General features: G+C 38.0%; 1 long non-coding RNA gene across 1 annotated transcript; it reads left to right on the forward strand.

The window, feature by feature from the left end:
* The first annotated feature begins 18,246 nt into the window (after positions 1 to 18,246).
* Positions 18,247 to 34,939, forward strand: LOC135298084 (uncharacterized). Its single transcript, XR_010360055.1, has 3 exons — positions 18,247 to 18,382; positions 28,582 to 28,799; positions 34,522 to 34,939. It is a non-coding gene; the product is annotated as an uncharacterized LOC135298084 (long non-coding RNA).
* Positions 34,940 to 72,089: the final 37,150 nt, after the last annotated feature.

The following is a 72,089-nucleotide window of genomic DNA, read 5'->3' on the forward strand; positions in this document are numbered from 1 at the left end:
CTAATAATGCTACCATTAGCCTTGATAGCTTTGTTGAGAAGGTTGCAGAAAGTAATAAGTATATTCATCTAGGATCTTGTGCTTTCTTGTTTGGCTTATTTTGAATTAAGATTTTTTGCTGTTGAGGAGAATTAATTGAAATAGTGCTTCAGCCTTTATTTGGAAGGCAAAGTTTGCTCTCATACTGGAAATGCCCAGTGTTCCTCCTGCTATCTTTGCCCAGTCACTAATTATCTCTTAGCATTTATAAGTTATCCTCCCTCTAGCTTAGATTACTAGTGCTTGGGTGAGATACAATGAAAATGTTCTACTAAATCAACTCATTAATTTGCTAATGATCTGTTAATTAATAAGTTGACGTGGTGGTGTTTGGTCATAGGTTGGACTTGATCATCCCAGAGGTCTTTTCCAGCCTAATTGATTATGTGATTCTGTGTGATTCCATGATTCTGTAATTGTCCTCATCTGGTTTTGCTCAGCCAAAACTTCAGAATGGAGAGCTAGGAACAGTAAAAACCAAATATTGGAAAAGTGTAAGGTGCAGTAAAGTGACTGATCTCTCACTTTAGGATTATCGAAGCAATTATCAATATTATTGGTAAACAAAGCAGAGTTGCACAAAGATGTGGAAACTGTGTTACGAGCACTAGCTACAGATTCCTGTAAGACACAAAACTGAAACTAAATAAGTAATTGATGGCTACACAAAGATTAAAATAGATCTCTCAGCAGTATGGGTAGAGAAACCGTTTAAACAACTACAAGGCAGGAATTAGGAGAAATAAATGGCAGTGATTTTTTTTTTCTGCTTTCTATGGCAATATTGGCATGGAAAGGATGAAAAGGGAATAAAGAAATAATACATCAGAGAAAGGTGACAAAACAATTAAGGCACTGAGGTTTTTCTGTCCAAGGTGACTGCTTGTAGAGGGTGAGGAAACCTTGCCACTAGGGAGTGTAAAACAGAAGACAGTCATTCAACTCTACCTGATGCTCCTCGTGAGACAGGTGCTGCCATGTTAGAAGGAGCAGAGTGCATGAAATAAAGTAGATTTGCACATGGACAGAAAGGAAAAGAGATAATGATGCACACAAAGTAAATAGGACAAAAGTCTGTTTGAGAAACTCCAAAAATGCTGCACTTAATTATGACCTTAGGGCAGGTGCCCACAAGTCACTTCCTTTTTTTATGCTTTGAGTCTTCTGTAAAATGATCCTGCTTCATCTGTTGCCTATTTTGCTCTTAAAAGGAAATCATAATTATTTGGGAAAGGACTTTCCCTGGTGCATAATGGTTTTTGCATACAGAATTCCTGAACTGTGGCCTTAATCCATTTGAGAATGGGGTCTGTTCATCACTAGAGCCCATATGCTCACTCCCTAAATGCATGCAGTACACAGCCTATCATAAAACATCCTGAAGGGAGGGACGATAATAACAGAGATAAGTCTGATAATTATAGTAATACTTAATTATTTACTGATAGATCTCTAGGTTAGACATAATTGATTCTGAAAGTGAATGAGACCTGTATTTACCCAGGAAACACATGGTTTTAATGCAGTTGCTGGAACAAGCTATTTGCACCAGAGGAATTATGAGCATTTCAGGATTTACATTACTAGTCTCTTCCAGCTCACCACATATTTAGAGGGCATATTTAGCTAGGCAAGGCTGCACAGTTTCTGCCTCTGCTCTGCTGGTTTCAGGAATGAGCATATTGGACTTAATTTTCCAAACTTGTCAGCCCAACTCTCACAAGCATTACATTCAATTAGGAGGAACACCAAAACCAATTTAAAACAAATGACAAAAGAAGGAATCTACAATGAATAAAGTTCCTTTCTTTCCTGTAATGGCCATCCCACTTTCTCAGCTGCTGGGATTATGTCAAGAGAATAACAGCAACTACACCTTTTTCAACTTATCTCAAGTCTCCACAGTGAGTCTTAATTTTCTAAGTGTGTGTGTATTTTAAAACAGCTTTCCTTGTAAATATAAATTATATAGGAATGGTCTCTTAATGGCTTCTTTTGATGTCCAGTATTAACTTAAGTGTGACTCATTTACTCAACCTTCTGCTGCATGCAGCGGGGGAATCAAATAGTTATTATTATTACGATTTTGGCCCATGCAAGTGCCAGGTTATTCAGTGTATGTCACGTAACGTTGACTCCCCTAGCTTATACAAGTTTTTTTTATGCCTGCTCTGTGCCAATGCTGACAATTTAACTAAGGATTTTCATTTGCCCCTGATTTCACAAGTGCATCTCAACATAAATATTATCATTTAGATTGGTTTTATAACCAATGCTATGCTCAGATGTATAAAAGTGACCTCAGCATGTATGGTTTGAAAAGTGCTTTAGAAAGGAACTCACTCAGGAAGGATATTTTAGGGCAGATGTGTTCTACTGGCCAGTTGGGTCCCTTTTGAAGTTTAAAATAAATATCAAGCCTTTTCTTTTTAATGTTAAATTACTTAGCATCTGTCTCTGGACTTGTACCTTTATCTTCTGCTGTGCAGTCAAAGTACTCTTTTATTATTTTCTGCCACAGCTGATCCCATATCCTCTCCATCTATGTGCTATCAGTGCTTCACATCTTCTAGCAGGTGCTGAAATTTGTTCTCTAAATGTTAATAGAAACAGCAGAAGAATTTTGAACATTCACTAGCAAGTGTCCTCGGAAAGCCAGCAGTTGAAAGAACCCAACAAAAAGCTCCTGCCAGAAACTATTTGATCATAAACCTCTCAAGCAGAAAATTGGCAATCACTGCAGAAACAATTCCTCAGGAAAGTATTCAACTTTCAAATAACCCTGAAACACAACTCAATATCATTTGATTTCCAGTGAGCACATCTAGCAGGCCATTCCTCCACCAGAAACCAGTGCAGGGGAAAGACTGACTGTTGTCCCCACAGTTCCAGGAAATTTCATCCTTTAGCAAGAGGCTACAAAAAATCCTTTTTGCTATAATGACTGTAATTCCCTACATATGCTAACTCACACAGAAATTCTTGGCTAGTTCCTATAAAAGCACCAACATTTTTGGAAATTACTGTATGGGTATATAGTAAGTAAAACACATCTTTGAAATGTATAAATCCAAATTCTCCCTTTCACCGTCCCCAGGTGTGTGTGTGTGAGGTGGGAAACACCAGAATTGGCTGCATATATGTGAGTACACTGGATTTGAAGTGCAAAATAGATGTGCCATTACCTGGCACATACATGCAGCAGAAGATGAAAGGGAGAAATGTTTTGGGACCAGCCTCCTACAATTACACTCCTGGCTGAAATAAGCTCGGGGTGAAGCAGGCAGCTTTGCAGAAGCCTGAGGGTTGTTAATTGTTCCAGATCTCCTAGACGCCATGTACAGGGAAACATAAATAAAGATGGTTTTGGTGCACTCTGGTAAGTCTTCATCCACAAACACAAAAGGGCATGTTGTAATATGAAGCAATTAAAACTTCTTTCCACCCAAATACCTTAGGGTCAGTGGGAAGCTCTAAGACAAGGAGAATGAACTGTGAGCATGTCATTAACTTGAGATCACCTCTTTTTGCTCCGTTGAAAATACCTTGGCAAAGATGTAAATGCAATTATCAGAAGTTTTTGGTTTCTGAACATAAGGAAAAAATGTGGAGAGGTTATATGCATAACCATACATTCAAAAGTTTTATAAATGGAAAATACCAACCATAAGAAAACTTTAAATATACTTAAATGTAAGACTATGGTATCAATAAACAAAGCAGTGCATACTGCTTTTGGTCTACTGTCGGAACCCAGAGCATCTCTCTGGATGCCCTGGATGTCTCAAAGCCCTGGCAGGGGCTCGGAGACCCTGGCAGGAAGCCAAAGACACCTGGAAATTCGACCTTAATTCATAGAGCAAATTGACAACCTTATATAAAGAATTACAGGCCACAAAACTTTAAGTAGCATAGTAATAGGAATCACAGGGTGAAGGGAAAAACTTTGGAGCACTGTACAGGGGGGTTTTGTATGTTGTACAGGGGGGTCTAGAAATTCTGTACATGGGGGTCAGGGGTTCTAAGATGGAGGGATTTGGGCATGCCCTGTCCTTCTTCTTTCTTCTCCTTGGCATCCATGTTCAGGATGATGTTGGCATGTGTGGATTGGTTCATAGTGAAAGTGCACTTGCCAACAAGGGCGAAAAGTATTGGAAATTGAAGGTAAATATCTTATACGTAGTTTTCGCTATAAAAGAGACAACCGCCCCGTGGGCGTGGGAGAGTGCCCTTGGCTGTCTTGCTGATCAGACCTCGGCTGGACACACAGAAAAACTTTGTAGATAAGGAACAATAAACTCAACTGAAGACCGAAAAGCAAGAGTCCAGACTCCTTCTTTGAGAGTGCGGCCTGCCCAGAACCACCTTTTCCCGTGCTGGGGCAGAGACAACTCACAGCCGACCCTGGCAGTCTACCACCTCATTTCCTTCAATTTTATTTCTCTCTTTTCACCTCATTAATATCTGTTTTTCACAAGGTGGAGTTTGGGAATAAATTAAATTGTAGACTTCGATCACTAATTGTCAGTGATGGAGAGACGGGGATGACTGAGCTGGATCAGAAGCCAATTTTATTGAGAATACAAAGGGTTTATACAGGGCTTACTTGTATGACACATATATAGGATTCTATTTTTGGTAAAAATTTCCATTTTTCATGGTATCAGTTACTTGCTAATCATGATAAAGTTTTACAACATGAGTCTTGTTCACTTCCACACCAGAGAGCTGTTATCTCCCATGATTTCGGTTTGATTAGGCTTAAGATGTCAGGCTCTTTTATGAGTTCCACTGTACTCTCTGTCTTTACTCTGCACAACTAATTTCATACATGCCTAATTCATATAACTGAGTTGCTATAGGAGCAAGTTTTACAAAGTCATAGTTTATTCATTCTGGAATGATAAAAATTAGCAAAGGCATGAATAATAAAAAAAAAAGTTTTTTAGTCTACCACATTGTTTTTCAAGGCATTGATTCTCGATTTTGACCAAGAAGGGAAACTGGGAAGGACTGAACAGTATTCAAACATTTTGAGTAAGATCAACTCCCAAATATGCAAATATATCTCTTCTGTAGAAGAAATATAGTCAATCTGTGTGTTGCCTCAAGTTCTGTCCTCTGTGCAAACAAAATTCAGCAAGGCTGATTTTTCAGGAGGTGTGTTGATATGTGTCTGTGCATTAGATGTCAGTGATTAAACCCTCAAAGGTGTGTGTGTGTACATATTTGTATTGAAAACGAATGAAGTGTGGCCACTGCTGGTGGCAAGTCTTTCACGTGTATCCGTCTCTGCCTCAGGTAATAACAGCAGCAGAAATGAAAAAAAAATCACTGAGGAATGGGATGAAGCATTTTAATTTCAGAATGTATAATATGCAGCCATGAATCCTTATCAAGGAAATAATGAAGGGATTAAATACCTTTTGAATTTGTGAAAATCAGACCATAATATTAAAGTTTTAATAACTAGTATTTCTCATCTAATGCACATCACAGTAGAGGATTCCTGTCAACTTTCAAGCTCCCAGCTTCCTAAAGCAAAAACTTGAGATGTTGTGTCTAAGTAGATTTATAATTGGGTATTACTGAAATGATGCACTGATTATAGTACACAGTTTACAGACTGAAAAAAACAGTAGGAGCTTTCAAATTTTTTTGTAATTTTTAAAATTACAGGTAAAGTAAATAGGATTTATGTCTACTGGGACATAAGAAGGTAGGAGTTTATGATATACTCCTGCCTACATCAAGGGCTGAACTATTCATAAACCACTGACCACCAAAAATATTATTTTTTTCATTCTTGGTAAGAAAATAACAATTTGCTATAGAATTTATAGCATCTTTTATATCTGTCATATAAAGCACATTCTTAGTTTTACCAGAATTTAACAAAAAATGTATGTCTCGTAAAACCAAGGCAGGAAGATGAAGAAGTTAATTTTGAGGAAACATTTTAATTCTTTCCTCACCTGTCAGTCTAATTTAATATCAATAAATACTGTACAGAAAAGTTAAGCATATTTTAAATGTCTCTCTTCCAAACTACTCATGCTTTTTTAAATTGTCTAATGGCCACTGTGGTATTATTTTGATTTTTCAGAACTACTGTCATTGCTATTACCCTACTTTTACAACAGGTATTGTAAGAGAGGGGAAGGCACTCTGATCTTGAAGACAAGCTGTCCCTGATTCTTCCTTTATCATGAGCTTTTAAATCCATAACTGTCAAGAAAACATTTATTAAAAGATAATTCAATTTCCTTAGATTACCAAAATATTGAGATTTTTCTTAGGCATTGACAAATTTATTGTAATGAAAAGTCCAGAATTTTCCTTCATGTATTTACAGGATGTAAGGGTCTTAGTTTTTGAGTGACCTGAAGCACTAATTTATTAAAATACCTGAGGCAGATATGTGAGACAGTTTCGACAAATTGCACTTGGACAGTGTTTGTATTTTTCCCCCATTGATTATTACATAAGCTGAAGGTGCTTAGTTTAGGTTCAGAGACCTAATTTCTTGACATCTCAAGTTATGAAAGATGAATTCTGGCATCTGCTGGTGTTACCAGGGGTGACATTTGTACCATTCCTTTTAACTACCCCACATAAAATCACTTCACAGAAGACCTCCTTTTCTCTCATATTTTATTAGTTGGGTTGACAGTGTGTGAATATTCATTTCTACTACAATCAAGGAACTGCAGTGCTGAAAGCAGTAATTAATATCTATGACTCCAAATACAGTGTCTGAAAATCAACAACTATTATTTTATTCAGAGTCTTGTAATTCAGCTATTTTCTGATTTTTCATCACTTAATAGAGGATTTTTAGACAATATTTAGATCACTCCCTTCTAGCATAGTGCATTACTCATGCTGTCCCTGGATAATTTGGCAGCACCTCTTTGATGCTCAGTCACATATGCTGTTCACCATTCTTACAGGTGGTTTCACAGGTCTCAGGTCAGGTCTGCTCTCTGCTTACTCATTGCTCAGTGAACATGAGCTTAACAGTCCACAAGAACATTTTCTTAAACTGTCAATGTTTTCAGTGGAAGGGCTGTCACTCTGATCTTCTTTTCTGAAGTATCAACCTTTTATAGCTGCCCTGGCTTGGAGACAGTGATTTCTGAGATGTGATCTTGCAATCCTACCAACTAAATTTTCTTTCACAGTAAAGCCTAGCAGCACTTACTAAGACATTGCTGCTGGTTTCTTTCTTATTATTTCTTTAAATTCTTATGGGGTCCATGAAATAGTATGTTGTATCTCTACTTCTGGCCTCAGATTGAAATTCTGATTTTGTCCACTAATGTGGCATTGGTTCAAAACACTGAAAATGCTGAGGTTCATTTTTGTTCTCTGTTTTTGACTGTGGTTCAAGATTTAGTTTACATTGACAAACAGGAAGATCAAGTACTGTATTTACCTAATTATTATTTCAGGGAATCCAAGAATAGAGTAGATTTTGGATCCATTGAACCACATTTTACCATACCCAAACTATGTTATATGAGCAATGCTGCTATCATCAATGACAATAGAAGAGAACAATAAAATTATCTTAATTAAACCAAAGGTCACTCAGGATTTATGGCCCAAAATATAATTACGTTTAACCTTTTTCATATTATTTTTTATGTCCATATACATAATAAAGGTTCTTGCTTTTATACCTTTATACCTTTTCCTGCCTGTCCTTGTGAAATCCACTAATACATAGTTACTTTTTTGAATATTGTAAACCTTTTTCTGCTTGTCTTCGGTCTGCTCTGAAAACAAAGTGAACCATTTTCAGCATGTTCTGATTTTATCAAAATCAGAGAATAATTCAGTTAATTTTGATGCTCTCAGAAGATGTTTCTTGTGTTTTCTTCCTAAGCATCTGTTTTGTGGCAAATTCAGGTGCACTGGCTTGTTTTTTGAGAGAAATTTCTAGTGGAGTGGTGTTTTTTACTGGTGTTATCCTGCTGTGAGGGAATAGGTAACTTGTTCAGGCAAGCAAATCATTGAGATCTGTCCTGAAATCTTTAGTAAAGCAGAATATGCTGAAGAGTGTGAACAGAAGTAATTTAAAAGTGTTAGTTTACAGAAAGCTGCTGTTTAATTTGTGGAGTCTTTGAAGGCAGTGAGAATGAATGGCCTCATGACACCTGATATGGCAGGGCAGGCTGACTACAAGGAGCAATAAAGATGAGTGAGAAGCACCCACTACAGCCCCCTGCCAAAATGTTTAGGGAGAATAGCAAGTAGGTGTTATGTGGAATTTGCAGCAATGGGGCAGTAATGAATTTAAAAGTCAAGGAAGGAAAATAAATTAATTGTGGATGACACCTAAAAACAGACACTTAAAAAACTTTTTTTTTTTTACTGGTTTTGAAGTTGATGTTAGAAAACAAATTGAAAATATGTCTAGTTCCTTGGGTACATACTTTGCTGTACTATATTCTTGAAGAAAATCAGAATTCTGACTGCTGCTGCAAAGCAGATAAGTACTTATCTGTAGTTCTTTATCTGGAGTGCCAAGCAGCGAAGGGTGCTGCGCATTGGACTGAAGTTCTGTCATTTCCTTGCAGTACCTTGGAGATAGGCATATCCATTTGGGGAATGCAAGACCTGTCTTTTTAAAATACACAGGGACATTAGTAGAACACAAAGATGCATGAAGACAACAGGACACCCACATTTAGCATACTTTTCCAGATTCCATATAAAGGGCTATTTAACTGGTTTCTAAATTCAACATTCTATCCCTGTCTTGGAACTGTCATGTCTTTCTGATGTTCCTGTACAAACTCACATGAAAGATTAATAATGAAACATTACATTTAATGCTCAAATTTTTAGGAATGCAAAAACATATTGCTCTTCTGAGATATGGTATCTTTTACATCAGGACACCACTGTGTACACGTGGGAGTAGCATTTCAAGACCCTGTGGGCAAGCTGCAGCTGTGCTAAAAGCCATTCTGCCCAGTTTGATACATATGGCTTCAGTCCCTGCTGGCAGGAACTCTAACCTCTACTGTCCTTCCTTCCTTCCTTCCTTCCTTCCTTCCTTCCTTCCTTCCTTCCTTCCTTCCTTCCTTCCTTCCTTCCTTCCTTCCTTCCTTCCTTCCTTCCTTCCTTCCTTCCTTCCTTCCTTCCTTCCTTCCTTCCTTCCTTCCTTCCTTCCCTCCTTCCCTCCTTCCCTCCTTCCCTCCTTCCCTCCTTCCCTCCTTCCCTCCTTCCCTCCTTCCCTCCTTCCTTCCTTCCTTCCTTCCTTCCTTCCTTCCTTCCTTCCTTCCTTCCTTCCTTCCTTCCTTCCTTCCTTCCTTCCTTCCTTCCTTCCTTCCTTCCTTCCTTCCTTCCTTCCTTCCTTCCTTCCTTCCTTCCTTCCTTCCTTCCTTCCTTCCTTCCTTCCTTCCTTCCTTCCTTCCTTCCTTCCTTCCTTCCTTCCTTCCTTCCTTCCTTCCTTCCTTCCTTCCTCCCTCCCTCCCTCCCTCCCTCCCTCCCTCCCTCCCTCCCTCCCTGTGTATGGTTAAGGGTCAGAAAGTCCCATTCCTCATCCCATCCCTGCCTTGCCCCAGTCTGCCTGCATCTCCACCTCGTGCTCCTTGCCTCTATCTCCATAAAGTGGTGGCACTCCCTGACAAATCTTTTTAGGAAGAGGAGATGAATACTCTCCTAATCTGTTATCATCTGCCTTTGTTGCAGAGCCATAGTCAGGACTGAACTCAGCACCACCACAGACAAGCAAATTTCCTTCCTTACATATTGTCAGGGGAGTTGCTGCTCCCAAATTGACAGATGTTATTTAGGCTGCCAAGGGTAGCCAGAGGGACCACTGAGGACTTCATGCAGCTCTACAACAATGGTATTCTTGCAAACATGGAAAGATAAAGCATCTCCTGGTTTCAGATATGCTTCCCTATCTCTATTCGTAGATTAAACTAAGTTCTCTGATTCTGATGTAGGGCTCTAGGGACAGAAGAACAAGACCTCTTCAAAGCCACATAGCATCATTAGTGACATTCAACTGGGGAGCAGGACTCAAGGTGAAATGAACCACTGTTTTCCAGGTGTCACTATGATTCCACTTTTCCCAATGGTCAATACAATGTCAGTACCGCCTCTTTCCAGATGTTCTCTCATAACAACAAGCAGCATTTCAATCCCTTCATAAATATATTCTAGAAATCCATTTTTAATCTGAATTATATATAATTACTCTTTCTGAGAGAGTAACAACAGATAGATCTGTTAAGGCAATCTCCTGGCTCCACCTCACGCTGACAGTAAACTCTGAAATAAACAAACCCCAAATTGAATTAATACTCCTTTCTCCCCCTACTCTTTCTGCAGTGTTTTTTTTTCTCAGTGTTCTTCATTCTTTGGAGTACCCAGGCTGTCACATTCAAAGTGGCTGAGGCCAGGAGTACTTTTTTCAGCTCATACTCTACAGAGATGGGCTTTTGAATTTGTGACCATAAGGGAAGATGAACTACATAATTTTCTCTGAGCTTTCACCCTCTTCTAAGAAACTATGAGCATGTAGGATTGCTTACAAAATGGTTACTTCCTGAAAATTTTCCCAGGCAATAGAACATAATGAAGTAATTTGCATATACTGAGCCACTCATCAACAAGGTGAAAGAAAAGTCCATGATTTTCATGAATATTTTGGTAAGCTGGATTTTTTCAACAAGCATTCATTAAATTAGAGTGATTGCATTTGACACTTGAATAGCAAATTTAATTTTGCTTTTGGATTAGGGTTGTTCATTTCACTTACATCTCCTTAAAATTAACTACTCTTAAAAAAATCAAAAAAACTGAGTGTGTGTAAAGTTGAGAAGTTAGGTCACTGAAGTTCTCTGATATGGTATCTAGATTTTTGAGTCATTCAAGAAGAATTTGAAGAACTTGTACTATCATCTCTGTATAACAAGAAAATATCATCCATGTTCAGCTCATGCATAATGAGGGATTTCACCTATTCCTCTGCTGCTGTGATCAAACAGTGTATAAAAATTAAATTATTACTGTTTGAGGATTAATGAGGAATGCTTCCAATGCACTGAGGCTTGCAATAGTGGCTTTATGCTTCTCAGAAGCACATGCAATAATGCACTGAGAATCCAAGATAAAGAAAGATAAAAGCCAAGAGGCTTTAAAAAATGATATTAAAATTAAGGTATTCATAAACACATTGATTTAATCAATATTTATACCTGTTGAGTGTTAGCTCCATTTAACTGGAGACTGCATTTCAAAAAGAAAAATTTTCCTAAGACAAGGGAACTGCTCCATCCAAACTCTGCATATTTTTCTTGCATGAAATCTTTTTGCAGGTAAGTAGATCAATAATCAGTTAGTTTTCATTCCTTGCTTCATTTTAAATCTTATTTAAAAAAACAAACTCTTACTGTTTGTTTGTTCTTTGTCTAATACATCTCATTAATTGCTACTACCATGCGTATGTGATGGAATATCTTATTCAGAACAATGGTAAGTAAAGCTCTACATATAAAATCAACAGACAATATAATATATGCTCTTATGAAGGGAAAAGAAACTTTCATAGACTCATAAAACTATAGAATAGCTTGAGTCAGAAGGGCCCTTAAAGATCATGCCATTCCAGCCCTCCCCACCATGGGACACCTTTCACTAGACAGGTTGCTCACAGCCCCAACTAACCTGACCTTATAACCTCCCAGGGATGTGGCACCCACAACTTCTCTGGGCAACCTTTTCTAGTGCTTCACCACCCTCACAGTGAGGAATTTCTTCCTCATATCTAATCTAAACCCACTCACAGTTTGAAGACCTTCCCCCTTGCCCTATCACTGTATGACCTTGTAAAAAGATTTTTTCCATCTTTCCTGTAGGCTCCCTTCAAGTACTGGAAGACCACAACTGGGTCACACCAAGTCCTCTTCAGCCTGAGCAATCCCAGTTCTCTCAGCCTTACCTCACAGGAGAGCTGCTCCATCCCTCTAATCATCTCCATGGCCCTCCTCTGGACTCCCTCCAGCAGGTCACTGTCCTTTCTAAGTCTAAACTTTCTCTCTTGTACTTCATTGAATGGTTGGTGCCAGAATTTATCTATTCTCCTGGATAGAGAAAACTCAAGGCTTCATTTGTTGGGTGTTATTGTGGCAATACTTACCCTGGAAATTGTCTGTTGTTTGGTCAAAGCATATTTTCATTTGCATAGGTATCTTTGAATAAGAGTGTGTGAATAGAATAACCTAATAGAATATTATTAATAACTTAATAGAATAAGGTGTTAATACTAGATTAGGGACAACTCCAAGTGATTAGGCAATTTTAATTGGTTTAAATAAGTGCCAGAAACTAAAAAACTGTCTGCTTTTAACTGTGTCCAGAAAAAGTAAGTGTTAAAAATGAAGAATTTACTGGGTCAAGCAATACTTTAAAATTTTATCTAGCTGCTTTTTTTTTTCTTTTAACTGCAGAAAAAAATGAGTCTAAAGGTCTTAGACATTCTATTTGATCCATTTTTGCAATTTATCTACAAGCTTTTTCTGTCATTAATGGAGATTTGTTAATCTTGTAAAATTGAATTGGCTGGCTTTGTTTTTCTGCGTACTTCTGACCTACCTCTGGGCACAGAATATATTTATGATAGATTTGTTTAACTTTTTGATCTGTTAAAATTGTAATGCTCCTGGAGTTTATGAACAATGCAATAACAGTTTATATCCTCAAGAAAATACCACATCTATTGTAGTTTCTTTCAAGGGTAATGACGCTTTCTATTATCTCTGTCAAAGTGCTACTGTGAATTATCTGAATGAATGTAGCCCTTTTCTTTCCTGTTTATAAGCAGATCCGGATTTTTATAGAAACAATCATTACTTGCAAGCATTTGCCAAACAGCAAACCCATTTTATGTTATGGATTATTTACTATTTTTTTTCTGTCTGAATTCTTTCTGAAATGACTGGTCACCTCACCAGCACTACTTCTTTTCCATTCTTGCATGGAAGTATCTTTTAAAAACCTGTGGCTTATCAATAATGGGGGAAAAATCCATCCATACAAATCATCTATTGCATATTCAAATATACTTGTTTCTGCATGTGAAAAGGGGCTGGGTGAACGGTAATAGAAACAAAGCTGATTTAATACAAACAACAAATCCTGGACTAAAAAGCTTTTCATATTCACATGGATTTTTGTAGGAACATCATCTTATTGGAATATCAATGGCTGGATGGACAAGGGGTTCAATGCATACCTCCTATTTACATTCCTCCTTTGGCATGAGTTAACTTGCAGAATTACACTAAGCTGCTCTTGCAAGTCTTTTTATTGAGCTTATCACATAAGCCACCTTAACCTCTTTATTCACCCTCCAAATATATGTTATAATTAAGAGTAAGTTTGTGACTTTTAAAAGCTTTTGGAAAACCACAGATGTTTTGAATCTATGTTTTCTTCCGAATAGAATCACAGCTGTGCAAGCAGGGATGTAGAGCCGAGAGTAGGAAGAAGGCTGACATAGCAAGATTCCTGTCTGCCATAATGTTGATGTTCATTCTGTGCATGTTGAAATTTCAGCAGTGAGAACAATATATTGCCCTGCTAAAAATCCAACAAAATCTGAAATAAAACGGGCATTAATAACTGCTGGTTCTGAAAACTAGATGACAATGCCATATGTCCAACTCAGAAAAAAAAACCACCCCCTGTCCCAGATATTCAGCTGCATTAAAAAAAAAGTAGGAAATAATGTTTACAGAGATTATAATAGATTTCTTATGACCCCAAATGAATATTCTAGTAGATTCTCTACATGCAATTTTGTTTTCCTTTTTTTGGTGTAATTATATATAAGTGCTCTTGGGGCCGGAAGAATAAACAAAACTGCTTAGAAAAATTTTTGGCTTTTGAAATCTAATTTGAAGTTCCAGCCATTAAAGTATCTTACATTCCTCCTGATTCTTTGTCTCTGATGCATCTATCACTCCAACTGGAATATGCATCAGCCTGATTCAAGAGGAAAAGTGAGGGAGCATTCTGACATGAGTATGTTTATGATTAAGTCTTGCAGAGTCCAACTGAAAGAAGACCAGTGAGGTTCCAGGGAAATTAAGAAAATAAACCTTTTCTCAGCAATGAAAAATTCTTTACCTTTTTGGAACAGTTCAAGGAAGAATATTTCAGATGAATATTTTTCCAATTCTCTACTAAGATCCACAAGATCTTCAGATAAGGGAGAAAAGCAAAAAGGCACCTGAATAGAAACTCTAATGGGCACAGTAATGGGAGGAAGGCAAAGTTGACTGAAGCTCACCAAAAGACAGCTTGCAATGTACCTTTATAAAAAAACTTTTTACTTAATTACCTGAAAAAAATTTAAGTAGTGCATATTGCCTAAAAGGATTGGATTTGATGGAATATGATATTTTTAAATGAAGAATTTAATGAAATCAGGAATAGATTAAACAATTTAGGAATAAAATGGTTGTTTGGACCACCATATCTATAGCAGAATAAATCAGTTTTAGTCTTTTTCTTACAGAAGTCTACAACAAAATTCTAAAGCAATTTCAGAGTAAACAAGTTTAATCTTTGGTATAGCTTCTTAAAAAGCATCTTTCTCCTAAAATTCAAAGTTATTCTGTCTTTATACATGTTCCTTCTACTCTACTGATACCTGTGTGAATATTAAATCTCACATGGTGTTTGATCTCTAGGGGGATTATTTTAGTCAGATAAGAAAGGCTTGGGCTTTATGATAATCAGTACTGCTATTTACCCAGGCAGGTGTGAATACATGTAGAACAGGGAAAAGTCTGTGATCTCATATGAATATTTAAAAAATCACTTATTTCAGCTGGAAGAGCCAACTAAAGAAAACAATGCTGTACCATTACCCTGCCATATACATTTCTCATGTATTTGTCCAATTTTGAAAAAGCCATTTTAGAATTATACCTGGAAAGACAACCTGTGCAAAATATTCTCTTCTAAAATCCATCAGCTGCCTAATCTTATCTATGATGGGCCAGGGTCTCGTTTGAAACAATCTGATTGCTTTGAAATCTCTTTGGTGCAAAGCACTTGCCAGTATTGGGTATGTAATGACATCGCCAACGAAAGCGTGACACATCTCGTCTGTGCATAAATGCACTGCTTCAGCCTCCCTGTGACAGCCACTGTGGCCAGAGTCACACCTGAAGGATGAAAACATCTTGAGCATTGCAGCTGAGTTTCTTGTTGACAAAGAAGCTGAATATATTAGAAGTTATGGTACAGTACATGTTATCGTGAGGGAACTTCCTAACTAAAGCCAGAGGTTGGCTGTTGCAATTTGTATGGGGTTTTCTAAGCATCACCACAGGCCTCTCATGTCCTGCGCCAGTACAGGACTGAGAAAACAGAGAGGAAAAGGTGACCTACAGGTACTTAACTACCCCTTCAGAAGCATGTTGTAGGCTTACCCCTCCAGTGAAGCCAGGGAAAAGAATTTCAGTAGTAGGAAAAAGCAAACAGAAAAAAGAAACCTTTAAAAATTAAAAAAAAACCAAAAACACAGATTCATCTTGTGTATAGTTAATCACTTTAAGTTCCAGAACGTGCTTGAGAGATAGGAGTGTGGAATTTCCTGTGCTCAGCTATGTAAACTGCCCATCTACTCTGACAGATGGAGAAAACTGTGGATTCTGGGCCTTTATGCGTGGCAAAACCATCAGCGTATACTTCAGAAGAGAAATTCTCTTTCCTAGAACCCAGGCTGACAAAATTCCAAGTAACTGGAAGCACTAAATGCAGATTGAAACTCAATAGGATTAAGTTTACATTTCAATCTCAGAAACTGAATTTTTATATTCGATATGTCAGACTTTTTAAGGCTCTTCAGATGAAGGTCCTCAGATCTGGAATATTCAAGAAAACACTGTGGAGTTGAGTTTTGTGGTAAGAAGGCAAATAACACAATCAGTAAAGCAGTAAATAACAAATCAGGTATTTTTCTGTGGTTACACATGCAGGACCAAAGAAAAATGTGTCTATTGTAAGCTTCCAATATGATAGTGTATTCTTTGGCTGTAGAAAACAGAGCACCATGAAATACTTTCTCTAGTACTGAGGGTTAATTGCATGAGTTATTGCTGTCATGATGCATTAATAGGTACATACAAATAATTTTGTACTTTTTTTATTGTTTTTTTTTTTCTTCCTGCTGAGTAGAGAAGAGATTACCTGTACCCAGAGGCTACAAAAGGCATTTTGTAAACAAGAAAGGCATAATGACATTTCAAACTACCCTTCTAGATTTGTGTGTACCCTCTAGATTTAGAGGTTATTCTTAATTTGTGTGAGGACCCAGGTAAGGTCAGCCTAATTGATTCAGTCTGAAAAAATATCTGAGGTTGTGTTAGCAGGCTCAGATTTTTCTACTTACAGCTCACACTGGGGAAATTTCATCACTGAGCATGAGGCAGGAAACCTTATACTCTCTCTCTCCCTCTGTGCTCAAAATACATGCTCTTTAGTTTATGGTAATGTTGTATACTGAAATTCCTGTCATAAGCTGCCAAACAACAATTTATTCTCTGCCCTCCCACAAGGGATTACTAAAAATAACCAGAATCACACAGCAGATAATGGGTCAAGGGTGCCAGGATGCTCTCAGTGTGTGCCACTTCTCCATGGAGGTTCCAGCAGTATTTCTGCTTCTACCACTTCATATGCAAGTCCTCTGCTTTTCATTTGCATTGCTGAGATGGCAAAGCCAGTCTTTCTTAGAATTTTGTCATTCTGCAAAATCTGTCCTTTTCTTCTGAGAAGAAAAGCTCCTACGCTCACTCCAGCAAGAGACTTGAATAATAACAAGGCACAGTAGAGTCCTTCTCCACCTTGTTTTCCACTTGTAAAACTTAAAGCCTTTACACCAACTGTGTCAAGTGCCCTTGTAAAAGCTTAAAAGGGAAAAAATCATACTTTATGAGAAACAACTATTTTTAACAGTCTAACTAGACATGACTAGACAATGGGGAGGGCTACTGTTATGCTTGCCAATTCTGTGGTACAAAGGCATTTTTTTAATTAGTCAAGGCTGTGCCAGAAATTTGTGGAAGTGGTGGGAACTCAGTTTGGCTCATTTGAGATCAGTATTGTAATTATAAGATCATGCTTCCAGGAGGATGAATACCAAAAGTTTCCTCTGGTGCTATTTCCTCTCCAGTATTTTCCCCTGGCAATTTTGCCCATTTCTTCCCACCCAAAACTCTCTTATTACAAAGTTTATTGGTCTTTATTGGGTCCACTCTGCAGTTCTGGAAAGTTTTTTTTAATTTTTGATACACAGGATTGCTTTTTTAGATGACAGCATTACTTAAAGTTGACTGTCATTTTGTGTCACTGACTGAAGAGATTCCTAGTATACAGGTTATGGATACATCAGAGAAATATAATAACCTAGTAGAATATTTGCTAGACAATATGGAAACAACTTTTCCTACTTTCTCCAAGAGAAGGATGAAAGCTAAATAACTTGCCCTAATTCATATATAATTTACAGCATACGTAATAACTAATTTACAGCTCCTGTGTTTCCAAACACCAGAAATGGTATTTAATTTATCTTCTTTGGAGGCCTGACAGGTCTGCTAAAGGATTTGCACACTTGTGAGCATATTTGGATCTCTCCAGTAATATATCCCTTGGTAATATATAGATATATTACTATATAATATAATATATATATACTATATAAAATATATAGAAATATATAGATAGTAATATATAGAAACACTCTTTCCATTAGTGATATTGGCCATAGTGATGTTCAGATGTGTCAAATCTGGCAGATTCTTTGCTTTCCAGAATAACTCATTCCTTTAGTGGGACAGCCCTAAAAAAATTCTAGTAGCTCCAGTGTGTTGAGGAGCTACTGGTTGGTTGTGGGGATGTCAGAGGGGTGGTTTTTCTGAGAACCTATGAGAAGCTTCTTCCATGTCCAGCAGTGCCAAGTCCAGCTGGCTTCAGGATGGATGTGCCACTGGCCAAGGCTGAACATATCAGAAATGGTGATGATGTCTCTAGGGTAACAGACTTAAGAAGGAAAAAAAGTTACTGTGCAGTTGTAATTGTGGCCAGAGAAAAGCAGGGTGAGAACATGTGGGAGGAACAGCCCTGCAGACACCAAGGTCAGTGCAGAAGGAGGGGCAGAAGGTGCTCCAAGTGCTCAAGCTTAGGTTCCCCTGCAGCCTGGGCTGGAGACCATGGTAAGTCAGGCTGTGCCCCTGCAGCCCATGGAGCTCCAGTGATGCAGAAATCCACCCGCAGCCCACGGAGGAGATCCAGACTGGAGCAGGTGGGTGCCTGAGAGGAGGCTGTGACCCCATGGGAGGCCTGTGCTGGAGCAGGCTCCTGGTAGGGACCTGCAGACCCATGGAGAGAGGTGCCCATGCTGGATCAGGTTTCCTGGCAGGACTTGTGATCTCATGGGGGACCCACACTGGAGAAGCCTTTCCTTGAAGGACCACAGAAAAGTGCTCCATGTTGGAGCATTGGGGGAGAGCTATTCCTTGTGAGATGGACTCATGCTGGAGCAGTTCATGGAGAACTATCTCCCTCGGAGGGACCACGCTGCAGTTGGGGAAGGACCCTTCTCCCTGAGCAGTAGCAGAAACAACGTGTCATGAACTTACCATAATCCCTATTCCCTGTCTCTCTGTGCCACTGAGGGGGTGGAAGTAGAGCTGGGAAGGAGGGACAGGTGTTGGGGGAAAGTGTTTTTAAGGTCTTTTTTTACTTCTCATTATCCTGCTCTGTTTTTCTTCGTAATAAAACCAATTAATATTTCTAATTCAAGTCTGTTTCATGTGACAGCGTGTGGTGAGTGATCTCTCCTGGTCCTTATCTCAAATCCTGAACCTTTAATAATATTTTCTTTTCCCTGTCCACTTGTGGAGGGAAGTGATAGAGTAGCTTTAGTGGGTGCCTGGAATTCAGCCAAGGTCAACCCACCACATCCAGTTAGCCTGTTCTTGCTTAAGAAACACAACAGCTGTCTGCTCTGAAAGGAGAGCTGTGACAGTAAAAAAGACAATATTGAAAGGGAAGAGCCAATTTTCAAATACCTTCTATATTTTCTCCTTCCACCTCTGAGAATACCCATCAAAAGCTCTCTTGGGGTTTCTCACAAAGGACAACTGCCAGGGTGAATTGCGAGGGAATCGACTTAATTTACCATGCTGCTGCTGAAATCCCGTCTGAGGCTGTTAATTTTTTCAAAGATAAACAAAATGCTCTTATTGCCTCACATGCAGTTTTGACAGATGGCTCTTAGAATTCAGCCCAGGTGTAAAGAGACAGAGATGAATGGATCTGTTCTTTTTAATTCACACACATCCTTGTGACTTTCATCTCCACCTGAATAGCTCCTCAGGCTGTCTATCTATTTCTTGTCCCATGCAATAGACAGATCTTCTTCTCTCCCAATACTTACTTGATTGTGCCTTTTAACAGAAGTCTCTCCTTCTGGAATATTCAATTTTCTGAGAATAAATCATATATATCATTAATATCTGATTTAAAAGTAAAATAATATTTAATTATGAATGCACATGAGTTTTTAGCTCAGTGGAAAGCTTTAAGCAAAGAAGAAAAAAAATACCTATCCTCCACATCACACATGTAAAAAGAGGTTGTCTCATTTCCCATTTCCAAAAATTAGATAAGTTACATGAATTTGAACAGTGAAAGTAGAGAGCAGGATTTAAATTATGGTGTCTTTTAATACAGGACTTCCCTATCCTAATAAGCATCTTGACTGACTTTCTTGCTGAAGTCTGCAGATAATGTGCAGAACAGAACACGGGAGAAGTTTCATGTCATGCTCATATTCTGCAAATATTTTTAATCTGTGCCGCATTGTTGGAAATGGCAGAGGACAGAAAGTAAAGAAGGAGGCAGAAGTAGCAGAGATATCTGTTACTTTGCTCTTAAAATTATGTCTTAGAGTGTACAGAATCTGAGAGTTCAAAGAATCTGTTGCCATTGAGGGCTGCAGAAACAGAAGAACAAATAGGGCACACAAGACCTTTGAAATTAAGGTAATAATGTGCATGAGGCATCTAAAAACACAAAAAAAATCAACTCAGCTCTGCTGTGGTCAGGGTCTAGTGGTGAATACACCAGTACTGCATACCTGTTAGCTTTAAAATGTTATTTAATTCTGTGTTATAAGGCCAACCATAGTAAGTTAATATCATGATGCCCTTGATCATTATCAGCATCAGAGAACATTTTAGTCAGGAGTTCTGGACCTGAACTTCCCCAGTTTCCAACCAGAAAACATTTTGGCTGAGTAGAAACTCTTTTCCTGCCTGACTGGTTTGAGCTATTTTCTATTATGTAACATTGCTATCTTTGCTGAAGAGATTAAAGTATTTCTTTTCTTCCTCAACTTCTAATATCATGGTTTGGCCAGTGGAAGCTGAAAACCTGTCTGTGTCTCAGACCTAGAGATGGTGGTAGATTTGAGCTCAGTCCACTTGTCCCTCTTTACTAATTTAGTTTTAACATGAATGTGTCCCAGAACTGAACTCAATCACCATCACTAGAGTGATGTGTGATAAAATATAATTTCTCTCCTGTGCTTTTTGGAAGCTTGCTAATTCAACACAAATTGGAGGGTTTCCTTCAGGATTTTGTAACACTGCCAAATGCACTGGCATGGGATTTGCTGGGCTCTTGTTCCTGCACAAGCTGCTGCCATTGTAACAACACGTAGGACAACACTGCCCTTGTCTCAGTAAACCACAGTAAGTTTGTTAAGATTATTTGAGGTCAGTTAACCTATGGCACACTAAGTGGAGATGCAGGCTGTGCTGCTTGGGATATTTTCTCCTCTCTCTATTTGCCCAGCATATCTGGCAGAAATCAAAATTAATGCTGCTCCCAGTGATGGTAATAAACAAAAGAGTTCACTAGCTCTATCTGCTGCCTTTGGCTAAGATCTGGGTGAACTGGTTGTGAATGAATGAAATCAGTGCATGCAGTAAGAAATCTTTGCAAGCTTTTTAACCTCTATATCTCTAAATTATGTTTGAACTGCATTTACAAGGATTTCTGATGACATTTTAAAATCATATATTATCACTAGAATTTGGAATAAGATGGACTTTTTTCTTTCAGGATAAAGTATTTAGTGAATATTGCTATTTGTTCTGCCAGAATACCATCATTTGTTAATAAAAAGCACAGATAACAATTTGAAGTCTTCCCACTTAAAGCAGAGTTTGCTTTTTTAGTTTAAACTTGTCCAGAGTGAGAAGTTGAAAGGAAAAAGCTCTGATGGGTGAAAATAAAACCTTTGAAATAACCACTGATTCTGCCATCTGGGATGGAGAAAAGGTCTTACAGCCTCTTCTCCAGATGTACACTTCATGTGCACCTTCATGTGCACTACACTTCTCCCTGCAGGAAGATGGGAAGAGTCAGAGGCAAACAGAATCTGACAGAGGAGGATGAAAAAGTCGATCTCAAAAGTTGCTGCTTGGCGTGAGGCTGCTTTAATGCTGCAGTTGGCTTAAGAAATGCCAGGTTCTTTGGGATGTAGAAGGCTTGATGTTAAAGACAAAAATATAGTAAGAGGCAGTGTTCTGTTTAAAATTCCATCTACGGGGTTTTGATTCTCTGCCTTGTATGTTCTATCTTCTAATCAGCCTATGCATAAGATTAACGAGTTCATCTCTACTCTGGTGTAAATATAAAACTCAGAAGTGAGTGATCATTCTTTACTTTGATAAAACAATTACTTTGATAAAACCTGTGAAAAAGCACTGAAATATTGCATACTGTAAACAGAGAGAACACTTGAATGTGCTTTCTCTAATTAATATTTGGAAAAAGGCAACATTATCCTTGCAAATATCCTGCCTGGAACTGCTCTTTTCTGGAAACTTTGCAAACCTTTTCCTCACAGGTTTTCTCTCTGTTCCCCATACTTGCCTATTGCATGGACTCAGAGTTCAAGTGTGTATTCCCTGCTTTGAAATATTCTTCTGTGCTGAGATTCAAAGGCAAACAGAATAAGTTTTGATATTCTATGAACTGGTCCAGTTATGGCTGGAGTTATCTGATGCCTTACTGAGCAGTCTGTATTATTAATGAAGTAGCTGGAAACCTTTCTGTGAAGGGGAGGAGGATGACAGGAGAGACTCTGATTATGCTTCCACCCTCTCTTTTTCAAGGCATTTCCTGGGGATGACGTTTCATAAGGTTGCACCGCCTGAGAATAATATTTCAGCTAGCCAGAGAGTGCAGCAAAATGTTTCCCTTCTCTGTGTTGCACACGTGCCTCAGAGGGACATGTTAGTTCAAACACAGGGCCACCCTGCTATGCAAATCTGTCCGTGCAATTTCCAGATGAGAGCTGGCTCCTGTCCTACCATCTCAGAGTGTGGGCAGAATAAGTTTTTGTCTTATTCATACCACAGTGTAGGCATACCCATTCTTCTGCATTTGCTCTTGTCTTTGGCATGGGAAGGTGGTTTCTAGCCCACATGCAAGCTGTGAAAGGCAGGAGCTGGATATCCTTTAAGTGGCCTTTTCAAAACTCTTCTACATCTCAATTGACTTAACACTTGTGGTTTCAGCTTCTGGGCTGTGAGCTAGCAAAAATTATAGGATGGATATTGAAAAGGTTAAATCAGTCCTGTGTCTTCCTAACTATCTTCAATAAATGTTGATAGGCAAATAATTTTGATTTTTTGTACTGCTGCTGCAGACAGCTGGAAAAAGAAGCATCTTTTAATGAATATACACTATTGTAATAAGAACAGAAAATTATACATATACTTAAAATTTTTTTCTTATAATTTGAAGCCTGTATTCTTGGGATCCTCCTGATGTGATATACCTGAGCTGTAAAGCAGAATTTGCTTAGCTTTTGATCTTACAAAAGGCTTCTATTTTACGAGTATGGTATAATTTGATGCTTCAGTGGTTTTGACTTATAAATGGTATTTGCAAATCTTTTTTATTCTTTTGGAGCTGAATTTTATGGAGAAATAATAAGTAGATGACATTTTTGTAAGTGGGAAGAATTGGCCTATCTCTGCTGGCTAAAGAACATTTTCCTCTGGAGTGGAAGGTAGTCCCTGGTATGTTCTTCCTCTGACTTAAGCTGTCTTGTTTTTTCCAACAGAGAAGTAAATACATCTTTAGGCTGAAGAATAAAATATTATGGCCTATCCAACCCAAAGTTGTTTCCCCCAGAAAAACTGGAATTTTTTTCTATTATGCCTTAGTGAGTCATCACAGATTTAACTGCTTTTGGCAAATATTTGAGGTGATTTAGTTATCTCTAAAGTTTTGATTATCTACAGAGAGAATGGTTTGATACAAGATATATTAAATACATAATGGTAAAGTCTCCTCTAAGAAAACAACTTTCAGCATCAAAGCTATGCATAACATCACAGAGTAGTGCTAGAGATGACGAACTCCTTCCAACACACTGACATTTAAAAAGCAGACATAATACTCAGTATGATTTTCAATTTCTGGGCTGCAACAAACACTAAAATCTGTGAGGATTTATTTGTAAAGTGCTCTTATGCAATTTGTAAGAAGATCTTCACAAGATTTAGTGAAGGTCTGAAGCAGCATAAGGCACTCTTGCACTGGTTATCTAAAGTGAGGAACAGCAGCTACAGTAACAAACACAGACAGGCAAGGAGCAAGTAGAAAGGGCAGAAGGCTCACAGTGTGCAAACCAAGACAGCTGAACCAGGAGGGAGATTAAACCAATCACTAAAAATGGCTGTTTTACTGTGAATTAGTTTTGATAGTTTTGATAAAGATAAATTTAATACTTCTGATTAAAGACCAGAAGAGGAGCTAAAAGGTGACTTCAGATAATTTCACTAAGTGTGAACCTATATGACGTGAAGCTAGTAGGAGCTATATGCAACCCTCAGTACAGATCTGGGACAAACATCAGACATCTAAGTTTTAAAAGCTGGCCCGTGTATTACAGAAAGGCTTGTCTTGGGTATAAGAGAGCATTTGTTACAACCCAGATGGAGGCAGTGATGAAAGTGGCAGATGAAATGATAAACACACCCAAGAAGTGAAATACAAACCTGGTTAACCAACATCTGCCAGAACTGAGGATTTCTGTATTGCTACTCAATTCTAGGTTGAGAATGTGTTGTGGTTTTACCCCAGCCAGCAACCAACCAAATCCCACACAGCTGCTCACCCACTGAAGAACTCATGGGTTGAGATAAATACAGTTTATTACCAAAAGCAAAAGCCATGCACAAAAGTAAAGAAAAACAAGGAATTAATTTACTGCTTCCTATGGGAGAACAGTGTTCTGCCATCCCCAGGAGAACAGGGCCCCATCAAATCTAATGGCTACTTTGTAGAACACCATGACTCTAAATGCTGCTGCGTTCCTACTTCTCCCCACTTTATATACTGAGCATGATGTCATATGGTCTGGAATATTCCTGTGGGCAGCCGTCTCTCCTGGCTGTGTTTCCTCCCAACCTCACATGCACCTCCAGCATGTCTTGCCAGTGTGGCAGTACAAAAAGCAGAAAAGGCCTTGGCTCTGTGCAAGCCTTGCTCAACAATAAAAATACCTTTGTATTATAAACTCTATGTTCAGCACAAATCTAAACACAGACCCATACCAGACACAGAAAGAAAACCAACTCTCCATCAGCCAAACCAGCACAGAGTGGTTTCAGCAGCAAAACAATATTGATGGCAGGGTGCTTGAGAGTTTACAGTGATGAGACCGCCTTGCTTCTTCCTGTAACTGCAGCATCAGTGCTAACAGGAAGATGGATTTCAAGACATACCTGTCTTGTGTACAAGTCAGTGACTGGGAAGCTGCAATTCAGCTTCAACTCACTGGAGATTTCTTCTTGTAATCCTATGTTAATCAAAGGGAAATAGTTTGTGTTGGAATTTTCTAAGAATGTCAAAAAGGGTGTCTTGTTTAGGTGCAAAAAATTAGGCAAGGGTGATGATTCTGCATAAAAAATCCTCCATCATGTTTTATTTTATTTTTCTGAATTAGAAATACTTGGTATATAGAGCCTGTTAACAATGGCCCATTCTGGCTGAAAAGCCTGTGGTACTGCAGTCTGGACTTTGGTGCATGGACCTAGGCATTGAGAAACACAGCATCTTATAAGTTTGAAATATAAATGAAAATAAATGCTATGTTTATGACAAAGAAAGCAGGAAAAGTCTTTTCTTACTTTCTAAAGAGACTGCACCTGGGCTGGGGGTGCTAAGTCCCCGAGGCTGGCTGGAGCTGTGTTTGACGACTGCTCAAGACAGATGACTTGCAGCAGACGGAATTTTAATGCAAAGAAAATTTGTCAGAAGCAGGGCTGGAAGAGTAGAAAGTCTTTTTTCCCCTCTGCCCCTGTTCTAACCAAGAGTTCTTAGGAGCATCTGACAGACTCTGAAGGGTGACTCAGGAATCCTGGCTAAGTTGGTGCTTGCAGCAGAAAGCTATGAAGAGCCAGATTGAAATGCTAGACACAGAGACTCTGGTGGATTTTAAACTGCTGTTATTGAACGTGGACTAATGGGCAGCTTTTAAGTAACTCAGATATTTGTAAGGGAGAAGCAGTACATTTAGCTGTGATAAGGGAGTGAGGGAAATGGGATGAAACCTGGTTTTTAAATGTTTTGAACTCTGCAGATATGAACAAGGCTTAAATGGTATTTCAAAAAATATTTCTTTTCTGTGTTGTTGATTGTGTGAAATTCTCAGACCAGCGATAAGTACTGAAACCAGGTCAATTCAAGTTGAGGATTGTTTGTTTCATTTACTAAAAATAAGAAAACAGCCCTGGCTCAATAACACATCTCATTTTTTTTCCCATTTGAAGCTCTGTATCTGAACTGAGATTAACATAATACAGAACCAGAAATGGGACAATGAGGAATAGAATATCCTTAGCCATGTTTATTTTTCCTCATACCATGTCTTGTATGTTTCTCCAGTGCATACAGTGCATCCTTATCTTCACGCAGTGAGGATAACTTGTAAATAACCATTACAGAAGCAATTTCTAAGAGAACCTAGCCAGCCTATTTGAGTGCATTTTACTTCTTATTATAAAGAAGATCCTTTTGTCATGACTGTACTAATACTCACAACATCCAAAGGCCTGTAAATTACTTTCACTCATCAAAGTGGGACACACGTGTATATCTAGAAATGGACTGTTCCGGCTCCTAATTATCTGGAAAAGCAAAATGGGTATCAAGGTGTCACACACCTCTGCTTAGAGCAGCCACCGGTGTAGTCAGAGCTGTAGAATAGTTAATGTAAAGAACAAATGCATTAAATTGCAAGTGCTTATTTTCCTAGATGGAATGAAAGTGTTCCATGTAACACACAGCAGTGTTTATAAATGAATAAGAATTGAATATATGTGTAGTGTTGAAGAGATCTCTGAGGTTAACAGAGATGAGGGCAGGAATTTTAATCATTTAATGACTCTCCTTTGTTGGTAGTGGCAGTTGCCTCTTTTATTTTAGATAAATGATTTAAAATGTGGTAGTCTGGTGCTAAAGCAAGTGTTCATTTTTAATTGCAATGTTACTTTTAACAGAGATACAGAATATTCTCTGCCTAAAGTCATAATTCAGTTTTTGCTCCAGAAATTACGCACTTGCACCTGCAACAACTGGTTTCAGATATACAAGAATTCCACCTCCAAGACTTACTTGGAATTAAAAGTTATGTATCTTCTTCTTTAATATTCTACAGGTGTTCAAAACCATCAAAATGATATGCAAATAAAAATCCATTTGTATCAAATCCTTAATGTATCCAACAGATGTCCCAATACACTAAAAAGATACTTTGAAAGAGTAAATGAAGGATTGTATAAAAAAAAAATCACTTAGGTTTGGAAGAAAACTATGGCAGACCAAGAGAAATGCTTGAGACAGAGTAACAGAACCTCAGATGGCAAAGGCAAACAAGGATAAAGGGAAAAATCAGCAAATTAAGAATAAAGGAGAAATAAGCTGTATGTTCTTTGAACGTTCACGTAGAAGAGTTGGTGTCTATATATTGCCTGTACAACTATGGGGAAGAAAGCAGAGGAGCATTGCCTTCCACTTTTCCCCTAAATGCCATTCAGCTTTCAAGTTAAGAGTATTTGTCATGCTGTACTTTGTTTTGGATAGGTGGTGGGCAAATATGTACTGAGGTGTATTAGTGCTCACAGCTCATCACTCCAACATCCCCTTTTCCCACAGTGTTTTGTCTTTTATTGCACCTTCCAGCCAGTTCCACTGGACCTACAGCTCTTTCTCATATGTGACTGCAATGGTATCATGGCAGAAGTGACCACCAAAAATTGTGTGTGTTTACACCTGCCAGCTTGTCCTTGTTTATTGATAACAGGACCAGTTCATTCATCTCTTGTGAGATGTAAGCTGTCTGCTTGAAGGCATGGTTTGTGAATAAAATCTCTCATAAATCTTTGAGGAGGTGAGAAATGAAGGTGAATTAAAACTTTTTATGGTTCCCCTCCTGTCTTTATGTTGACTACAAACATTGTGCCCTCTAAAGAGTTAGGACACAGCTCTTTGGCCTTGGGAAGGGCAGCCACTAAGGCCACCTTTCCAACTCCCTCCTCCTGAAGGAAGGGGGTATGAAAGCTATAGGAATGCACAGTACAGTGGGAAGCACAGCAGCACTTCACATAATCAGTGCTGAAAAATTCCTTAACCTCCCTGCAGGCTCAGTATTCTTTTGTGCAGATAAGCCAGTTGTATTGAGATGTCTGAGTGGACCTGGGTGCAGATAAAGACCACAGCCTCAATTACAAAGAAAAACGGAGATATTTACTGTCAGCAAGAAGCTCATCCTGGCAATGTGACAGGATATGACCAGCAAATGACACCCAGAGATCCAATAAAAATAGCTGTGCAGGTTCCAAATTTTGTTTCATTTGTTGATCAAAACAAGACACGGAGATCACACTAAATTTGATGTTGCCTTCTACCTTTACACTGAAAGTTGTAAACAAGATCCATCCTGTTTGTACACTCATGTTATATCCATGCAGCATCTGATCATCCTCTGCTTAAGAACTTTATCTCCCTTACTCAGCCTTGGACTGGGCTCTGAATATTTCACTATTCTCCTTTTACATTTGAGGTTATTGAAGTTGATGGATATTTCATAGTAAATAGCTCCTTTCAGGCTCACATTGTTTAGCATTTCAGCAAAATCTTTACATGAGCTGAGAAATGCTTCAGAAATATTCACAATGGATACTAAAGATGATTTATTTTCACTCATGGATGTTGCTTCAATGGATAGCATAGTAAATTTTCCTTTGTAATATATGCTGCAGTTACCCTTTCCCCTAAGAGACAGTCTGGATGAAACCACTTCATTTACAATAGGAAACAAAAAGGTTATGTTTGGTCCTTTAGCTGAAATTAATTTCTGTTGATTGAGTAATGTGTATGTAGTGTTTAACTTATCTGTTGTGTGTGTTTCAGGTCTTGTTTGATGCCTGGGAAACTTTTAATTCTTCCTTGTCCTTCTGACCCAGCCTAATCTCTGTGTGGACACACAGCTAAAAAAATTCAGAATGTGGTAACAGATTTTAATACATATTATTTTAATACCACATTTACAACAGGAGGTGGGTGCTTTCAGCCTTTTAGCAAGTGAAACCTCTACAACCACACAGGAAATTATAGGCCAAATTTGCAAGGTGAGTGCATGCTTGTTTTTGAAAAACATTTTTAGCTTTCCTTTGTTTACAGGCTGGCACTTGCCATGTGTACAAAAGACTTGAATACTCCAGCCAGGAAGATCAAACCATTCTGTGGGACTGACTGTTTCTTGGCAACAGGATGAAATGTCCTACACCAGTGAGGCATACTGCTCTGTGCAGAGTGGCCAATGTAACTGGGAGTGGTTGTGAAAAGACCTCCACAGTCAGAGTGGTGTTATCTTTCCTGCATGTAATTTAGAGACTGGCCCCAGAGAGAGATCTGCCTGGACTGGGGGGAGGCAAGGCCTAAGCCTGTGCTTTGGATTCAGAGGGAGTGATGCTTGAGCTCTAATCTCATACTCCCCAAGAGTTTTATAATGTGTTTTTTTTTTTTTATTTTTAATTTTATACTTAAGGCATCAAGAATATGATGTCAGTCTTTTTGAAGGGAAAAAAAGGTTGCTTGCTGCTTCTTTTTCCCAGAGGCCATTAGTGCTGTATTTTTTTGTTCTGGATTTGCCGTCTAGCTCTCTGCAAATATATTTCCCCATCTTTTCTCTGTTCCTGGCTAGAGGGAACAAGCAAGGTGGATCCCACAAGGTAGTCAAACTGAGTCCAAATGAAGTATTTTGCTTTAATTTTGTACCAATTTTATTTCTGTATTTGTAATTTTTTTTCTTTCTCTCTCCTCTCTTCCCTCATGGTCCTGATACACCCACAAATTGGCCCAAACTCCAGCAGTGCTTTTTTCTGGCTCTGTGGATTCCTGTTTCATGCCAGTGACACTTGGTGGAGCCTGGCTGCCAGACCAGGTGGTTCGTAGCTGCCCTGCTGCCAGTGCTGCCAGCGTTGCTGCCCGCAGGAATGCGCTCCCAGCACAGCCTCTCCATGCCCTGCTGTGCAGGCAAATGTGTAGCTCTGCCTTTTGAGTAGCAGAATTACAAACTGAGTGGACTGAAGTAGGAAATGTTTGCATACAGCTCTGGCAATTCTATTCAGTCAATTTTATTGCCCCAACACCCTTATAAATACAAACAGAGTTTCCATTCTTCTGCTTCTCCTCTGTTAGCAAGCAACAGTTTTAGAGGGCTAGATCTGTGCTTGTAGCATCAACTCAGTAGTATTTTCCAGTATATGGGAAGAAATCATAAAAATTTGGTTCAATATACTGAAAATACAGATAAACTGATTGCTCTGGTGCTCCTGGAACAGAAACTTAAGTTTTCCTCTAAGATTATGAATGGCTGTGGAAGAGTGTTGTGGCTCGCTGCTTCCATTGTCAGTGCTTGGAGTACAGCGCAAGGAGAACAAAGAACAAACTGATATAAACCTACTGATCTTGTGTCCAAATATCCTGGCCTTGTCCCCTTGTATTAATACATTTTTAAAATCATACATTCCCTTGTATAGGGAAAAAAATGTATTAAAAATGTATTAATATGGCAAGTGGTGAATACCAGTCCCAATGCTAAATTCAAAAATCTTCTCCATCTGCTTAACCATTCCCTTGATGACAGCATTGGGTGCTTAGGACAAGCAGGCATCTAAAGAGTGTACAAGATTAGAAAAGTCAGACTTCTAGTCTCCAGGAGTCTGAAACAGAAAAGGATGCGGAGAAGAAACTGCTGTTGCTTCTTGGTAATATTCTGACACTTGAACTTCCACACAGATCAGGTTATCCAGCTTCTCTAATAGTATTCATGTACTTAGGTATATACTTAACTTTAAATAACAAAGATAGCAGCAGTAGGCATCACTCATAGTGTCCTGCTCTGACTTCCTTTTCCATCTTCTTACCTTTATCTCTTTCAAAAGCTTGTGAAAATGTCAGACAGCCAGGTCCTTCTCACAGCAGGTAACCTCTCAGACTTGGAACAGAATTCTTAACCCAGTTCTTGCTTTTCTAAATATGGCCTATTTCAGAGCTCATTTCACAGCAAGATGTTCCAAAAACAGAGCTCTTCCTTTTTTGTTCATTGGTGACTGCACTTGTTTTCATGTTTCTTCAGACCCCTTTGTGCCATCCTGATTACTGTGTTTTGCTCTCAGAAGTTCTCCTATATTTTTCCCCTCTCTAGTTCCAGGTGCTTTGACAAGATAGGATCAGAGTTGCTAAGTGGATCATGGGACAAATATTTCAAAAAGAAGAGCTGCTCAGCCTACGGTTTGACCTTGTGTCCTCTGATCTGTCAAATGCCCCTCACCCTGCCTGTACTTTTTTTAACCCATGGAAACTGAATGTTTGGGAGTCACAATGAAGAATCTCTATTCTGTATCTACCAAGAACTTCTGGCTGTTGTAAGGTCCAGCAGTGCTAAAAAGTAGGTGCTTGTTCTAGGAGCAGAACTCATGAGTTTGATTTGGGAATGAAATAGGACATATGCTCTTATGGAACAAGTAATCACAGAATTAGGCACTCCAACATGCTGAATTTAGTGATACCTGCACTGAAATATTAAGGGAAAGAACATGTTTGCCACTTTTGCCTCCTATGTAGCTTTAAAAAAAACGGAATAAGTAAATAAAACAACTTCTTACCCTTAGAGCCTCCTTAGCCTTAGAGTCTCCCAGGTTCAATGCACTCACAGAAGCAGTAGGAAGCTGGGGTTTCTGTGCTTTCCATGGGGAAAAAAAAAACAAAACAAAACAAAACAAAACAAAACAAAAAAAAAAAAAAAAAAAACAAAAAAAAAACTACGTTGAAAAAGCCTCCACAGCCAAGCTTAATTTGTAGAACGTCTGTAATGTCATCTAGCTTCAGGGAGGTTTCTAAAACCATGAGTAAGCAGTAGGTGCCCAGGCCAGACAGCAGGCTTACAGCAAGAGGTCTCTGATTCTGCTCACTCACATGCTATAGCTCCTGGTGCAGGGAGTCCCCGGTCCAATGGTAGTAATTTCCATTTAATAGTCCTTAACTTTTCTTCTCTACATCTAATTACATTTTGACTCTATTTAGAATTCTGCTCTCCACAGCCTCCTGCAACACAGGGTTCTATAACTTAAGTAAGCTCAGTTTGACACCTGTACTTATAGAATCACAGAATGGTTTGAGTTGAAAGGGACCTTAGAGATGACCTCGTTCCAACCCCCTGAAATGGGCAGTTTGAAAATTTAATTTGATATCCCTTTGTTCTGACATTATGAGGATCTGCCTAATATTTCTTCTTCATCTGCTCATTATTTTATAATATGTCTCATACATACTCCCACCAGTGATACTTTCTTTTACCCCCTTACAAATCTGAATTAATTTAATCTCTCATCATGCCATACCTTTGATCAAATTTTTTACATTTTTTCTCTATTTATGTTGCAAGTCTTTTGAAACAGGAGACCAGAACTCCATATACGAATCAAGACACAGAGATGTCCTTAATAAATACAGTAACAGTTAATGCTTACTTTGCCATCTCTTTCTGTCTAATGATTTCAATAGTTCCATTTAGTTTTTGCCATCACAGATACAAAAAGGATATTTTCAGAGAACTATCTTCAGTGGCTTCAAAATCTCTTCCTTAGTAACGACAGGTGATTTCAAGCCTACCATCATATTCAAGTAGTTAGGTCTGTTTATTCCTCATTCAGGCTCCTGTGTCTTTACCCATGCTGAATACTGTTTTGAATGGAATTTCATGGGTGTTGTTAAATATCATGACATCCTCTGAAATCTGCCTTTTCCAAAAGTCTGCTTTACTCCTTTGAACTATATTCATATATTTTCTAACTTACTGAATTGCCGAAAATGCAGATCCTTTTAAGAGCTTCCTTACCTTTTAAATTTTTAACCTACAAGACGCAGCAGAGGTCTGGTGAGAAGCCAGTTTTGTAAACAGTGAATTGCTGCTCAAAAGCAGGTAGAACACCATCATACTTTCAAACCCATTCTTTAAAAATTCTGTCTTTTCAAAACATTAGGTGTCTTTTGAGCACATGCAAGGATAAAATCTGTGCAGATCCAACAATTATGCTGTTTTCTAAATTTTAAATACCACTGGGGGTGAAGCTGGTGCCCAGCTTGACAAACAGTATGTATCTAATGGTACTTCCTTGGCTATCCAGCAAAGTTTTGTCCTGAAACCTGAAGCATTTGAATCTTCATCAGGAGTGTAAGCAGCTTCACATGAACACCTAAACTACTGAATTTGTCAAAGCAGATATTTTTATTTTGAAAATAACAGTGGAGAAATGTTGATGCGGCCAATGAGTAACACGTGCACTCATAACATCTGGTTTTGCTGTTCTTACCAGATACAATACTGGATTTAGCCCTAATTTTGAGTTCAGCATTTACTCTTCTTTTCTTTTTTTCACTCTAAAATGGAAAACATGCCACATCCAAAGACAAATTTTAAAAGCATTTACTTTAATGTAAATGAACAATGAAAGGCACTTCCACTGGCTTTCTTTTCAAATTTAAATTAAATTTTAATTTTTTTTTAAATTTCTGTAATTCAGATTCAGTCACTGAATAATTCGGGTTGGAAGGCGCTTTCATATGAATGAAGAAAGATTGCTATGCCCATTCTCTATTTTCAATGAGTGGGAAAAAAATCACTCACCAGAGGTTAATGCTCCTTGCAATTTGAACATATCCAAATGCAGAAAGACTGAGATTAAAAACCAGCCTGTGTTCCTTAGAGCGCGTGCTGAACTGTGAATGCATTTTTCCTTGCTACAAGAAGAGAAGTCTAAATTTAGGTGCCATATCCACTCAAGACATTTTGTTGAGTATCTAAAGCTGTATCATCCTAGATTGTTCAGATGGGGAATGAAGTGTCAGTTTCTTATATGATACTTATCTGCTCCTTTACCTCTACTCCAGAAAATCAAAATTCAAATGCTTCTTCTTCCTATTCTATTCCTCACTCCTTTTTGTTTCAGAGGAGGGAAACGCAAAGCTGGTGATCAGCCACATTCCACTAACACAACATGAAATTGCAAATATCATGTATCAATTGATAACTAAAGAATTTTTGACACTATGTTCAAAACACACTAATGTTCAAAAAAATGCACACATTGATGTTAAAAGAAAAATGTATGAATCAACATGTTTATAAAAACTATCCCTAATTGTTTTTTTTAAGGGTTTTAGTGTTTCCTTGCAATGTAAAAGAGACTGAAAAGAGGAACCTAGAAATGTAACATGATTTTAGAATAAAGGAGAACCAGCCTATTTGTAAGCGGGATAGCTGAAGACTGAAATGGCTCTTCTGTTTTCAAATATATGAAAAATTTATTGATAAGTGTCTTTGGAACATTTTGGTTGCTTCAGGAAAATCTTTCTGTGTAAAGCTGGAGTGATTTTCTTGAGTATGAAGAAAATAATTTTCTACTTATTTTTTGCTGTTATGCATCACCTCTAATTACTGCTGCTACACTGTATATTAAAGGTCTTATTCAAAATGTAGTCAATGTGTGATATCTTACTAAACTTTGAAACAAAATTGTTAAGCCAACTACAGAAAAACATTATGTTTCGTCAAATAATATTTCAAAGAAAATTCTTTTAATAACAATACTTGCAAATACACTCCTTCCTCTTACTAATTGCTTTAGACTAAAAAACTAACACCTTTTTAAATGTTATTCAATTAAAATTTAAACCTTCAGTTTCATCTGCAAGTGAATGGTAATTAAAGGGAAAGTAAAGCAAATTTAGAGGGAAACTTTATAATTTCCTGATTTTTACACTGTTTCTCTTCATTCCTCTTCTCAGCCTGAGATTTGAAGAAAATGAGGCTGTGCACACATCTCCCATTTACAAGCATGACATTAAATGAGGATTAAACTTTAAACCTTCTGGCAGCCCACTGAAACAACTAGCCTTAGATGAAAAAACACCCAGAAGTTCTCATCAAACATATCCTAAACAATCTGATTCCAGATACTGTTCTCATCAGGGAAATAAAGCCAGGAGTGTTCCAAGTGGGCAAACATCATTTGTTTACTACCCGTGCCAGCTGAGCAGCGATGGTCAGGATGTGCAGAGCACAGGACACGGCTCAGCTGCCTGGGAAGCTCCTTCATGAGTGCCACAGCAGCTGGATCGAGCAACAGGAGACACAGCACAGGGTCACATTTTGAAGAGAATGTCACAGCTGCCAAACTCTGCCTTCTGCTGCAAACAATACAGCCACATTCATGCCCCAGACACGACATCTTTATTTCATTGCAGAAATGGTGTCCGGCTGCAGAGCTTGGCTTGGAAAAGAAAGGAACTGAAGAGTTTTCAATTGAACTTCCCTCCTGCATGTAGGGTGCACTCCAGCTCATCTGATTTTGTTATCTGCAGCATAGAAATTTACCTCAGAATTGGTGACCCCAGGCTCCCATTAGATACAATGAAGGGCTATAGACATTTTAAGCTTTCATTCATCCAGTCTATTTTAGCCACCACCTTCACTGACAGATAAATTATGGCCCTGATTTACCTATTTTTCTGAACTAGCAGTAAAGGGAGCCTGGAGTAAAAAGCTCAGATGCAGATTTCTTATGCATGTATCCCACTCTGCAGTGTCTTAATTGAACTCCCTAAGGCCTTTTTTCTACAAAGAGAAATGGCTAAAATCTTTTGTGACAGTGGTGTCCATCTAATTTCAAAAATCAGTTTCTGTTAAAGGAAGTATATTTTATATTGTTTGAGATTGAAAATAAGCTTCTTGAGGTATTTTTATACACTTAATTGCACTCTAAAAGATGTGGTTGCATATATAAACAAGGAACCTTTTCCAAGTAAAATCTTACAGTGAGCTCTCTCGTGCTTTTTTTTTTAATCATTAAGAGAGAGTTTAAACACAGTCATTCAACCAAAATTCAGAGTTGTCCCCAAAGTTTTCATGTTTAGCATTTGTATTCTGACTCACTCTGAGAACATATTTTAGGATGTGGAAGCTTCCTTTTGGCTAGATTTTCTTGTTTTCAATTTAAAGGTTAGCTGGAAGACTTGGAAGAACAATTTAGTCATCCTACAAAGGGAAAAAAAAAGTGACTGTGGTTGGAACGGGTCCAGGATGTTTAAGAGATGATTTGATTAGAAGAGACATCTCTCCTGAGTGTTAATTGAGGTTTATAAGCTTCATGGACAAAGCAATAATCAAACATATGTCCAGGAACAACAACTAGCCCCTCTGCATCTGTCAGTGTGAGCTCTGTACAGTTTTGGGTTTTTTCCCATTGGATGTGCTCTAGGAGGAACTTTGAAAACAGTGGTGGCAAGGGTATGAAGCCTGGAGACTCAGAGAGCACCAAGTCTGACTGACTCAAGCTTTCAGTGGATCCTCATGAGCCCATACAGCCTGGGAACTGAGGAACCCTTTATACATCTAATAAGAATTAAAATGCAAAACTATGCTAAGTGTTATCCACTCAATACCTACCAGAGAAAATAATCTGTCTTCCCAGTTTTGTGAGCATACAATAATGTAAATCCGTAATTTGTGTTACAAATTTTGTTTGTAATACAACAAAAAATATTTCAAGCCCTCGGTTTTAATTAAAGATCCTTGGGGGTGCTTTTCTCTGCCATGCAAGGTGTGAACAACTTCCTAAAATTGTATGGGAATTTCACTCAGCAAATCACCACTATTGGGATTCAGTGCCACTGAATCTCAATATTTATACTCACCTCTTCCAGAACAATAAAATTGAGGATTCTGCTTGTAAATTTCTCCTACAGGTAGAGGCTGGTGGAAAGCACATGTGACACTCAGTTCATTTGGGCTGTGAGATGAAAATATTCTGCAGAACTTTCTGTTTCCCTGCGATTGCTGGAGGTGCAATTTGACAATCCTGTTTGCTTCTCCACAAGCTGTACCATTAAATTTGTCTAACTGGGCAGAGCTGGAAGGAGGTGACCTTGTTCCATCAGGAGTTGCAACAGGATGAGGAGATTAATGGTGCTTTTTCTACCTCCCTTCTCAGGTAACAGCAGAGCTGGTTTTCTTCAATTTCACCAAATGCTTTCTCTCTGTGTCCCTCTGCTCTTCTTCACCCCTATGCTCTTCTCTGCCTGTACCTATTTTGCCTAAATTGAGGAGTTATTCATAGCTTAGTGATGATGATTTGGTAAGCAGTCACAACAACAGCAGCTGGCTAACAGCTGTCACAGCATCCATCACCCATGACCACTTGGTCACCTCCAAATCCATGGTGTTGAGGATGGGCTGAGCTTGGGCTTTTCAGACTGACTGTGCTCAACTCTTTTCTCCAGAGGCAAGTGAAGACTTTTACTGTCTCCATCAGCCTTTGGAAGAAACATTCTTCTTGACTCCAAATCTGTACATAGTTTAGCACTTTGTGCAGGCAAGCCATGTGACTTCTTTAATCATCTGTCTCCACTCATCTTTGTGGCTGAATCCTTCATGCTGACAAGTTTTATAGCATATGACTGGGTAGATGGAAAAGCCTGTCATTTGTCTGTTAACTTTTTTTTTCTTTATAATTGAATGACATTTGAGCAGGTTGATGAGCCCGAAAGAAAAGACCATGCAGGTATTTTATAACAGGTATCTCTCATCTTCATGACAGGCAGATGTTAATTTATACTATTTTTGCATATGATATATCAACATTTTTCGTGAATGTCATAATCAATATCCAGTATTTCACTTTCTGCAACAGCTTTTTTGCCTGATATCCTTCAGTAAGAGTCATTTAGACACAAGATGTATGGGATCTCCTTCAGAAGTCAAGTCAGGACTGCATCTTTTTTTTTTTTCCAGATGGTTGAAATAAAATAGGAAAAGTCAAGATGGAAAAAGAAATAAACATGTAAAAATTAACAGATTAGAAGTTCTAAGAGAACTTCTACTAAGATTAGAAGTACCTTAGAAGAGTCCAGTGACTTTAATAAGCAGTATGGTTAACTAAAACTGAATGTTAGCTGCATGTTTTGTTCTTTGACAGGCATAAATGAAAAAAATTATGAAACAATTACACAAATTGTTAAAGTAAATCACTAAAATTATTGGCAGTTTTTTTGCTTGTTTGGGTTTTTTTTTTTTTGTTAAAAAGAGTCCACTTTCTCGCAGAAGAAAGCTGAGATGCTCAGTGTTCCTGTAATATTATGCATATATTTCAGATATTTTAATCCAAAAAACAGGGAGAGAGTTGATATTCTAGACAACAGCTGAAGCTGTATTTCAAATTCTCTGAAACTATCAGTTAAAAAAAACAAAACCTTTTAAAGAAGAATGAAATGAAGTTTTGCATTTTAAGGGACTTTTGAAGATTCCAAGAGGAATTTTTTATGTTTGGATTTAACTGTATCTGGGTTTAGATACACTTTGGATTTTCTTTTGGTGGCTGATATCTCTCACTCTACCAACAGAATCTGCCAGCACTAAACTTTGAGTTTGGGAGTGGATTTATTTGTTAATGTCTTGAACAGGTACCTAACTCACAATTTCCACCAGGGAAAATCTCCAGATTAATTCTGAATGAGCCCAGTTCCTTTCATTGTAAGAAAGGAGGTAGCAGCTCCATGTCTCATGGTCTGAGCATTTACAGAGGGGACTTGGAGATGTAGGCGAGCTTCTGAAAGGGCTGTAAGCAATTTGTGTCCACATAGTTTATGTTGTGCATGTAAAGGAAAGAAGTTAAAGGAAAGAACTGGAGATCCACTACAACTGAAGAAGAAAGATCCAAGGCTGGGTTCCAAAACTCTCATTTTACTACTGATAGCTATCTTTGGTGAAAAAAGGCAAAGGGATAAAAAGTTAAAAAGAGAGACAGGAAATTAAAGAAAATTATTGAGGTGCTCCCCTGAGACTAGGAATGCAAAAGGCCAAGTGCAGACTGAAACAACTGGCAGAGGAGAAAGATCTGGCCTTCAACATGGTAGCAGCAGTCATATGCAGTAACTTTAAGTGAAAATAGCAGATGTCAGTGGGAAAGACTTGACTGCTGTTAATATTGGTAAAAAGGAGGGGAGACCTGGAATGTACCCTTAATGTAGAATTTGCTCCTTTAACAGGTAGTTGTTCTATGGCTCCTCAGGATACTGAACTCTCCCCTAGAAGTTTTTTGATGTGCTAATTCTATAACTGCATGAGTTGGAACCAGGGCTAATGATGAGCTAGCATGACATATCTTTCATTAAGCTCTTCTGAAGTGAGGTGTCTGGAAAGCAAGCACAGAAGATTTAGGGCATTATTTTCTAAAGCAGCACTGACTTAGGAGCTAATGGAGATCTTCCCTTGATGGCTATTTGGAGCTGGAGCAGCTGGAAGAAAAATTAGCAGTAAAAGGGATTAAATTTAGTTTGTCATTAAATTTTATGTTGTCAGATGATTTCAAAACGCTGAGGTAGACTTTGTGATTATAAAATATGAAATATGTGTGTTTTAGTCATAAACTAATCAGTAAGGGCTTTCTTTTGTAATCTCCATTCTAGAAATTTTCCTCATGGCTACATTTACATTTACCAGAATACATACAAGCAAAATCCATTGTTCTTTAAGTGTTGAAAAATGCTGAGGTTTTCAGTTAAAATGCAGATTTGAATTTGTATATCTTTATTAAGCTGACATTCAAATCACTGTTTAATGCAATTTCCAAGAGACTAAGAAACGTACTTTTTAGTAGGTACTTGTTTTGAATGGTTTTTCATATTACATTTGCTGCTTTTCTTGGACACGTGTGCAACATTTTTACTGGCTCAAGCAGAGAACAGCTGGCTGATCCAAAAAAAGTAAAGCCATGAATGAATTATTCTGCTTGTCCTAAACATATGAAATAAACCCACCTACTGCAGCAAACAACCCAGGATTTTTGTTTATTTTGCACATTGTAGAAAAGCTATTTTATAGAATAAAAATAAAAGACTTTCAGAAAGTTTTATTGGTATTGCCTCTATCTGCTCTTTTCACCTGGCAGAGTCTTTGCTTGCTAAGAGCTATAGTCATTTAGGTGAAGCACATGCATCTATTAGTCTCTTTTACCTAGCTGAGCTTTGGCTGACTAAAAGCCACAGTAATTTAGATAAAGCAAATTTTCATAAATTTGAAAAGGAAGTACAACTTTACAGCTGCAGATCATGGTCCTGGGAGGCATGCTCTCACTAGTCACTGAAAAGCAGGACCCTGAGACCTATCTTCACAACCCTTTTATATTGCAAGGTGGTTATACCAAAAGTCATCTAACCATCAAATTTTTTTTAAAATTTGCATCAGGCAAACTTCATTGTAACTGCAAACTAATTCTCAATATTATGTAGTCTATTGCTGTGGAAAAATAAGAAATCTACTTTGTGGATGATTTTTATCTCTCTGACTGTGTTGTCCTGGCAATTTTCTTTCCAGCAATACCAAGCGATCTCCATCTCCTCTATAAGGCCATCACAGATTTACTGTAATTAGGTTAAGTTATTCCTTTATTATTCCTTTCCTCATTCCTGTTAACACTGAGCTGTGATTTTGTTGGCATTCCATCTGCTTGAGAAACTGCTGGCAGAAGGGAATGTGGCCAAATATTTCCTGCTTTTTCTCCTCTTCCTGTCAGAACAACTGCTGGTGATGACACACCTACCATAGGGCATTTGTTCGTGGGAGATTTACTCCTGGGGAGTTCAGGTCTGTCTGGACATAGGGCAGGTGTGAGTTCTGCATGCACAGGAGTAATCTTTCTCCTACCTGGCAAATAGTGTATATGCAAGGTAGTCTTTGGATGACATGATGTTGTGCTTCTCAATTCTCAGGGGATTTACAACCTATGGAAATTCTAGGAATACAAAGGTGGCAGTAAGGGGTTCCTAAGACAAATCTGGGAACCCAGCATTGCAAGCCTTACAAGTTGTCTTGGACTCCCAATTAGAATTGGATAGAATACACCAGGTAGGGACTGAAATTCTTGTTTTGTGCAGAAGGGTTTGTTTAAACTTGGACATTCCAATACCACAGGTCTACTTTGTACACTTAATGTCCTTGAGGCAATGGCTTAGACAGGAGTTTACATCTTGGGGCTGGTGTACATTTGGCTTGTTTTCTGCCTCTGTGCAGAAGCCAAAAGATAGCTCATTTAATTGCAACAGACAATCTTGCTACATCCTGCCAAAAGTTTAAGATCCAGCATGACAAATCAGATGGCAATTGCCTCAACATAAAAGCTAACATGTAAGGTAATGTGTAAAAATCCCTCAAAGTGAGAATTCAGTTTCTACGATCCACACAAAATTCAGTGCTCCTAAAACATGGTCTTTTAAAAAGTTTTCTACCAGAATCAGGGCAAGGTCTAAAACCTGGTTGAACTAAATTTTGCTTCCATGACGTGACCACTCCATGCTGCTCGCTTTCTCCCTGGTAAGGCATAAAGATCTCTGTTCAGTGGGTCTGCTGTTCCTAAAGAGCCTTGTATCTCTGTGGAATAAGAAGATCAATTCCTCATAGCTGTTAGGAAAATCCCCAAGACCTGTCTGCTCACTCTGTTCTTTAAATTGCCATAGCACATTGAAGAAATCAGTTGAGACTGTGGAACTCATCCCTGCTTGCTCCCGTGTTTTCTCTGTCCCAGTGTTACTGAGCTCTCCTGTGTTATCCTCCAGCTGCAGTGTGTTTACCCTACAAAAAATAATAAAAAAAATTAAAATTCTCTTGGATTTACTGTGTTATTTACCAAAGACAATAAATAAGCAAGAATTTTGTGTTATACCAGACTAATAAGAGCTTTGATATTTTTTTCCACATTACTTGTTCTCAAAATATCTGAACTGTCAACCCTTCCTACAAAGGTGAAGCAATAGAAATTTTACTTCTAATTTTGCTTATGTGTTTAAGCTGTGGCTGCTGGCATGGGAACTGATAATTTTTACTGATTTCCTAAAAGGTAAATTCCAGTTGCCATCTTGTCAGTCTGTAAATTTTTTTGGAATTAAAATTAGCATTGTTCAGGAGCTGGTGTGTAAGTTTTAACTGTTTCACCTTTACACAGTTTTTGAAAAGTTTGTGCATTATTATTAGAAGGGACAATGTTGCAATGCATCAGAAGAGCCCTTGTTGGTGCCAGTGAGTACACCCTCAGAACTGGGTCAGCCAGGAGTTGTGTGGCAAAATAAAAAGGGACAAGAATGACTGGAGTGCCCGAAAATCAAAGTGTAATAAAGGAAAATACAAGGTGCGCTAACAATCAATGTGCAACAGAACACAAGGTGAACGCTGTATAGAGCTGCTCCAAAAGACGTTGAAATGAGACAAACACAACCTTATACTGACATTATCTGAGGGCAGAGAACCAACGAATAGAGAGAATCTGAAACAATACCTTATGTGGAACACAAGATTAACCAATCAGAGGGCAGAGTTCAGAACATAACCTTATGTGGAATAATTTAATCTACATAACTCTTCCCATCATTCCTTTCTTCTCACCCTACCTGAACTAGATATTTCCCATTTTAGCTTCTTGACTCCCAGGGCATAGCATTGTTCTTTTCTGTGTGGTTGGTTTACGACCTGTTTTCTGTAGGATGGACCACCGCAGAATGAGATAAAATAAATTATGGCAACACAAAACTGGAGGAGAACATGATAAATCAGTTTTTTTATAAGTACTGCTATACTTTCTGAAGGAGAGCCAAGCTACAATGACTGTATGTTTAGTCAATTTGTACTTGCAAGAATCTGAGATCAAAGTAGATTCTCTCCTACAGACAGTCATATCCTACAGATCATTTTGTCCTTTGGTGGAAATAAAAAGCACTATGTTTTTTTTGAACATTAGCTAAGCATATCAGGAAAAATCTGACTACTCTGTAAATTTTCCTGATTTAAGATGACACAGTAATTTTCTCATCTGCAGTTCAATTTGATTAGTTTGGTTACCTGCTTTGAATATCCATTGTTTGATGACTTGGACATATTCATCATGTCTTTAACTTATGACCTTGCTTTCTGCTATGGGGAAAAAGAAAAAAAAAAGACTCCTTCTAGAACTTATAAAGTGTCTGGATTTATGCAATTTTTGTATTTGGTCATATTTTTAATAAAATCCTTATTTATTCTAATCGGTTTGATATTTACTTAGCAAATTACAAAGGTGCCAGCAATGTCCTACAAACCATTTGCATGATACTTGTCTCAACTTCCTAAAATAGTACCCCATTTTTTGTAGGTTGTCTCTATGACAAAGAAGTGTCCTTCTGGTTCAGTGTTTGAATTGTGTAGCAATCCTTTAGCAAATTACTAAGACGTGGCTTTCCTGATTTCCCTTATTTCCTGGGAAATCTTCTGTGTAAGATTTAGGGCTCCAGTTCTTCAGTATATTTTGCCGTTCCAGGCTGGGCCTACTGCTGGCCTCTCCAGAAGGACATCCTCGGAATATGGTGGACATTTCCTTAATCTTTGTGTCTGCTCTGTTCTGTAGTACAGCTTTACCCACTTTTTTTTCTGAATCTTTATTATTTATTCCATTCAGAGTCAAAGGAGCATTTGCTTTAGCCTAGGTTTCCCTCTCCAAAAGGAGTTGCTTCCTACTCCCAACATAAGCTTTTTTGTCTAAGTAATTTTCAGATTCCCCAAATATAATTTTTCCAAACAAAATAATCAACCATAAGAAATAAAATAAGCATTTTCTTTGTAAAATGGTGGCAAATGGATGTGAGATGTGAGCTGTGGCAACTCATCTTTTGTTTGGAAAAACTCTGTTGTAGAGTAGTAGATTATAGCAAAAGTACAACAAAACCTTGTAATGACCTCCACTTTCTTGTTTATTTTATTGTCAGAATTTACAAGTTAATAAACATACAGCATGCATTTTTTCAGTGGAGAGAGGCATATTAGGCTTTCAGCTCTCTCTTTCCTCTCCCCTCTGAGGACTGTGAAAAGCTTAAAGCTGTCACAGTGGAGTAGGCTATTGTAAAGAAGGATTTAGCTGAGTAGTACTTAAAGGTTAATGAATTTTACCCAGAGACTGAGTAATCTATTGGACTAGCACTGTGCTTGGCTTAGTAACTTGTGGAATGGTTAGATTATCAGAATGCCTACATTACAGCTACCTAAATTATCTATTTATTCCTCCCAGCTTTCTCTCTTAAATTTCCATTCAAACAATATAGTAATATGCAGAAAATATATATTAAAATAACCTTTTCCTTTTATATTTTGTTACTAAAGCACACTGTTAATGTGAATCTTCCCATCTACTTCAAGGGACTTTACATCTAGCACTAGAGATGGTTTTTTCCTGTTGTCTTGTACCTTGTCATTTTTTCTGCTGAAATGATAGCCTGACTGGGAAATTGTAAGTCAGGAATCTTCGCAAAAGGAAAAAGCAAATATATACCCAAATCCTATCAAGGATCACATTGGAACTTTGTCGTAATGGGATTCATCAAAACAGTATTTCTACATAGCCCATCTTTCGAGAGCATGATATTTTATGCAGTCCTGATCCCTCTCATAAATTTCACACTGTTAGTAGAGCTTCCAGAAAACAGAAAATCTGTTCCATGAAAAATGATATCTTATCAAAAGTGCCATATAGTTTTGCTGCTAATTATTCTACAATTAACCAGTGTAGTCTTTCCTTTTCATGGTCATTCCCAGCTAATAAACTCACTTTTTCTATGGAAGTTCTTGCCTTAAGTCCTGAAAGACAGACTTTTATTTTGACTACTGCATTTTGGTATTTGCAGTCCTACAGCCTTCATTAATAATTTCTTCCCATCCAACTGGCAAATCTGTTCCATCAATTGGACCTCTTAAATTTCAGTCACCAGCAACATCTTCCTGTTTTTTGTCCCAACCCATGAACAGAGAAAATTAAATCAGTTCCATCAGTGATACCCAAGGAACTTTTTGATTTACCTCTCTTTCATTTTTAAGGCCTTAAAGACTAAGAAAAGCTTCCTCCCATCCCTCAGTATACTATCCACTTTACAACCCTTGTGCAAATCCCACTGCACTTAATTAAATAATTTCTCAAATATGCCCATGGCTAAATAGCTTAATAAAATCCAATTTATGCACTCTTTCCAAATTTCATCTAGCCCCAAAAAGATTGCTATTACAGATGTCAGGCTGATCTGGCATTCACTTATGTGAACATATATGCATTAAATGCTGAGAAAACCCCAGAAAATGGAGTGCCGGAGAGAGCCTGTCTCCTGCAAACAGTGGTGCCAAGGTAACCTCCCTAACTCAGAATTTGTGAAGGAATTGTTATCCATGCAAAGCAATCACAAAATTAATCTGGTACAGATCAGAATTACTTTTGAGGGAAAAATCTTGCCTTTTTTCTCATGAATACAGAAGGATTGCTCTGTGGCCATATTCATATTGACCAAAGCAGGAATCATGTTTATTTTGCTAAACAAAAAAAGGGATAGTAGATCAGACATGTTGACGTTCAGCAGCTTCTGGAAGAAACCTGTGAAAAGAAACAGGAAGCGTGTCCTGGCATCTTAGGCACAATAGCATCCTTTGACTTACTCCAGGGCTGCTTCTTCCATTTAATGTAATGATTCCAGTATCCAGACTGACTTGGGTGAAAGTAAGAAGGGTTTTCAAGTTAGTTTACATTCCTTCGCATCTCACAATTCATTCACTGCCATCAGTCTTTAATATTCACATACAGCAAAGATTCTTGAGTGTTAAAATTATCTTTTTGTGCACTGCTATGTCACTGCAGCTAAACATTAGCTTTCCACATTAACAATACAGTACACCACATGAAGAAAAACTGTTAACAATCACTTCTTTCTTAAGGAACAGAAGTACAAACTTATACAATTGCTTGAAATTTTCTAACAAAAGTATTAGAAAAGTATTGACTGCTATGCAGCACAGAAAAGAGACATTGAGTCACCACTATATATAATGTCACAGCTGATCTGTTAAATTGGTCATAATTTCTCCATAACAGATGGTAAAAAAATGTTATTTGACATCTTAAAATTCATAACCTTTTGCTTATCAATTGCCTCTGCAGGCATTTTCAACAATTTACCCCACAAGCTGAAGATTTTGGTATTTCTAATTGAACACACAAACATTTAAAAACCCATATCTTTTTAACATATTTTTAGACATTTATCTTATGTTAAATGCTTACTGGAAAAAGGGGAAATCTCTTTGTCAATCACACCTTTAAAGAAAAGTATTTGTGTCCACTCTGATGAAAAAAGCCAAATTACTTATAAAATCATACAGAGATAAAATTTATCGTTGTTGTTTCCAAAAAGGGAATTTAAAATTAGTTAAGTATTTTGGATGAGGAACAGTCAAATAAATCTCCTTTCAAATGGCTGAGCAGAACTTTTTGCATTGTGGCCAGTTACATGCTGTCAACCTCCCAGCAAAAGAAATGATGGTCACTTTTTTCGTTCAAAATAATGTACATCTGAGTCACTGCCAGATGCCCCTTTCCATTGTGAATGCAAATCTTGAGTCTTTCTGTATTTTCTCAGAAAAAAAAAATCATCATATTCAAGGTTGTCCTCTGTTTCCAACTTTACAGCTCACATAGGCATTTTTTGTGGCATGGACACATTTTTTGCTTTACATTGACAAAGAATTACTGAGCAAGGTCAATAAACACAGAAGCACTACACTAAAAAGAAATGTCCTTAAGCAGTGATGTCTTTGTGTATGTTGCTTTACTCTTGAGGTTCTACCTGTCACAACAAAAATACTTCTTTGTCAAGGACAGGTGAGAACAGAAAAAAATGAATTGAAATCCCTGATGTTTTTCCATTACCATCTGCTTATTGTTACATGATGAAGAAGAAAAACATATAACTTAAAATGAAATTTTAATAGAACTCTTATACTTTTTAAAATAAAGCCAAACTTTTTTCTCATCTTCTCATGCTTCATTTATATAATTTCTATTATTTTAGATTCCTTTTCCACGTCTTCTCTCTCTCCACCCTTTTTCATCTTCTCTAGCCACCTCCATTTCCTTTTAAGGACAATTCTAAAGAGGTTCAACCTTTAGCAGTTCAAGAAAGACACCACCTCTGGCATCTTCCTTTTCTTTATGCTGTCATAGCATTTTGCTGAAGTCTCCATCCAGTTTTAAAGGAATGGTACAGTCTGTCACACATCTTTAATGTGTCATTTCTTCTAGCTTCCTTCCACTTCTCCTGGTGTCAGTACTTTAATTCCCTGTGGAGTTTACTGGCCTCTTCATGAGAAATTAAATAAATACATATTTTTCCTGCATTCAGTCTAGATAAGTCTCTCCCACATGACCCAATATAAGGTTTATCCTTGGAATCCAGCTGGGAATTGTCTTGACTATGCCTGTCCTCCCATCTGTCACAAGTCGTTTTAAGGATAGGCACACATCAGTCACGGGGTGGGATATTGAGGGAGGAGGCTGTGGATGAATATATTATTTTAGCAGGCCAGGTTCTCCCTCTGTGGTACTGTTCATGACAAATCATGTGGAAGGGAACACGTAATCACTGCAACTGTGCTGAGGATCTAAAGAATCTACTTGATCATGGCATGTTCATCACAATGACAACTGAATCTAGTAGGGACTCTAAGGAATCAATTTTTTACTGATGAATGGAATATATTTATGTTTATGCTGTAAAAGAAAGGGTTAGCAGAGATGGAAAAGAAAGGGAATGTGAGAGGTATAAAATGAGGGGATAATTCAGACAGATTAGAAGAGCTTAAAGGCAAGAGTTGTTCAAATCTGCATGGGTGGCAAAGGATAATGAACTAAAAGGTAGGGAATGAAAGGCAAGGGAAGGGGGTGGAATGAGATGATTGTCTTTTTTTTTTTATTATACTTCATTAAAGAGCCAGTGAGATCCTGTGAAAAGGTGGGGAAAGCTTGATTTGAAAGTCAGATCTGTCATTTAGCTTGCCAGTCAAGTAAGAACCAATTTCAAACAGAATGGCTAAAAAATATTTCTTTAAACCAATGGTTCTTTAAACCAATGGAGGCCATTATTTGGGCTGTGATGTGATTCGATAACTAAAAGATATTATGGATTACTCATGGTGAGTGCTTATGGGATTAAATAAAATTTTCTGCTTTTACATGATTTTCTTAAGTGATGCTGAACATGATGTACAGAACACTGTAACCTGTATTTCCCAAAGGCCATCATGCAATGAGGTATTAGGTAACCACCATTTAAATGAGGGCATATACTAGAAGTGGCCTCTTACGCTTAATGATCTTCTTAATAGAGGATATACCAATTTTGTAGGTGTCATAATTTCTTAGAATGTTTCTTCTTCATTAAACTCAGTTCACTTTCTCATTTTCTTAAGTGAAAGATGAATTTAATATTTCACTTTAATTAGGCACTGGAATGATGTCATGTTTAATTAGTTCAGCCTCCCATAGAGATGTGATTTCACACACTGTGTTTTAAACACTTACTAATATTCTATGACATGTTTGAATTTTTTTTTTGTTAAAATTGGGGTGCAAACACTAACATTTGACTGTAATATTTTCAGAAATGGGAGATTTAACCATGAGCTTTGGTCACTGCCTATTGTCACACTAAAAGGAATAAAAGTTCTTTGCAAACAAGGCAAAAACTCCATCCAGCTCAATCATCCTTTTAGCTAGGAATATTTTATGCTGTTTTATTGCTTTCATGATACCCAGTCCTTGAAATAACACAGAGGATCTGAGGCCAATTTTTACTTCTTTTTATTCTTTATCTAAAAAATATGAGTTGCTATTTTCAGATGGGTGGCAACTGGTGAAAAAACAGGCAAACAGAGCAGTTCTTCATAGGATGAGGAATGTGAGAGTGATATCTGGACAAAACAAGAGTTCTTGTTTTTTCTCTTGCCTTGCTACTGCCAGAAGGATGTGCTTTAGGATATCAGGGCACTCCTGATATAAACTGGACTGCTTAAGAGAATAAGGTGGCAATTTTCTGAATTTTTCCATGTTGTTATTACTTTGCACAGGGCTGCATAGAAAGGAGTATACTCATTTGAGTCAATGTGCTCATTGTTTGTTTTCCATATAAAACTCGTGTTAGAAACGTTTTGGTTTCAACTGGGCTAGAGATAATTTTCTTCCTAACAGCTGACACAGTGTGCTGGTTTTGATTTAGGATGAGAATAATGCTGATAATACACCATTTTAGTTGTTGCTAAGTGGCACTTACCTTATGACAAGGACTTTTCAGCTTCCCAAACTCTGCCAGTGATCAGGTGCACAAGAAGCTTGGAGGGAACACAGCCAGGACATCTGACCTGAACTGAGCAAAAGGATATTCCATACCACAGAACATCATGCTCAGTATGTAAAGTGGGGAATTTAGGTCAGCAGGGGCCGATTGCTGCTCAGGGATGGGTTGGGCATCATTGAATGGTGAGCAACTTGAATATGCATCAATTGTTTCTCTTAGGTTTCATTCCTCTCCCTTTTTCATTTTCATGGCTCTACTACTACTACTACTACTATCACCACTGTTGCCACTGGGTTTTTTTGTTTGGTTTTTTTGTTTGTTTGTTTTGGGGTTTTTTTTGTTTGTTTGTTTTTGGTTTTTTTTAATTTTAATTTTTTTCTTATCTCAATCTACAGGTTTTGCATTTTTCCAATTCTATTCCATATGCCACTGTCTGGGGCTGGGAGGATTGTGTGAGCAAGTGGTTGTATGAAACCTAGTTGTTATCTGGAATTAAACCATGACAATTTTGCATTCAGACATTAACTTTTATGACCAGAAATCCCATAAAACCAGCTGTCTCTTGTAGTCTAAGCTTGTACTTAAAAGTGAAAAATGCTTGGCTCCTTTCACCTTGTTTACCCTCTATACCTGTAGATGTTTTGGACCAAACGCACTGCTGAAAAACAAATAATACTTGTTTTGTTCAACAGCTTTTGCTGTTGAGGTTCTCTCTCCAAGCATATTAGCCCTCTTTTTAAAAAAAAATTAAGCAATGACGAGACAACACTGCCAAGCTGAAAAGGGATATGGAGGACTAGTGTCAGGTCTGCTATTCACCTCCAGGATGTGTCTAGGGTAGTACTGGTTTTCATGTTGGAAAAGTTCTAGGAAAGAGTTGCTGCCAGGCCTTTATGTTTCTGCCCATACCTAGTTGTTCACCACCAGAGAAAAATGGTGAAATTTCAGATGCCTTGCTCCAAGAGATCCTTTTGTAGAGCTCCATTATCATTATGTTTGAGGGGCTGCAAATAAAAAAGTGTCCTTTGGTTTTTCACTTAACAAAAAGAATCCACTGTGAAGTTACAGCTTTTGAAAATTAACTGGGCACATGATCTAGTTGCTAGAGAAACCTCCCTGGAATAAAATAAAAAGCAAGCAGAGGGAGCACTGATGAGTGCTAACTTACAGAATATTAAGTTTCATTGATTTGTGGCAATTGACACTACCTCCCACTTTTATTTATTAACAAAATGTTTGGAAGGAGGTATCTTTTACTTTGCCCCCTGGACAAAAGTACATTCACAATCACTGCTTTGTAGTTATGGTGCATTAGTCATATTAGCCTGGCTAATAAAAGAAGAGTTATTGTACTGAGACCTATCTGCCACAGACATAAGCAGTGTGGTGACTCTCTTCCATAATGTTACTCAGTGTTGCAGTCCCTCAGAAGGCACAAAACAATGTGCAGTGTTTTAACCTTGACTGACTGCCAGGTGCCCATCCAGCTGCTCTCTCACTCCCCCTCCTCAGCAGGACAGGTATAGAAAACAAGATTAAAGGCTCATGAAAGAAAGATTGCTCACCACAGACTATCACAGGCAAAAGAGACTTGGGATTATTAAGAGTAGGATAGTGAGAAACAAAAACAAGACTAAAAGCACCTTGTTCTCTTTTCCCCCTTCTTCACAGGCACATCTCTACTGATTCTTTTTCCATCTCCTCCCACCAGCAGGTCAGGGAAATTGGGAATTATGTGCTTAGTGCACAGCATTTTGCTGTTCCTTCCTTATCACATTGTCCCTGCCATAGGGTACAGCCCTTTACAAATTGATCCAGCACGGGCCCCTTCCACTGGCTGAAGCTCTTCAAGAGATGCTCCAATGTGAGTTCTTCCCATGGGGGGGCTATCCCTCAGAAAAAATCTGCTCCAGCCTAAGTGCCTTAGGGGCCACAGTTCCTGCCAGGAGCTGAATCCAGCATGGGCTCTCCATGGTCTGCAACTTCTTTCAAGGCACATCCACCTGTTCTATGCTGGGTCTGCATGCACTGCACTGTAGATACCTCCTTCAGCCTGGTTCTCTGTGGGGTGCAGGACAACAAGGCAAGCCATTGTGGTCTTCTGCGAGAGCTGAAGGGGAATCTCTGCTCTGGCACTTCCTTTCTCTTCTTTTTCACTGACCTTGATGTCCATGAAGCTTTTCCTCTCACATATTCTCAGCTATTTCACACAGTCTCAGTGCACTGTTCTTTTGCCCTTTCTTAACCACATTATCACAGAGGTGCCACCAGCATCCCTGATGGGTTCATATTTGGCCAGTGGCAGATCCAGTTTGAAGCCAGCTGGAACTGTCTCTGTCCATGGTGGGAGCTGCTCCTGATGTCTTCTCCCAGAGGCCAGTCCTGCAGCAACACCCTCCCAGTCAACACCTTGACGTGTACACCACATACAAAGCATTTTTGTGAAACATGAATTATCTATCTTGGATACTTTTTCTAAGGATGACCTTATAATATAATAGAAACTAGATTCAACTTCTTTATGACTGGCTGTTTCTGCTGAACCCTTAAAAGGCTGAAACAGAGAAAAAGTGGGATGCTTACCCCACACCTGGCTTTAGATCAGCAGTTTTTACTATGAAGCTGATGGGTACAGTCTGGTTGCCCAACGAAAAAGAAAGTCTGTAAAATCTTTCTACAAAAGTTCTGAAGCAAGCTAAATCCTGGGAGTTGAAAGCCTCTTTTTTCACTGAAAAAGGCACTTAAGCCCAACTGAATAAAGCTTTCTCTCCAATCTATTTTAGTCATTATCACCAGTTCTTATAAAGACATATGATTTTTCCTTTTGTGTGGTGGCTCTTTCTGCTTTGTGTCTAACACAGCTAATCCACTTCTTGTCTGCTGTGGTTTCCATCTGTTAGTAGGTGGTGGACCATGAAAGTAGGCAGGGTGAGGATGAAAATGCTTTATCAACTGGAAAGGTCCAGAGCAGAAGAAGAGCAATGAGTACTTGTATCCTCTGTATTTTGATAAATCAAAAATTATGATCTATCTTCCCCTGATATAACAGTTACCTCTTTAAACCAGATTTAATGATGTATCTTCACAGCCAGAGATGTGTAGTTTTTTCCTTAAGAGAAACAACATTTTGTAATCTGATAGGTAATCTGTCATTCTGAATGTGAGGGAGGACAGAATACAGAATCACAGAATCATTAAGTTGGAAAAGACTTTTGAGATCATCAGGTCCAACCTGGCACCATGTGACCATGGCACACATCCAGGCTTTCCTTAAATACCTTCAGGGATGGTGACTCCACCACCACCCTGATTAGCCCATTTCAACACCTAATCTGCTTTCTGTGAAGAAATTCCTCTTAATATCCAACCTAAACCTTCCCTGGTGCAGCTTGAGACTGTGTCCTGTTGTCCTGTCCCTGCTTACGTGGGAGAAGAGGCTGACCCCTTCCTAGCTACAACCTACTTTCGGGCAGTTGTGGAGAGCAATAAGGTCCCTCCTCAGCTTCCTTTTCTTCAGGCTAGACAAGCTCAGCTTCCTCAGCTGCTTCTCACAGGACTTGTGCTCCAGATCTTTCACCAGCTCCATTGCCCTTCTCTGGACACACTCCAGCATCTCAATGCCATTACTGAATTGAGGGGCCCAGAACTGGACACAGAACTTGAGGTGTGGCCTCACCAGAGCTGAGCACAGGGGAAAAGTCCCTTCCTTATTCTTACTGGCCACATTGTTGCTGATACAGGCCAGGATGGCATTTGCCTTCTTGGCCACCGGAGCACATTGCACACCTCTGACACATACTCATTGCTTTAAATGCTTGCTGAAAACAATATAGTCCCAACACAAGATAATCATTGTCTGAACAACCTGGTCTAGGGAGAGGTTTCCCTGTCCATAGCAGGGGAGATTGGAGCTAGATGGAGCTAGATTAAGGTCCCTTCAAATCCATCCACTCTCATGACTGTATGGTTCTATTATTAGTGCAGTCTTTTATTGCACATGACATATCTCTGCCAAGTAGATGATGTCCCACTGGTGATACCCAGTGGGTTTAGTTAATCACAGTTTAATGAACCACTAGATCATAGCATGTCCTTCTACCTCGGCACTGTCTAAAAAGATAAGTGGAGCTTCTGTTGACCTTAAAAGTCCAGGTTGTTTCTGTTGTTGTTATTGCAGTTTACCCTGTGTTGTTCTTGTATGGATGGAAAAGATATATAGACTGTTTCTAAATCAGAAAGAGAAGAAAATTACTGTGAAGTCCAGAGCAAATCATTGTTACATCTGAAGGTGTTCAGTGAAGTGTCGAGTTTTGCTGTTTAACTCCTACTTGCAGTAGCAATATACTCAGTAGGTCACAGAAACCTGGTGATGTCTGTTTTCTTGAGCTGACTTTGCCATTTACTAGGAACAGTAAGTGAGTCAGGAGTTAGGGACTTTAGTAAGTGAAATCTTGTTATTGATACTCCTCTCCCCTCTTTGCTCTCTGTGCCTAGAAATCGCTTTATATTGTTAATTCCTATCAGATGATGGGGCTTTTTTTCCCCTAAATTTGCATTACACACTATGTGACATTCTTCACGAGTAAAGTATCTCTCATCTTCTGGAGATAGAAGGCCTGCATAATTGGGGAATTTTTAGACATATGTGCCAGAATGCAGTTTTTATTACTTAAGAACCTCATGAAAATGCAGCTAATTGACAATTAACTGCTTCTTTCCATATTAATTATTAAACTTCAGGAAATTATGAATAAGAGCATGGAGATTTGTTTCTCTGTAAGTAATAGAGTGTGTGCACAACACCAAAAATCACAGTAAAATATTTCCCTAATAATGTCAAGAACTAGTCACAGGCATTCTGCCCTCAGGAAGCAATTAAGAATTTTTTTTCCAGAGGGGATATCTGCTAAAAGTACTTTTCAAAACAAGTTAATCAGAGTGGGTAGGAATTAATTTTTTTACCTTCAGATGCCTAGTGACATTTTTCACCTAGTGTGAAGAAGGAAATGTGGAGAGGCTTCTCTAATATGAAAATTTTTAAAAATGTTGTGTCCATGAGGAAAGGAACTACCTTGCCCAAGACTGTGTCCTGATATAAAACAAACAAGCAAAAATAATATTTTTTTTATAAAGACCTCAGCATTAGAGAAGATATTTGAAAATGTTTGTGGGGAGGAGGAAGATCAGAGGCAGTATGTGTCTGGTGTCACCAGGGAACAAGGATATCAGCAGGTCATATGTAAAATAAGAGCTAACTAATGCTACATCATATGCATTAACTGTGGGCCCTTGGGACTGGAGTTCAGAAAATATTAGACTTCTATCAGAGCACAGTATTTGCTGTTTGGTGCATTCTCATCTCCTTTCTTCTCTTGCTATGAGGTATTGGTAGTTCCAAGATTTTCATTTCCTAGTCGTGGAGTTGTATGTATGCACAATAATTTGGGAGGTGAAGAGTAAACAGGGAAAGGAATTACTTATCTGGTAATGTGAGTGCCCTTTCAGACATTCAAGGAGAAAATTGTTATTTCCTCATGCCTGAATTGTATGGATAAAAAGAGGTGAAATCATAGGCAAAGCAAAGAATAACTTCATCTTCCAGAGAGGCACTGGAAGTGCTCTGCAGTTTTGTGATTAAATATCCAAAGGAGAGATTAGCATTAGATCAGTAACTATTTCACATGACTGAGCATGGGGAGTAAGGCCACACCTATGTTTCATAAATTTTAAGACATTTATCTGTCTTACCTACTTGGAAAGATGTTGTGGTGTGTTGTTCATTATCATTGGATTGGTTCATTCTGTTACCCCCATTGCTAAAAATAGTTTGGTCTGAGACAGAAAGAAAGAAAAAAAGTTTGGTTGTCCCCCAGCCAATAACATAAAAATTGTAAGGTTCTAGGATATCACTGTACAATTACCTAAATTAACCTAAAAGGAGTCCTGTTACTGAAGGACTAAACTTATAAGTTATTCTGCTTGGCTACTATTTCCCACTTAGAGATGTGTGAGTCCAATACAGGTGAATAAGTAAAGTTATGATAAATGTTTAATTGCAGCTGAAAACAAGCATTCACCAAAAAAAAAAAAAAAAAAAAAAAAAAAAAAAAAAAAAATCAAAATAAAATCAGAGTTTTCGTCAGCCAGACTCTGCTCTGCTCTTTACTGTATAATGTGTTCCTCTGCCTTTTCTCCATTACCTTTGACCCTTTTAAAGTACAACTTATTTAGATGATCAGGCTCTAGAAAGCTGCTATTCAGTGCATGGTCTGAGGGTTGTAGCAAAATATGTCAAAGTAGAACTCTGCACAATGCACTAAATCAGCTAACCATACCATCTACATAGTCAGCCCAAGAGACCTCAGATCTGAGCTTTGGAAGTAATTGAAGATGAAAGCAAGAATATATTTGATTCAGGAGTGCATTATTGGCTAGGTAATAGAGAGGACAGGTCCTGAAAATTTGATCCTGTGTGTTGGCAGCTGTGGAGAACGTCAAGGGAGATGAGAAGTCATCTTGTGTCAGAGCAGCTGCCTTCCAAGATCCTGGCCTACAGATTGCACATCACAGAATTTGTACCCAGAATTACCCTAACTACACAATAAAATATTTAGCTCCTTGGGGTGTATCTATGGAGTCCAGTTGACATACATGGTCATTCATCAGGTTTTACATTAACTCTAGTCAAGTCTTTGGTTATTTGTGGTGCTCCTGGTGTGTATTTCAGTTTAATTTCACCCAGAAGGTGACTGCATGCAGTCAAAGACTGCTCTGAGATGTGAGCCAAGTGGGTAAAATGGGGATGGTTGGGAGCATCACTTTAAAAGCACACTTCTGGTTTAAAATAAACTGCTAATGCACATGCACACAACAGAGATATTAAGTGCATGGAATAGTCTTGCTGTACCAAAATCTTTTTCTGAACTTATCTTTCCTTTTCAATGCAGACATATCAGGAAAGATGGCCTGACAACTGACACCATCAGTCAGAATATTTAAATGCCAGTTATCACAAAGGTGAACTTTTCGACAGAAAGTACAGAAATCTTTTTCCTGGAGAACTGGAGTTTTAATCAGGTTAAAACTCAATGACTGTAAGGAGGGTCTCCAGTGTAACATTCTGGAGTTTTGTGCATTTTAAGGTCAAAAAGAGGCAACTTTACTTTCTCTGTAACATGGGCCTTAGATTTCACAGAGGGATCTTGCACAGAGCCCTTTAAATACAGTTAATGCTGCAAATGCTCTTTTCTTATTTTCAGAACTCCCAGTGAAAGGCAAGATATTACTCTCAAAGGGACTCTACAGCAGCTATTGATTACTCTTGCTACCAAATGTACAACCTGCATGCAAGGTCCAAAACAAGAACATTGAGATTAGTAAGATTCAAGTATTCCTGGTAAATTTTTTATGTAATAAATAGAGGGGCTTCAATGAAAGTGATTTTGCCCACATTTTTATATTCATTGCACATGCTAGTATGGATACAAGCAACTGTTTGTTTTATTAAATGCTGTGTTGAGTTTCCTTGAATTTTGAAATGAGATTCCAGGACAGAAGAGCATTACTTCACTATGTATTTTTTTCAAATATAATACTTCACTATGTATTTTTTCAAAAATGTAAGACAGGTAGCAGGAAAGTGACTTCAAGGACTATCTCTCCACCTGATGGATGGTGAAGATTCCAAGCTGTTGATGTTGAATACACTGCTAGAAGCAGTGTTCAGAAGTTCAGAAGCAGAACTGCCTGGAAAATTTATTTTGGAAGCCTAATGGCAATGTTAAGTTAGCTTCAATTCAAGGGTCTGATTCACCATTCTATGGGTTGCACAAGGACCTTTCTGAGTAGTTTCAAAAGGCAATGGAGTGGGTCCTGGGAAAAAAGCCTTGCAGATAAGTGTAGAGACACTCTATGGCCATTGTATCTTCCAGCAATTGCTGCAACATAAAATTAAATATACATACCTGGCTGATAGAGGCAGAACACAGTCAGTATTTCTCCTGAAACATCCATTTCAGGAAACCTACAGAGCCTTCAGATAATGGTTTGATATAAAATAACATTGAATTCATCCTTTCAGCTATAGATCACCTTGACTGTTCCTGGATAGGCATGAATAAGCTTCCCGAGCAAAGGAGTCTTTTTGATTATTGTCCAGAGATCTCAAGGATATTAATTTCTTTTTTGACCTACAGATCTTCCATGTCTAAACACCTCATGCAGTCAGGTTGATTTGAATGCTGAAATTCCAGCAGTGAAATTTGTGCATTTGGCTGCACAAATGGCCACATTATTGAAAGTGTTTGACCTGAATATCTATTTTAGGAAAATCTCCACAATATCTAATTGCTGGTTTTATCAGTCTTCCCTCTCATCTTCTAGTTGCAAATGCTTTGTTCAGTGGTGCTTTGCATATTTTATTTCACGCTTGCAGTATCTCATATTTATGTTAATATATGTCTGCACAAACAATTTAGTAGTACAGGAAAAATAGTCAGATACACAGCATAAAGATTTGCTTCTAGTCAGACTTCCTCACATATTTTGGTACAATATATTCTGCATTGCTATCTGGACATAAGAAAAAGTTTACCTGAAATATTGTTTAGGTGTCACTCAATTAACAATCCTTTCAGCTTGAAATCATTGACAGGGTGCTTTCTTACACCACCATTGCTGAAAACAGAAGTTTTTGCCTCAGCTTTGATTTGTTACTATGGGTCTAAACTGGATATCTTTAGGTCTGTAAAATTTCAGCCAGAAAAGAAATGGATTGTGACCCTGCTAAGTGAGTTTCATGGCAGGCATGCCATAAAAAATAGAAATTAATAAAGCAGAAATGACTATAAATTTGATTATTTATTTTTGCTTTTGCGTTGTTTTTTTTTCTGATTGGATTGCTTTTTCCTGTATTTTAACTGTTATCTTTATGGCTGTGGATTTATCAGATGGATAGATAGACTTTATGTAACTGCCAGGAATGGCAATTATATAGGCATTTGCATTGGAGACTTCCCCTGTGGACCTGCTTTTATAGCGGCAGCTGATCTGAGCAGATGGAAATTAGAAGCCAGAGGGATACACGGAAAATCACACCGTGAGAAAACTCTGAAAAAGATGTAACCTGTCTGTTGGACTGTAAAATTGACTGGGGATGGCATGTGGCAGTCTGTCCTCAGCTGCCTAATTTATCCAGTCTGATTGACAATGCCATTAGATTGAGTAGATGTCCTTCCTAAGTGTGTACTATTATAAAACTTTTGAAGTAGCATAGAAGAAGGAAACATTCCAGCAACAGCAAAAGCTTCTGTGCTTCTCCTAGTTCCAAGGTGATGAGATCATAAGGAAGCATGTCCATGTGTTTCTATCATTCAGAGTCTTTGTATGTGGTTACACTGCTTTTGGGTGTGTGTATTATTATATATCCTGAAAGTTAAAGAGGTAACTTTTTTAGTTAATGCTTTTTTAATATTGTATCTGATGTGGTTGCTGTTGTCCTTCACTTCTGTGTACAAATAGAAGAAAACCTGACCTTGCTTATAGGAAGAATGTGCTGTTGCTGTGCTTAATCCTTCATGACATTGGAGAATTCACAAAGTTATGCAAGTTCCATTTTTATGGTGCATGCAGCTTATATTATGCAAATGAAGCTGTGCTTTTCAAATACACTAATCATAAAGTTTATCCAGATGAGCTCAGTGTAAAAAAAGTAGCTAATCTCTTTCTTTGATGAACACTTCAAGATGCTCTTCAAAAGTAATTTGTAGGTGAAAGAGAAAGAAACTGGTGCTCACATAAGCAGGAGAAGTATGGAGTTTTTTCTTGATTGTTGTGAAAGATAAGAATAGCCAGACATTGCCAGCGATGGTTCAGCTTTGTATCTGTTTTGTATCTGGGCTGGGAAGAAGTATCAAATCAGAATGCAATATCTTGCATACTGAAAAGTGCACTGTACACTTATGCACTTTTGTCTCCTAGAACTTTTTGACAGTTTTAGAAAGGTGTGAATAAAATAATCCAGTGTCAAAACCAGATTTCAAAAAGAAATCTTTCACTTCTATTGTGTTTTTATTTGATAAAAATATTTTGATTTGTCTGCAATTTGTCCTAAGATCTGATCCAAACCTACTCTCTTTCAATTTGAACCCATTCTTTTTTGTCCTGTCACTACATGCTCTTGTAAGTAGTCTTGCCTCATCATTCCTGTTCCCTTCCTGTTCCTTTTCTGTGTATGATTTAGCTGTTTTTTTGTATTTCCTTTTTATTTTCTGGTTCCCTTATTTCAAATTTCAGATACCAGAGAAATTATGTAACCAATGATATGATGTGATCTCCCCCCCTTAAATCTGTGTGAAGAAACGTTCCAAATTAGTAGGAGAGAATTTACAAGTGAATATAATTTTAAGACTTCTACACTATGATCTGTCACATTTCCACATCTAAGGTCAAGCTGTTCCTTCACCTCTGATGAAGTCTGAGCCTCAAATATTTATTTATTACCCATATCTCTTGACTGCTGGAGTGAAAATGCTGTAGTCACATTTACTTTTGAGATTAATAGTTCCATTTTTCTGTCTATACTAGAGATTGTGGTGTTTATTTAGTTTCATAATATGACAAGTGCCCATCTAAATGAGCAAGATACTTCTAAAGAATACTTAAACAAAATCAATATATTTTTAAAAATCCCACAAACTGCAAAACCACATCACTTCATGTCTGTTTGCTTCAAAAGGCATTTTGACTTTAACTCACATAATGTGTCCCATGAGTGGGTGACTCAGAGCATGTCAATGAGATAACTACAATTTTAATCTAGACTTCACCTACTTGAATATTACCATTAACAGTTATGTCATTGTTACTTAGTGGTTGCCTTTTGCTAATGGGTTAAGCTAGCTTTATGTATCAGATTTTAATATCTATAAACATCTGTTCAAAACAGTTTTCTTCTTCAGTCCTGACAGTGATGCCCATGCTGTCTCAGACAGGTTGGAGGGAACGTGGAAGCACAGTCAGGTTGTTTTAGTTCAGTAATTGTGTATATCAAGACCACTGAAGACCACATGACAGCTAATTTTGTGATGAGGACTTCACAGAGCTGTGGGGGACACTGCAAGGACTCACCTACACAGAAACCTTACCATTGCAACAGGTGTAGGAATTGGTACTAATCAAAATTCTATGATCTGGAATTATATGCCTATTTTCAGTCTGAACAGAGCTGTAGCATCAGTGCTATTAGTATTCCCCACACCTATGTAGTAGAGAAATTAATTATTTTTTTATTCTAAAAATCAAAATAGTCTCAGATTATATATTGGCAGAGCTGTACAATTGTCTCCATGGGAGCTTTCCCAGTGCTGAAAGTGTTTGAGGTAGCTGCTGAATTCCAGTGAGATATTCCAGATTTCTGGAAATTAGGTTTTTTTGTTCAGATTGTATCATAAGCTGTTCAAATACAAATTAAAGTCTTTCAGAGAAATAAAAATACTTATGATAATAATTTAAAAATATTTAAGACAAAAAGAATTGTGTTCAGGTATGAGAATGTTCCCTTTCCTTTTTTTTTTTTTTTTTTTTTTTTTTAAGGAATGCTATTAATGAAAAGATTACAAAGGGTCATGAAAAATCCTCCAGGAAGCTATCAATAAGTTTGCAGTTTTTAAGGGGAGGCACTGTGAACTTGAACAGGTTGGAAGTTGAACTAGGTGTATGACTACTTTCTGCTCTGAGAACTTTTTATTGAACTGTGCCACTTGCACTGCCAGGCAATTGCTCTTTTACTCCACTGATGGCAATCATGGCTAGTAAAAGATTAAAAGGCTGCCTAATCTTCACACTCCTGCCAGTGGCAATCAACAGAGAAAGGTGATGCAGGGTCTATGAGCTGAATAGGGAATGGTGAGCACTTTTCAGTGCTAATAGTGGCAAGCAGAGGAAAAAGGCACTCCACTTTGAGTGGTATTAAACTGTGAGCTGCTGAAGAGTGCAGTGGTTTTGGGGTGCTGCTCCTGCTGACTGCTGGTGGAATTGCTAGGGCTGCACAAGCAGGAGCTGGCTTTGCCTTTAGGCAGCTGTGACTCTGCCAGGGGCTGTGGAGGGGCACGGGGAGGGCAGAGGCAGCTGCAGCAGCTACAGAGAGGCATTTTCTACCTGACCTGACTTGAAACCACACTGAGCTCAGGGGGTTTACTGCACCCTTTGCATTTGACTGAATGTGCTCCCAGTGGGCTCCTGAGCCCTGTGCTGTGACACTCTGCCTGCAGAGCTGGCACATCTCCCTGTGTCAGTCCCCACATGTGCACTTCTGCAGTGACTCTGGTGCACTGACAGCTTTACTACCTCACTGTCCTGCTATGGCTGGGTCCTTTGGCAGGGTTACCTCAGCCCTGGGCAGATGCCTAGATGTTTTTATTGCTGAAAGGAACAATGGTGTATCTGAGGTAGGAGCATGAGATAGCTTTGTGTAAGTGCAGTCAAGGCTCTAGACTAATTCTGCAGAAGCTAACAAAAAGTAAATGTTTCCATCTGATTTACTACCATATGATGGTAGTAAAACATTTGGTTGCAACCCTTGGCTCTATAAACTTTTATCAACCCTGAAGCCGTGTAGACCTTGCAATGTATTTGTCCACTTAGCAGCAGCAGTTGATATAGGTGTTTGCTTCCAGCCCAGTAACAAAGGTTGTTGATGATTTTTCTGTGACATTCTCATATTAATCCCTGCAGGAGACATGGTGAAAGTTGGCTTTAAAACAACAGTATAATTCAAAGTATATTTCCAGGGCAGAAGAAGTGCCAGTGCTGTCAAAGCAAATGGCGGGGTGTATGCAGCAGAATATACTTTTTGTGCAAGGTAGCAAAAACCAGAAGGCTAAAATTAAATTATCAAATCCTCAAACTTGCCTTGTTTGAAAGTGTTTCTACTATTTCATTGTTTTTCATGAAACTGTTTTATCTTGTGTTCTTTATTGTGCCGAGTGCCTTTTGAAGTAAATGAGTTCAGTCACTCTCTGTCTCCCTACCCCATGAGAAACAGTATTTACTGATGTGCATGACCTTGTCAGAATTTACGGTGCTGGCACAAGCAGCTGGGCTGTAACCATAATTCTCTCCAGAGAAGGCGGAGCAGTTCAAGCGTTTGGGGTGACAGATAGGGCCATGGTGACTTTTCCTTCAGGAATAAGGAACAGCAGCACTGTCTCCTTCGCTCAGTGCAAACACTTTTGGTTTAGGTTAAATATGATATCATTTAGAGCTTTCTATTGCCAGTGATTTGTTCCCTGAATTATTGCTATACTTACATGACTGTATCTTAACCCATTGCTAACATGTGATCTTATTCTTCTCCTGGACAGCTGCCTATGTTTAGAGTAACAGAGGTTTTCTTCGGAGGATTAGATCTTGCTGGAAGCCTTACAACAATTTCTTTTTCTATGAAATGTGTTGGTTTGTCAGAAAGCAATATGTTCTGTAGCAATATTCTTTTTGTACCTGAGAGTTTCCTTCTGGGTTCCAAGTTGATCTAAGAAAACATCAGAAGAGCTGTTCTTGAAGCCATTTTCTATTTAGGGGGTATAGAGCTTCAAAGTCTTCTTCTGCCCTCTATTTTCCTGCAAAGGACTCAGATCTTCAAAAGATGGGGTAGCCAAGTAATTATATTAACTTTTATAAAAAATTAAAGAAAAGAAATGAAGTTGTAATTCCTCAAAATTATAATAAATTTTCTCAGTTGTATTACTGCAGAAAGAAGCATTTCCACCAAAAAGCTGATTTAGTAACCTCTGTAAAGCCAAGTTTTTTACCAGTTGCACCATGGTAACTGTTTCTTCTACATCCCCAAGGAATACTTCCTTAAGGAGATCTTCTTTCAGTACCCAGATTTTGAGACTGAGTTAAGACCTGGATTCACCATTACTCTGCTTTTGAAGTAATATGGAAGGCATATAGCCTGTTCCCTCAAGGACCATCTGTTTTGTAGCAATGCATTTTCCTAGATGCTATGGTGGGCTGGAGTGTTTCTGACAGTGCCAGTGAAGAAATGGAAGCACATGGTGGAGTCTAGGCAGAGCCAAAACCTTCTGTGATAATATCATGTTGTCTTCACTCCACATGCAGCCCATTTCCAGTCTTAAACACATTAGTTGTCCCATCCCTTCCTTATCCAGCAAAGCAGTTAAGCATATGCTTAAGTCAAATTGCTGCCAGTCTGATTTAAGTAGCACTTAAACCAAGCACATTCTTAAATGCTTATATGGCTGTGGAGGGATTGAAACATGTGCTTAACGTTCACTGCATGCTAGTACGCTTTGCTGGATGGGAACTCTAAAAATGGGAAGGACTAAAGCTATTTTATTTCATTGTACTAGTGTTCCTTCAAATGCAGATGGCTGTTAGAATGGGATAGCTTAGTTCAGACTGAGTTTAATAGGATTGCTACAACCTATCAACTTTTTCAAGTTAATAGATATTTGAAGGTAGTTAATTCCATTGCAGGGGTGAATTTTGGAGGATGTGGTAAACTACAGTCACTCTAGATGAAAGATTAGAATAAAACAATTCATTTCAAAACAGTATGATTTTTAAGAAAATTTTATCCTAGACAGTGAGCAAGGTCTGAATAATATGATATAAAGGGATAACACAAGGAATTCACTTGTAACTTCAGCAGTAAACAAAGACTATGGTTTTCATTTGAAAGTATGAAATAAAGAAATTCCAGTCCTGTTTTGACTGGAAAAGTTCAATAATAACTGAATCAGTCATTTCCATAAAAGTTCCAAAACACAGAATCACAGAACAAAAGAATGGTTTGGTTTGGTTTTTGGCTTGGTTTGTTTTGGTTTGCTTTGGAAGGGACCCTCAAGATCACCTAGTTCCAACCTCCCTGGTGTGAGCAGGGAGACCTTTCACCAGAACAAGTTCCTCAGAGTCCCATCCAACATGGTGCCGCTTCTCTTTCCCCGGCTAGCTGATGACAAGGCGGGGGGCGGCAGATTCCTCCTGGAGCTCCGTTGAATCCCAGTTGTCAATTGTTTCAGCGCAATATAAAACACAGGCAGTGCACACGGGTCCCAGGGAAACTTTATTTGATGGTAAACTTCCCCTTTTCCTCTCCTGGGACCCCGATCAAGGGGCAAACAAAGACTTATATGTGGGGGAAGGTCTCAGGGGAAGGCACAACTTTCAACAAATCAGGAGAGTTGGGAGTAAAAAACCAGGCAGGGATTCACAATAGTGAACCAATAAAATTCCAAGGGAGGAAAAACAGTTTCAGTAAATGGCTAAAGTCTGGACAAATAGAAACTAGAAACTAGCTGATGAAATAACTGGGAAAGGGCGGAGACTAAAGGAAAACAGCACCAAGAAAAACCACCAAATCAGAAATCAAACCATAAACCTACTAATAAAACAAAAAGCACGATACAACAACATGGGACTTTTAACACTTCCAGAGATGGAACATCCACAACTCTCTGGATCACCCTCAAAGTAATGAATTTCTTCCTAACATCTATTCTAAACTGACTCTTTCAGACCAGGGCACACACACAAAAAAATGTATTATTTGTATTGTATATTATACAATACAAGTGTATATACATCATATATTATAAATGTATAATATGTATAATCTTTGTATTATCTAATAAAAACTATATTATTCACATTGGACCTTCTGATAATATCTTGAAATGTATTCAAGCATTATAACCTGAAAAGTTAAATTATCAATACTTTTCATCATTACCTAAATAGTTGTATTTTAATTTTTTGTTTTTCCCAGAAAGCTCTCTCTTCAGCTATTGTGGTCCTCCTAGAATTTCTTGTTTTTCTTTAAGGCTTTATCTCAGGATTAGAGTTAAGCTTAGTAAATAAGATTAAAAAAATTAATTCCCAAACCTTGACTTGTTAACAATGTATTTCTTGTAAAGGATAAAAGGACTACTGAATAAATTCAGCTTCAGAGAAGTGGGAGTCTGGCAGATTTAAACAAACTTAGTGGGAGCAGTTGGCATGCTGAGTGCTAGAGACCTCATCCAGAGGAAGAAAATTCTGGGCTAAGAGAAATGTCATTAATTTCTGCAGAGAGAAATATAAAGTGAGAGGAACATTGCCATTTACTAGTGCTGCTTGGGAACCGGTTTAAGACCACTCTTGTTTGAAGGACCTGGAAGGATAATGGGTGCCAAATTCAAAATGAAGCAGCAGGGAGCATTTCTATGATCAAAACAAGCTTTGTGCCATTTATTACCTGGAAAAAAACCCAGTTATGTTCATGCAGTCATTTGTAGACTTTTTTTCTTAAGCACCTGACTGAGTTCTACACAACACTGAGTGTGTGAAATTAGCACTACTATTCAGAATAATAATTCTTATTAAGTAGGAGTTAATGGAGGAGGTTGATATGTCACAAAAATTCACACAGCATTTTCATGCAATGGAGATATTTGATTACTGTATGTGGTACCAGATCTGATGCTAATCAACATTTTCATCAATGGTCTAGAAGAATCATTAAAGCAAAATGAATTTTCAAGATAACACTGGCATTACTACATTGGCAAATGAACAGTGTGGATGGGTCATCTAGTCCTCCTGATCACTTGCTAGTTTAGGTCCTTTTTAATATTAGAATTCTTGCTGTGGTTTAAAGCAAATATATATACACCTAGAAAAAAATATGTTAATTCCACAACTTAAAAATGGTGTTTTGTCTCAGTTCGAGTGACTTTGAAAAGAAAAATAGCTTAAAAATGTGTAGAGAAAAATTGTGAACCTTGAATATGTTATTAGGGAAACACAAGTAAGATACAAATGACTATATCAAAATGGAGGTGGGAGTCTGAGTTGATTTCATTCAGTGTAAAACATTATGACATTTTTAGAATTTTTTTTATAAAATGTTGGGGTCCAGAGTTTTCAAAGGGAAAGTTAATACTACAGTTATAGAATTTATTAAAGAACTGGAGAACACTTCCATGAAATAATTAAATACGTAAATAAACTTAAATCTTAAAGTTTAAACTTAAATACTTCCTCGAGATATTCCTCATCTTTTCATTGCTGTTTTTAAGTACCAAAGTGAAGACAGATATGAATACAATAAGAAAGGTGCTGGTTTTGAGCAGTCTCCACCCAGAAATTGCCCTGCTGATGTAAAAATATTATTGCTGTGGGGAGATAGACAATGCTGTTTGCAAACGCAGTCAAGTGACATGAAGCTGAGGTATAGAAAACAATATAAATTGTTCTTTAGCCTTGTGTGTTGGAAAAGTAGACCATCTATGACTAAATAATGACCTGTGATAGATAGAGACCCTCTGCAGAATATACTTAAGATTCCTGCCCTGCTGTAGGGAAGATCAAAGCACAGCAGTAACCTGTGCTTGAGTAGATCCCTGATATACAAGCAAAACCAGCAGGTTCAGCGATCCTCAGCATGGACTGAGATCCACAGTGTCAGCATTCCCTCTTGTGTGCCACTGTCCAGGTGCTGCTTTGGGATCCCTCAATTACAAGGTAACAAAAATAAAATTACCCTTCATTTGTGGTTTTTTTGTGGCTGTTCCTGCCACTTGCCTGTGCAAGCTCACACAATTTTCTCTCTGAAATGTTTTTTCTATGCTCTGAATATAATAGAGGAAGTGCTTTACAGTGTTCAGCTCTGCTAGATTCTCCTGTCTAGCTATTTTCTCACCAGGAAAGGGTTCTTTAGTCTAGGGGAGAAAAAAAATAGGAGATGAAACTGGAGCCAGAAAAATTCAAAAGGTTAAAAAACCCCATTTTTAACAGCTAGATGGACTAGATCAATGGCAAAAGAAAACAAAAAAAAAAAGATAAGAGACATCATAGTGTCCCTTTTCTCATTTCCTCGTTCAAGACTGCATGTATATTGAAATCTGTGCTTTAGTCAATGGCATCTAATTCTTCATTAAGCACCAGTAAGTGAGCTACAGAAGGGTGACTTAGTGAAAATAATTTATGACATCCAGAGATTCAGAATAAATTATTTTATATAATAATATTTTATTTACACTATGGTCATTATTTTATAGTCAGAGCGAGCCTTGAACAGTGTAAATCTGTTATTTCAGCTGCCAATTTTTGCCTGCTAATATCCCACCATGTCTCTGCAACTGAGATACTCTTCAATGTTCCACTGATCAATCACCAAAGTAGTGTTCCTCAAGCATTCTTATAAATAGTAGAAAGGCCTCCTATTTATGTTTTTCATCACAGGGCTCCAAATTTCCACCAAACAGAAAATATCAACATTTGTGTACAGTAATAATAACCTAAAAACAAACTATACAAAATCCTCTTCTTATTAACAAGCTGAAACGTGATTTCCCCATAATTATAATAACTTTTCAGAAGCAATAAGAATGAAAAATAAAGAAATAAAAATTAATAAATAGTCTCAATAAAACAAAAACAAAACCATATTGTGCTGTAGTACTTAAAATTCATGTTGTAAGCACCTTCACCAGCTTTTGCATTTCCAATTGCACCAACTCTTTTATGTCATCATTTTTTTCCATAAATACATGGGCTTATATATCCTTGGGGGACTGATGGTCTCGGTGTGTTAAGTACCAAAAGTGGTTCTAACTTAGCTTAGAGAGAACCCTTGCCAATATTTGGTGAGCTCTCTCTTTTTTTTATCCTTCAAGTTTCAAAGGACTTGATCAGATCACACTTGCCATATCCTCAGATCAATCTGACTGATTTATTTTCTGATACTAGACAAGCATGGATTTAGACCAAATATGATTATCATATAATAATTAAAATTTCCATTCACCTCTAAAAACAATTGCAAAAGAAATCCATAAAATCATAACTAGAAAGAAAGGTTTTTACTTTTTAAGTTCAAAGAATAATTACAAATGAGAACTCCACAAGACTAACACCTTGTGAGTGGTACCTCGGTATTGATACTGGAATCATACTCAACTCAGTCAACTCAAGAGACTGAAACTGAAATGGCAGTCACATTTTTTGACTTAATATATGTGGAAATGTCTTCAGTAGTTCCTTTTGTAATGTCATTTCATGGAAATATTTCAAAGCGAGATTTCACTGATCCTAGTCTGGGCTATGGACATTTATCATGGAAAGCATTTTGACTCTTTTTGTTCAGAAATACTGAAAATTCATTTGGACTCAGATATAAAAATACCATAAGTGATGGAAATTCTTTTATTTTAGTTGCTGTTCAAGACTGTGTGAAATATGTGCTATATGATAGCAATGCATTTTTCAGTATTGACTGTTTGAAATCTCATATTTGGAGACATTCTAAATTTGCACTGTTTCACATCTGAACCTATAATTCTTCCATGGGTAAAATTAAAACCTGGATAGTGCTTTTGCAACACAATAAATTGCTTATTTTTATCATGACTCAGGTACAATATCTCTTTGTTAATCAAATATTCATGTTGAAAGATTTTTTTTTTTTTACTCTGCTGCATCTCTAACAATATCTCTAAGTCATCTGTGTTCTTTATATTTTCTCTCCCATATAGGTGGAATTCTTCATTCTCCCTTCAGTTTATTTTTCCTGAGCTGAGCTATTTGATGTAGAAAAACTCGGATGTCAACGGATGAATGTGATCATATTCCTGTAGTCACGAAATAAGATTAGATATTATTTTCTTAGTGATGATATCGAAGGGTCAAATTTTTAGATGTGAAGTAAAATACTTCCATTATAACTAGAGTTGTTTGAGTAAATGACTAATACAAAGTCTAGCAATGTGAAATGGAATATGAGATATAATTTGGCTGTCTGTTTATTTACTCCCAGTGGGGCCTAAGAGTGCTTTTTGGTTTGAATGGTTTCATTACACCAATCTGAAACCTATGCAGCTTCTTCTGTGGCAGTAAACAGTACTATCTTCTGCACCTTCAGAGATAAATTTATAGAACTATAGAATCATAGAATGATTTGAGTTGAAAAGAATCTTAAAGTCATCTAGTTCCAACCCCCTGCTATGGACAGGGACACCTTTTAGTAGACCAAATAGCTCAGAGCTCCATCCAAGCTTCCATTGAGAATTTCTGGGGGTGAGACACCTACAACTTTGCCGGGCAACCTATTCCAGTGCCCCACCACTCTCACAGGAAAGAAAAATCTTCTTAATATCTAATGTAAACTTTTCAGTTTAAAGATATTCTCACTTATTCTCTCACTCCATACCCTCAAAAAAATTCCCTCTCCAGCTTTCTTGTAGGCCCCCTTTAGGTACTAGAAAGTGCTCTAAGGTGCCCCCTGTAGCCTTCTCTTCTCCAGGCAGAATAAACCCAATTCTCTCAGCCTCTCAGCATAGAAAAGGTGATCCAGTCTCTGATATTCTCTGTGGCCTCCTCTGGACTTTCTCAAACAGGTCCATGTCCTTGTGTTGGGGACCCAGACCTGGACACAGCAAGAGCAGAGTAGGGGGGCAGAATCCCCTCCCTTGCCCTGCTGGCCATCCTGCTTTTGATGCAGCCCAGGATACAATTGGCTTTCTGGGCTGTGAGTGCACGCATTGTCATGTTGAGCTTCTCATCCACCACCAGCCCCAAGCCCTTCTCCTCAGGGCTGCTCTCAATCTTTTTTCTACCCAGCCTACATGCCTGCACTTGTGCAGCTGCATCTCTTGAACAGGAACATGCCTAACGTAAATTTTAGGCCTGCCTGAAACACTCACACATGACTAAAAATTAGTATTAAAAGGCTTTTAAGCCAGAAGGATATTTCTGGAGTTCTCAGCACACAGGCTGGGTTTCCTTCAGTATTTGCCTCTAGCAAGTCTACCTACTTGTTTCATAAACTTATATAAGGTTAACTGAGATTATTGTGTGGTTACACACTGCTTTGAAATCAGTTTTGAGCCTGGGCATCAAATTGCTGATTTGCAGTGTTTGCCTATTTAATAAAGATATAAGTGTGAAAAGCTACTATTCTTTTCCTATTTTTCTGTCTGGAAAACTGTTCTTTTGCTTACTAGGAAGTCTCTTCCTCACACTCCTGCAGTTTTGAAGCTTTGAAACCACTTAATGTCCAGCAGATTAGATTGTTTGCGTATCCTAACACCTCCTACAGCCAGGAAATTTGGTCTTTCCATTAATGTGCTATATAACATTTTTTTTCTGCACAAACTGCCATTCCACGAGTGGTTGTTGTCCCAGTGGAGACATGGCAGAAGGACTGTCATCTTCCTGTTGAATAACATAACACTGTTTGAATCAGGAGTTTAAAGAGTTTTTCTAATAAGGGGCATAAGCTATATAACATCTTTAGCTTTTTGCACTGTTTGCAGCTTGAGGCCTGAGCTCTATATGCTGCTGAGGGCTTGTGCAAGTTTTGTTTTGAGCAGATGGAACTACTCAGAGTGCATCAAGTTAAAGACATAGACAATTCTTTTCAGGATCCAACCCCTGAGAGGACTCCTGACATCTTATAACCTTCTAGCTTGATTGCTCTCCACCCTGCAGAGCACCCGTGGGATTTGCACACTCTTCTAAGCATTCCACACAGACATTTCCTATTGATGCTTGCTCCTTGGCTTTCTGTAATGAAATATGCTGTTGAGTTCAGACAGGGAGAGAGATTTCAGTGTTGACATGGTTGGGAAGTCTTGAGACTTGCCATCTGCTACTCTGGTAGTGATAGCTTTGAAATAATAATAGAAGTTTTTAGGAGTGGAAAGATTTTAATTTATAATGGCAAACTGATGTCAGAGGTGGTAGACTCTACCACACACAGAAAAGCTGTAATTAAGGGATTATTTGACTCTATTACAAAGGCAGAGTACTTTAATGCATTATCGGGGTCAAGGGTTCAAAATGCGTTCTGAGATCCAGAGGGCAAGGATCTGTTTCACTGTGCTTAAAACAGGCAAGCTGAAATCTCATTAGAACATAAAGGTGCTGTATCAAGTAAAACTAAAGATTAGCTAACTCACTGATTCCAACAGTGGCCTGGTGTGCATGTCCATGTCAGGAGCTGAGCATCTCCTTTTGACTCTTTTGTGATACAGTTGGTGGTTTTCTCATAATCTAGCTAAAATTCTTTCACCTTTTTTGAGGCACTAGACAGAAGTTGTCAAAGGCAGAAGTCACGTTGTAGGTATAAGAGAACAGGCAGTGACAGGATCAGAAGAAGAGCAAAAGGAAAAGTTTAGGAGTACTAAAAAGGCAAGGGGAAAGAAAACAAAAGTAAAAAATAGTTAAACTCATTCAACTTAATTTTTCCCACTCATTCAAGATACTGTCAGTCCTTTTGTCTCAACTCACCTTGGCAGAGCTCTTCCTCCATTGTCATAGAATTGAGAATCACAGGCCTTTGGCTTCCCCCATTTTCAAAACTATTTTGTTTATAAGATTTTTTGTGGGAAACCACAAATTTATTTTTACACATACAGAGAGAAGCATTAGAAGTGGGGTAAAAGCAAAATCATCTAGCAGTTGTGGACAGAATTGTTTAACTATGTCTCTGTAACCTTTTACAGAGAAAACTGTGAATCTAGAGTCTCAACATTTTTATTTACAAATTGTTAAATTTCTGATAAAGCAAGTATCTTTACCCTCTTTAGTGACAAATCCTCATAATTTAAAAACTACTTCAAAACAAAAATGCTGCCAGCAATTGAATCCTTTTCCATATTTTAATCATTTAACTTTCAAATGACTAGAGGCTTGTGCTATAGATCTAAAGATCCCATTCCTGAAGATGACTCATATATGAGTAAATATAACCCTACAAGATATTAGTTCTGAGATTTTTAATTAAAAACAAAAAGGAAGAAATTGCTTCCAAAAGTAAGTGTTAGTCTCATTAAATCACAATCTTAAAACTTTGGATATGCAAGCATTCTGACTATAGCCTATGCCCATCTAATTAATTCTCCTGACATTAATTATAAAATCATGGTATTTATTAACTTTTTTTTTTCTACACAGGAAAAAAGCCATATTTGCATAGAACAAATAAGTTTCAGGGGTAGTTCTGGCTAACAGGTATCTATTAAGAGAAACGCACCTTACCTCACCCTCCATAAGTGTTCTGCAGCTTCATTTTTTTTAATATGTAGAAAGTATAAAAATGTTCCAAAGACATTACCTGAAGAAAAACCCTAAAGAAATTAATCATGTTGTCCCTGACTCATGATTTAAAT

The sequence above is a fragment of the Passer domesticus genome, chromosome 3 (genome assembly GCF_036417665.1).
Source record: "Passer domesticus isolate bPasDom1 chromosome 3, bPasDom1.hap1, whole genome shotgun sequence".
In the NCBI taxonomy this organism is placed as follows: Eukaryota; Metazoa; Chordata; class Aves; order Passeriformes; family Passeridae; genus Passer; species Passer domesticus.